At 45.7% G+C, this 62,500-nt stretch overlaps 1 protein-coding gene across 6 annotated transcripts; it reads left to right on the top strand.

The window, feature by feature from the left end:
• Window positions 1–8,667: 8,667 nt before the first annotated feature.
• Window positions 8,668–59,731, top strand: LOC141113187 (uncharacterized). 6 transcript variants are annotated; one of them, XM_073606128.1, is made up of 14 exons: window positions 8,668–9,103; window positions 27,115–27,380; window positions 27,528–27,714; window positions 28,248–28,444; window positions 35,280–35,458; window positions 35,589–35,918; window positions 36,624–37,255; window positions 40,342–40,407; window positions 42,608–42,698; window positions 48,164–48,288; window positions 48,386–48,454; window positions 48,892–48,948; window positions 49,073–49,156; window positions 58,679–59,731. In XM_073606128.1, exons 2-4 carry the CDS (start codon window positions 27,356–27,358, stop codon window positions 28,441–28,443), a joined length of 408 nt encoding a protein of 135 aa, XP_073462229.1. In that variant the 5' UTR covers window positions 8,668–9,103; window positions 27,115–27,355; the 3' UTR covers window position 28,444; window positions 35,280–35,458; window positions 35,589–35,918; window positions 36,624–37,255; window positions 40,342–40,407; window positions 42,608–42,698; window positions 48,164–48,288; window positions 48,386–48,454; window positions 48,892–48,948; window positions 49,073–49,156; window positions 58,679–59,731. The 6 variants fall into 6 exon arrangements, with proteins under 6 accessions (XP_073462229.1, XP_073462231.1, XP_073462230.1 ...); XM_073606125.1 differs by lacking the exon at window positions 8,668–9,103 and adding an exon at window positions 9,110–10,887; XM_073606130.1 differs by lacking the exon at window positions 35,280–35,458 and having other exon boundaries at window positions 35,648–35,918.
• The last annotated feature ends 2,769 nt before the right edge of the window (window positions 59,732–62,500 follow it).

Here is a 62,500-nt window from a genome sequence, read left to right as displayed (position 1 = left end):
AGAGTAACTGTACAGACCCAGTAACTCAGCACAGGATTGGTAGGAACCCCTCATAATGGACAGAGTGGGTGCACGCCCCAGGGACTCAGCACAGGGATTGTTGGAACCCCTCATAATGGGCCCAGCAGGTTTACAGACCCGGGATCTCCGCACAAGGTTGGTTGGAGCCTCTCATAATGGGATCAGTGGGTGTAGAGACCCGGGAGCACAGGGCTGGTGGGAACCCCTCATAATGTGCAGAGTGAGTGTACAGACCTGGGAACTCAGCACCTGGATTGGATTGTGGGAACCCCTCATAATGGGATTAGTGGGTGTATAGTCCTGGGAACTCAGCACAGGGACTGTTGGGACCCCTCATAATGTTTTCAGCAGGTGTACAGTCCCGTGAACTCAGTACAGGGTTGTGGGAACCCCTCATAATGGGCCCAGCAGGTGTACAGACCCGGGAACTCAGCACAAGGTTGGTTTGAGCCCCTCATAATGGGATCAGTGGGTGTAGAGACCCGGGAACTCAGCACAGGGATGGATCGACCCCCCTCATATTGGGCCCAGCAGGTGTAAAGATCTGGGAACCCCTCATAATGGGCAGAGTGAGTGTACAGACCCAGGAACTCAGCACAGGATTGGTGAGAACCCCTCACAATGGGCAGAGTGCGTGTACAGACCCAGGAACTCAGCACAGGATTGGTGAGAACCCCTCATAATGGGCAGAGTGCGTGTACAGACCCAGGAACTCAGCACAGGGATTGTTGGAACCCCTCATAATGGGCCCAGCAGGTGTACAGTCCCGTGAACTCAGTACAGGGTTGGTTGGAGCCCCTCATAATGGGATCAGTGGGTGTGGAGACCCGGGAACTCAGCACAGGGCTGGTGGGAACCCCTCATAATGTGCAGAATGAGTGTACAGACCTGGGAACTAAGCACATGGATTGTGGGAACCCTTCATAATGGGATGAGTGTGTGTTCAGACCTGGGAACTCAGCACAGGGATTGTTTTAACCCCTCATATTGGGCCCAACAGGTGTACAGAGCTGGGAACCCCTCATAATGGGCAGTGTGAGTGTACAGACCCGGGAACTCAGCACAGGGTTGGTGTGAAGCCCTTATATTGGGATGAGTGGGCGTATAGTCCTGGGAACTAAGCACATGGATTGTGGGAACCCCCTCATAATGGGATGAGGGGGTGTACAGGCCACTGAACTCAGCACAAGGTTGGCTGTAGCCCCTCATAATAGGATCAGTGGGTGTAGAGACCCGGGAACTCAGCACAGGGCTGGTGGAAACCCTTCATAATGGGCAGAGGGAGTGTACAGACCCAGGAACTCAGCATAGAGGTTGGTGGGAATCACTTATAATGGAATGAGATGGTCTATAGACCTGGGAACTCAGCACAAGGTTGGTTGGAACCCCTGATAATGGGATCAGTGGGTCTATAGACCTGGGAACTCAGCAGATGGATTGTGGGAACCCCCTCATAATGGGATGAGGGGGTGTACAGACCCGGGAACTCAGCACAGGGATTGTTAGAACCCCTCATAATGGGCCCAGCAGGTGTACAGACCTGGGAACTCCGCACAAAGTTGGTTGGAGCCCCTCATAATGGGATCAGTGGGTGTAGAGACCTGGAAACTCAGCACAGGGATTGTTGGGATCCCTCATATTGGGCCCAGCAGGTGTACAGACCTGGAAACCCCTCATAATGGGCAGAGTGAGTGTACAGACCCAGGAACTCAGCATAGGGATTGTTGGAACCCCTCATAATGGGATGAGTCTGTGTATAGTCCTGGGAACTCAGCACATGGATTGTGGGAACCCCCTCATAATGGGATGAGGGGGTGTGCAGACCCAGGAACTCAGCACAGGAACTTAGCTCTAATCAATGGGTTTCTATATTTTTGAAAATTACCTGTCAGGAAATCAAAAAATTGAAACCTACATCCTTTAACTGATAACCTTACTAGAAATGAAAAAGCTGCCCTTCACAATTTGCTTAATAATCATGAAATCACCATAAAGGCGTCGGACAAAGGGGGAACATAGTCCTAATGGATAATGACAAATACAGTCAAATGTGTATGAAAATTTTAAGCAACCAGGATTGGTATCGCCCGGTTGGCCCCGATGTCGTCAAGGCCTTTAATAATAAGTTTTATGCATTTGTGGATGAAGCTTTTCAGAATAAAACTATTTCTAAACAAACACTTGATTTCATTCGTACTCCTCACCCTAGGTTGCCAACCTTCTACTCTCTCCCCAAGATCCACAAACACACTAGTGACCCTCCAGGGAGACCATTTCGGGTACCGGCGCCATCACCAAAAACTTATCACGCCTTGTGGATGAGCACATCAGACCCTTTGTTCTCTCCATACAGGACACTATTCATCTATTACAAATTATTGAGGGTGTACAAATATCAGAAGGATGCATTTTGGCCAGTATCGATGTGGAAGTCCTTTACAGCGCCATACCCCACTCCAAGGGGCTTGCGTGCATGTATAAGGTTCTCTCACAATCCAGTCACCGTGAAAGTTCCTTCAATGACTTTATTCTGCTATCCCTAGACTTCATCTAGAAACACAATGGTTTTTCTTTTGACGATCGACTCTTCCTCCAGGTGCAGGGCATTGCCATGGGCACCTGTTGTGCCCCTGGCTACGCCAATCTATACCTGGGGGAGTGGGAGCGAACCATTTTTTGTGACGTGGATCTCTCTATGTACCTGTGCCACATTGTAATGTGGCACAGGTACATAGATGACATCTTCGTGGTCTGGGATGGACCACTGAAATTACTGGAGGATTGCCTGCTAGCTCTAAATCAAAATTAATTTATTCTCAAGTTCACCATGATTGCTGATCCTTCAAGGATCACGTTCTTGGATGTAGAAATATTCAAGATACTAACATGCTATCTTGTAAACTTTACAGAAAAACCACTGCAGGCAATACTATTCTTCATTCATCCAGTTTCCATCCCAGGCCTCTTATTCAATCCATTCCATATGGACAATATTTAAGGATCAAGCACAATTGTTCAAATTACTCAGATTTCAAACGGGAAGCCAATAATCTAAAAAGACGTCTTTTAGATAGAGGTTATAGTCATAAAAATCTTAAGAAAGCCTTTAAGCGGGCAGATAATAGCAACAGACATGAGCTTTTGAGTGCCAAAAATAAAACACCTGAAACGCATAGTCGCATTATCACGACTTACTCTAATGACCATGTACCTATCAGACAAATCTGTAGGAAAAATTGGCTTCTTTTCACTTCGGACCCCACTGTGGGACCATATGTACCCCCTGCCCCTAATCTAACATACAGACGTGCCACCTCTCTGGGGGACATGTTAGTCAAAAGTGAGTTTCAGAGTTCTGGGAGAGGAGACCCCTGTAAGACGCAGGGAACTTTTCCCTGTGGTTCATGTGCATATTGTAAATATATGAACTCCAGAAAGAATATTCATTTACCTAATGGAATGCGCTATATGCCCAGACATTTCTCCAACTGCCAAACAACCGTGGTTGTGTATCTTCTGATGTGCAGTTGCAATTGCTTTTATGTGGGTAATACCACACAGAAATTGTGGCAAAGATTATATCGTCACATCAGTGCCATGTAAACCTGCAACCCCCGATGTGCCCTTAGGTAGACATGTGTCACAGGTCCATAGTGGCATTTGCCCTACCATCCGAGTGTTGGTACTAGATAGGATACACCGGGTACCCGTGGAGGGGACCTTGATAAACTCCTCCAACGGGAGCTTAGATGGATATTCCATCTCAATGCCACCTTGCCCCCTGGTCTCATTGAGGCCTTTAGCTTCAGGTCTTTCCTACCAGGCTTCACCTCAGGCTCCTTTGATAAAGATATGTAATTTCATTATTCATCTGCTTTTTTCCTGTCTTCCTTTCCCTCTCCACTAGGGATGAGCCGAACACCCCCGGTTCGGTTCGCACCAGAACCTGCGAATGGACCGAAAATTTGCACGAATGTTAGAACCCCATTGACATCTATGGGACTCGAACGTTCAAAATCAAAAGTGCTCATTTTAAAGGCTAATTTGCATGGTATTGTCCTAAAAAGGGTTTGGGGACAAGGGTCCTGCCCCAGGGGACAATTTCCCTTCCTAGGGGTAGATTTCATCTCACTTCCTGTTGTCTCCTTCCGTTTGCAAGTAGGAGTCGTTTGTAAGTTGGATGTTTGAAAGTAGGGGCCTGCCTTATATACTCAGCAGAAATTTGGGCCTTAGGTGTTGTTGTGGCCACAACACTGTAAGCCCTCACAGGGCCCTGCTGTGAAATATTAGATCAAGAATTGTAATTACATGCCCCTGTTGAACAGTTGCAGAAAAATTGGGCCTTTGGTGGTGGTGGTGCTAGTGCCACAGCACTGTAAGTCCTCACTCGCTCTTGGTGGGCGCAGAAACGGGCCCTGCTGTGAAATATTAGATCAAGAATTGTAATTACATGCCCCTTTGAACAGGGGCTGAAAAATTGGGCCTTAGGCACTGGTGCCACAACACTGCAACCCCCTCACAGATACTCTACTTGGAACGCAGAAACGAGCCCTGCTGCAAAGTATTGCATCAAAAATTGTAATTACACGCTCCTGTTAAACAGGGGCTGAAAAATTGGGCCTTAGGCCCTGGTGGCGGCGCCCAGAACCAAAAATGTTCTTACAAGCTATCAGCGTGATCATTGAGGAGGAAGAGGATAATTACTCAGGATAGTCACTCAGCATCAGCATAGGCAGTCTTTGAAGGGATCTGAGATTTAAAAAAAAAAAAATATTCGGTTACATCAGCATCAGGTGCTTGGTAGCAGGTGGTGATCCAAGACTGATTCATTTTTATGAAGGTCAGTCGATCGACCGAGTCAGTGAACTGATGCACCCTGTGATCGGTTACAAAGCCTCCAGCAGTACTGAATGTGCGTCCCGAAAGAACGCTGGATGCAAGACAGGCCAGTAGCTCAATTGCATATTGTGCAAGCTCTGGCCAGTGATCCATCCTCAAGACCCAGTAACCCAGAGGATTTTCGGTGGGAAAAGGTGTCCAAGTCAGATCTTGCCCCTAGGTATTCCTGCACCATGTAAAACAGACGCTGGTGATGGTTGCTGGAACCGATCATACCTTGGGGCTGCGGACTAAAAAATTGTCTGAACGCATCGGTCAGACGGCCACCTTCTCCACCGCTCCTTCTTTGACCGACCGAAGCCTCAGCAACACGTTGTCCAGAAACAGGAGTTTGTAACCTCCCAGTCTCTGGGAACGCGTTGCACAGACCTTTCTGCAAGGCCTCCCGAAGATGTTTCATCCTCTGCTCCCTCTGCGATGGCAAGATAAGGTCCGCAACCTTACCCTTGTAACATGGATCAAGGAGGGTTGCCAGCCAGTATTGGTCCTTCTCCTTGATACCATGAATACGAGGATCCTTACGCAGGCTTTGCAGGATCAGGGAGGCCATGCAGCGTAGGTTTGCTGAGGCATTCGGTTTGGAGTCCTCTGGGTCACTAAGGACAACATGGTCCGCAACCACCTCCTCCCAGCCACGTACAAGTCCATGTGTTTCTTGGGACTGATCCCTTAAAGACTGCTGCTGATGCTGAGTGCCAGGCTCCACCTCCATACTGACACAATCCTCCTTCTCCTCCTCTTCCTGTGTGATCGGCGGCACAAAGGAACACTGTCTGGATAAAGGGGGCCTTGAGAGCTAAGGAAGTCCTCCTCTTCCTGCCTCTGTTCTGCCTCAAGTGCCCTGTTCATTATTCCACGCAGCGTGTGCTCCAACAGGTGGACAAGGGGGACAGTGTCACTGATGCATGCACTGTCACTGCTCACCATCCTCGTAGCCTCCTCAAATGGTGACAGGACAGTGCATGCATCCCTGATCATGGCCCACTGGCGTGGGGAAAAAACCAAGCTCCCCTGACCCTGTCATGGTGCCATAATCGCACAGGTACTCATTGATGGCCCTCTGCTGCGTGTGCAGCCGCTGCAGCATGGCCAACGTTGAGTTCCACCTGGTGGGCATGTCACAGATTAGGCGGTTCTTGGGCAGGTTAAACTCCTTTTGGAGGTCCGCCAGCCGAGCACTGGCATTATATGACCGGCGGAAATGCACACACACTTTCCTGGCCTGCCTCAGGACATCCTGTAAGCCCGGGTACCTGCCCAAGAACCACTGCACCACCAAGTTAAGGACGTGAGCCAAACAGGGCACATGGGTCATTTGTCCCTGTCGGAGGGCAGAGAGGAGGTTGGTGCCATTGTCGCAAACCACCATTGCAGCCTTAAGTTGGCGTGGCGTCAAACACCTCTGAACCTGCCCCTGCAGAGCTGACAGAACCTCTGCCCCAGTGTGGCTCCTGTCCCCCAAGCACACCAGCTCAAGCACCGCATGGCATCTTTTGGCCTGCGTACATGCGTAGCCCCTTGAACACCTACGGAGCACCGTTGGTTCCGAGGACAAAGCACAGGAAGAGGCCATGGAGGAAGAAGAGAAGGGGGTGGAGGAGAGAAGTGTGTCACAATCATTAGTAGTGGCATTTTGGAGGCGTGGTGGCGAAACAACCTCCAACACTACTGCACCTTGTCCTGCATCCTTCCCAGCTGCCAGCAGTCACCCAATGCGCCGTGAAACTTAGGTAACGTCCCTGTCCATGCCTGCTGGACCATGAGTCAGCGGTAATATGCACCTTACCACTGACCGCCCTGTCCAGCGAGGCATGGACATTTCCTTTCACATGCCGTTAGAGAGTCGCAATCGCCTTCCGTGAGAAAAAGTGGCATTTGGGTACCTGCCACTGACGAACCGCACATTCTACAAACTCACGGAAGGGGACAGAGTCTACCAACTGAAAAGGCAGCAGTTGAAGTGCTAGCAATTTTGCCAAGCTAGCATTCAACCGCTGGGCATGTGGATGGCTGGGAGCAAACTTCTTTTGGCGGTGCAGCAGCTGGGGCAGGGAAATTTGCCTGGTACAATCTGACATTGGTGTACCGAAAGCAGATTGCCCACAAGTACTTGGCTGTGACACACCTAATTCTACACCTTCATTCCTCTCAGTGCAGGTCTCAGGGAGGACTGAAGGTATAGTGGGGTTGGAGATCTCAGCTGATGAGGAGCAAGGAGAGGTCCTCTTTGTTCTTTGGTGTGGGTCTTTTAGATACGCTTGCCAATGAACTGCATGGCAGGTCAACATATGTCTGGTCAAGCATGTGGTGCCCAAGCGGGAGATATTTTGGCCACGCGAGATATGTTTGAGACATATGTTGCAAATAGCAGCGGTGCGATCTGATGCACTCGTCTCAAAAAAGGCCCACACCAAAGAACTTTTGGAATAATGCGCAGAGACTTGAGCACCCTGCACATGTGGAGCTTTGGGGTGTGATGCAGTCAGTGTGCTGCCCTTAGGCTGGCCCCAGGAGGGCATCCTGCCTCGTTGGTGATGTGCCACCTCCTCCTCCTCTTCCTCTCTCCTATCAGGCACCCACGTTGAGTTAGTGACCTCATCATCCCCTCCCTCTTCATCACTGGAGCAAACTTGGCAGTATGCTGCAGCAGGGCGAGCATGACTGCCAGATTGCTGTCCTTCTTGGGCACCCCCTCTGTCCGTGCTCACGTTACTGCCTTCATCTAGCTCAGTATCATCATCAGAGCCTTCCAAACGCTGGGCATCCTCCTGAAGCATTTACCCAACACTGTGGTCAAACAGTTCAAGAGACTCCTCAGGAGGACATGGTGGGGCTAGGGAAGGAGTCACTGATGACATTGAGCTGAGGGAAGAGGCCGCTGCTTTGCCAGACAAAGTACCCTGAGCATGGGTGAGAGAGGATGAGAAGGATGAGGACAGCTTGGTCATCCACTCGACCAAGTCTTCCGCATGTTGTGGCTCAACATGGCCAGCTGCCGAAAAAAAGGCCAAGCGTGTCCCACAGCCACGTGCTGATGAGGATGCACCATCTCCATGACCAGCACTAGACACAGAGCCTGCTTACCGTCTTTTATTGGCTTGTGACTGTCTGCCTCTCCTTGTTGGCCATTGGCCTTCCAGACATACTAATGGCCTGTAGCTGCACTAAGCTGGGATATATATACATATATACATATATATATATATATATATATATATATATATATATATATATATATATATGTTGATTTTTGCTAGCTGCAGTATCAGTACATATATATAGATAGAGATATAGATATCTATATATATCGATATCTATATATCTAGATCTCTATCTATCTATCTATATATATGTACTGATACTGCAGCTAGTAAAATCAACTGCCTGCCTGTAGTATGAGAAAACCACCAACCTTCTACAGGTAGCTTTAGCTGAACACTGTGCAGAGCTCGCAAAAAACTAACTTGTAACTTATTTAGCTGCCTGCGGTAGTGATAGGATCAGGAAAACACCACCAACCTTCTACAGGTAGCTTTAGCTGAACACTGTGCAGAACTCGCAAAAAAACACTGTGAGCACAACACACTACACTAACTTGTAGTTTTAGCTGAACACTGTGCAGAGGTCTCACTATACTAACTGTAAATAGTCTAGCTGCCTGACTGTGGTACTAATAGGATCAAAACAACACCACCGACACAGCTAATCTCCATGCTGCGGCTGATGGGTGTGTGCGAGTGTGAGTAAGTGAGTGCTCCTCCCCCCTCCGTGATCCCGGGCTAATGGACAATCATTCGGCAGACAGCTGAGATGCGGTGTATGTGAGAGAGGGCTCTACCGACTCGCCTGTCCTCAGCCGCCCCCATGCAGTAAGCAAAGACACGCCAGCATTCGAGAGGGAGAAGAGCGACTGCTATCATTGGCTACTTCCCCTCTGTCCCCTCATCTGTTTCCAGTATCCTGGTATAGTGAAGCAATCACACACTGGCGTTCCCTCGATAGCAGACGAGCAGCCAACACAGTGAATAAAGGCAAAGAAGGACAGAAAGCTGAAAGCTGAAAAGCCGTGTATGGGAGAGAGCCTGTTTGCCTGTCTTCAGCTTCTACGTGTAACAAGATACACACACACCGACGTTCTCCTGGATAACAGACGGGCAGCCAGCTGAGGTGGAGAGAGAAAGAGGTACGGCTATTTTCCCAGTACATCACACCACTCTACACAGGCAGACTCCACAGCGTGACAGGGTGATAGAAAGTGGAGAAATGGTGTGAGGGAGAGAGATCTATGGTAACCTGCTGGCTTGTCCACAGCCACTGCGTGTAACAAAGTAAACACAAGTAAATACAAAGCAAATACACACCGGCACTCCTTTGAAAACAGACGGGCGGCCAGCTGGAGTGGGAGAGTGTGAGAGGAAGAGAGAGGAGAGGCTGTACTCACAGGCTGCCCCCCTCCCCCCTATTCCTTTATTTGTTTATTTTTTTTCTTGTCTACACGGGCAGAGTGAGATAAAAGCCTGAGGATGACAACACGCAGACAAGTAGCCTTGCAACCAACAGCAGGGAGAGGCAGAAAGTCAACAGATGGCATTAAGGCGTACTTATCCCCCCTTGTACCTGAGCAAATAGGAAAACCGGATATAAAGAAGCGTAATATCACGGGCTGTGCAGAAATAGCAGAGCAGCAATCACGGACAAGGCAGGCGAGTACCCAGATGACAAGTGGCAGTGTCGTGGCGAATGATAAGAGATCCCCGACAGCAGGGAGAGGGAGGAAGACCCCAGAGCCTAGCCCCCCTGGAAGCGATGGGAGCCCCAAAGTAATGGGGGCTAAGAATAAGGGCCAACTCATCCCTGGTAAGGGAGATCTAACGATGGACATACAAAGCCCATTGGTAGAGAGCCGGGATACAATGAGGCAATGGGAGGACAGTAGGTGGCCATCAGAAGAGGCACAGTCTATTGACACAGAGACTATGATGGGAAGAGAAGGAGGGGACCCAATCCCTGATACGGATCAAAGTACTGTACAGGAGCATCCAGAAATAACAAGAGGGGATATGGGAGTAAGCGGGCTGCCACAAAGATACGAGGGTGATCAGGAGAGCACTCAGGACGGTGAGGGGAACCCGCAGGAGTGGGATGGACAAAAAGCAAACTCAGAAAGGAACATCTGGGAATTGTTGAAGGCCCTCCCCACCAAAAACGACATTCAGCAATTAATAAAAGCAGTCGAGCAATCCTGTATGCAAGCTGTGGCAAGTTTAAAAGAGGACATCAGGGACCTGGGACACAGAGTAGAAGTGGCAGAAAAAGAACAAGAGACTATCACACAGGAAGTGGTAGACGTCCAAGAGTCCATAAGAAAATATGAAGAGATATTAAATTCATACAGAGAACAGCTGGATGAGTACGAGAACAGGGATAGGCGACAAAATATACGCATAAAAGGATTAAAGGAGTCAATTACAGCAAAAGAATTGGCTCCAACAGCACAAAAAATTTTTGGACAGATATTGGGAGCTCAAGCCCCAAATGTTATTGAAATAGATCGGGTACATCGGGTCCCTCTTCAGAACACAAAAACTGACACACCTAGGGATGTAATCTGTAAAATACACAAATATACCGTGAAAGAAAATATAATGAAAACAGCACGTAATACACCCATAATCACATTTGAAGGCTCAAACATAGCACTGTATCCAGATATCTCAAAAAGAACACTTTTTAAGCGAGGGTCGGTTCGTCCACTGTTGGAAATCCTACGAAAGGCCGAGATTAAATACCGGTGGGGGTTCCCCTTTAGTCTAACAGCCTCTAGGGGTGGAAAAACTGCAACTTTGCGAACAAAGGACGACTTAAAATCATTTACAGAGAAATTAGACCTCCCGATGGTGGACTTTATGGATTGGAGAATAAATACTCTAGGCCCCCCCCCTGCAACGAGCAGATAAATGGCAAGAGGTACCGGCAAGGGCCAACAGGGGTAGAACCCAAAGAAGGACTTAAAGGACTCTTTTTGGGGTTTCCCCCCCCTTTTTTTTTTTTTTTTTTTTTTTTTTACCATCTGGAAGGGGGTTTATAGGGGGAAGTCCGGGAGGAGGGGGGGATAAATGGAGGGACATGAGGGAAAATGAGGACCTTATGTAGGTCAATAGGTCAGCCCCAATTAAAGGGGAGAGTAAACCTGCGGAAGGCAGGGAAGGGGGGTAGCCTGCGTGTGGGAGGTGCCTATACGCGCAGGCTCCCTACCCAATTTTTAGATATACCCCTAAAGAAAGGTTTTGTGTATGGGGGAAGTGTATGCAAGAGTTATGTCTTTAACATAAATGTGATATATTTTTTGCATTCTTGCTATGTTATGTGTAGGTATGTGTCCAATGGGGTCTTGAATGTTGGAAAGGGGGGGCAACAGGGGGGGTGGGAATGGCAGAGGGGAAGACAGAGAATATGGGCAAGGGAACAGGGGGCTCCTGGGATAAAAGAAAATGACAGCCATTCTGAAAATATTGTCATACAATGTGAGGGGTTTGAGCTCACCTAATAAGAGAGGGAGATTGTGGATGGAACTGCAACATTTGGGAGCTGATGTGGTTCTCTTACAAGAGACACACTTCGGGAGCAGCTCGATCCCAGGCCTACCCCAGAATATATTGAAGCAGTGGCATCATGCGGTATCCCCAGTAGCAAGGGCAAGAGGGGTTACAATCGCATTTAAGAAATCATGTCCCTGGACAATGGAGTCCGTACAAGGCGACCCAGAAGGTCGGTATTTGTTTGTAAAAGGCGTAATACAGGAGAGACGATATACCTTTGCTTCAATATATGCACCCAACGAAGGGACTGTTCATTTTCTGGTAAAAATGTTTAAAAAATTAGAAGAATTTAAGGAAGGATGTGTAGTGGTTGGAGGAGACTTCAATATGGTTCTAGATCCGAGTATAGATACATCCACGGGCAAAACCGGGTTATCTTTTAGAGCCATAAAGCAAATTAGACATACCTTAGGTTCACAACATCTTGTGGACAGCTGGCGAGCTCTACATCCAGGGACTAGAGACTTTAGTTATTACTCTAAAACACATGATATGTACTCACGGTTGGACCTTCTTTTGGTGGACCAATTCTACCTGGGGAGTGTCAACACAAGTACAATCGAACCAATAACTCTATCTGATCATGCCCCAATAATTCTGACCCTCCGACCAACACAAGTGGCGCATTCGGAACGAATATGGCGTCTGAATGAGTCGCTGTTGGACAAGGAGGACATAGTGGAGAAACTAAGTAATAAGATAAAGGAATATTTTGAAATAAATAAAACAGAAGAAATGTCAGATCAAGTGGTGTGGGAAGCCCATAAGGCAGTTGTAAGAGGGGAACTAATTGCCATTGGTGCGCATATGAAGAGGGAAGGCAAAAGAGAGGTAGACGAACTACTAGAGAAGATTAGGGTCCTAGAGAGAAAGCACAAGAAAAATCTTGACCAAATAGATGGTAGATGTCTGGAGAGCTTAAGAGCAGAGCTCTCACAATGCCTTGAATATAGAGCGAAGAACAAAATTAGGTTTTTTGCTAATAGAGCATATGAACAGGGAAATAAATGTGGAAGGCTACTGGCAAAACAACTCAAAAAACAACAGGACTCTAGGCACGTGCATAGCTTATTAGTGCAAGGCAAGAAAATAATGGATACAAAGGCCATAGCTAAAGAATTTGGTAAATTCTATGAGGCCCTATATAACATCGCTAAAATAGAACCATCTGAAGGAGGGGAAAGAGAGGGTCAAAGGAGGAATGAGATAGAAGAATATATGGAGAGCGCCGCCATGCCCATAATACCTAGAGAAATATCTGAAGATATGGAGCGTCCAATCACGGTCGAAGAGTTGAGCAGAGTGATAGCAACCCTGCCCCCTGGGAAAAGTCCAGGGCCAGATGGGCTGACAAACTCATATTATAAGAAATTTCTCCCAGTGTTGGTAAGACCACTTTGTAGATATTTCAACTCTATTAATGCTGCGAACCCACTCTCTCCAGAAGCATTACTGGCATATATAACGGTATTACCAAAAGAGGGAAAGGACCCCCAGGTATGTGCTAATTACAGGCCTATCTCTCTGCTGAACTCTGACACCAAATTATTGGCAAAAATCCTGGCCCTAAGACTTCGGGAACATGTAGGCGATTTGGTACACCCAGACCAGACAGGGTTTATAAAAGGACGGGAAGCGAGGGACAATACCATACGTGCCCTTCATGTATTGCAATGGATGCAACATGGCCCGGATAGAGCCCCAGGAATCACTCTGTCGATGGATGCCGAAAAGGCCTTCGACAGAGTGGACTGGGGCTTTATGAGAGAAGTACTGGGGAGGATAGGTCTGGGGGGAAAAATGCTAGGGTGGATTATGTCACTTTATGGGAAACCAAGAGGAAGAATAAAGGTCAACGGGACAGTATCCGAATGTTTTAACATACAAAATGGCACCAGGCAAGGGTGCCCGCTATCCCCTTTGATATTCGCAATAGTAATGGAACCACTCCTGCGCAGAATTAGAAAGAATGTGGAGATAGTAGGGACATACATAGGACATACGGAACATAAAGTAGCAGCGTATGCGGATGACCTGCTGTTTTTCCTCTCCGCTCCTCAGGCATCTACAGCTGCATTAATGGCTGAGGTACAGAGATTTGGAAGGCTGTCTGGTTTCAAGATCAACTTCGAGAAATCAGTCATCTTTCCTAGTAATATCCCAGCGGAGATGGAGAGGTCACTGAAGGAGATGTACCCATTTTTATGGAATAAGGAGTCGCTGACGTACCTGGGGGTGCAAATCAGTGCAGACTATGAACTATTGTATGAACGTAACTATGGCTCATTATTGAAAGAAATATCAGAAGATCTAAAGAAATGGAAGGGTAAATACCTGACCTGGTTTGGAAGAATCAGCGCCATAAAAATGAGTATACTGCCCAGAATAGCTTATGTGCTGCGCACAGTTCCAATCAGGTTGCCAGCGACTCTCTTTAGGCAAATACGTAGGTTGTTTGTGGCATTTGTGTGGAGTGACAAAAGGCCTAGACTGGCTTACGATATCTTAAAGAGAAGCAGAGCTGAGGGAGGCCTAGGATTCCCGGATATAACATCCTATTATAGGGCTATGACTCTAGTAAGAATAGTAGACTGGTGTCATGACCTAAAGAGAAAACCATGGGTACAGGCAGAAATGTCAATGGCGGGTAGAAACCTGGCAGGAGCACCATGGATCCAAGGGTCATTAAGAGGGTTGTCACAGTGGACATCACCAATGACCTTGAATTCATTGGAAGTATGGGACAGAATGAATAGTAAAGGTAAATATGCCCCCCAGACCTCCCCTCTGACACCTCTGGAGGGATTTCCTTGGTTCCCTCCGGGGGAGGAGATGGGAAGTCTGGGGGCATGGGGCCAGGATGGGAATACTAGATGTGGTAAGTTTGCCCCTAATGGAGCCTTAATATCACTGACAGAGATGGTCATGAGATTTGGTGAGACAAGAATGGCAGAATGGAAATACCACCAAATGAAGAGCTTTCTCAAGAAAATAAAATCATTGAGACCCATGAACTCACTTACGGCATTTGAGAGGCAGTGTGCACAGATATCAGAATCTGGGCATATGCTATCTCGAATGTACAGAATGATCCTAAAAGAACAAGAAAGGACACCCCCTTACTTTGTAAAAGAATGGGAGAGGGAGCTGGGCCAAGTCTGGACAGATAAACAAATAGAATGATATCGTTAACATTCACAACCTCCATAAGCGCAAAGGTGCAAGAAATGGCATATAAGTTCCTAGCGAGATGGTATAGGACACCAGTAAAATTAGCACAAATCTCCTCGGTATCTAGCGATAGGTGTTGGAGGGGCTGCGGACAGAGGGGAACCTTTCTTCATCTTTGGTGGACATGTCCAATAATCAAGCCATTTTGGGAATCAGTGGCTCCATGGATTAAGAAATTAACAGGGGACTCCCTGGAGTTTGGGCCTATACAATATCTGTTTCACGGAAATCCTGGATCCGTCAAAAAGTATAGGGAAAGCATAACTCAACACTTATTAAACGCAGCAAAAAAACTGATCCCAAGGTATTGAAGGCAGGATCAGAAACCGTCAGTCATGGAGTGGAGAAATGAGGTTAACATAATAAAGGAAGCGGAGAGGTGGGTGCATGTGGTTAAAAATCAAAAAAAGAAATTTGAAAATACATGGGCAAAATGGGAGCAGTGCTCCAGGGAGATAATGGAAGAGGGAAACATCAATGGGTAACGGAGGCAGAAATGGTGTAGTCATTAAGAATTAAGAAATAAGATGATGAGCCTAGAAAGAGAAATTAAATATTGATATGACTTCTCCAATGCCAATTAAGTAAAGGGGTGGGAGGTAAGATAATGTATGGTTACATGTCCTCACTCGCCTGGGTTTTTTTTTTTTTTGTGTTTTTTTGTTTTGTTTTCTCTCCATCCACCCGAATACATTAATAAACACTGAGTGGTGAGGGTGATGTGGGGAAGGGGTGTGTTGTTGGAGGGTTGTTTGTCTTTTTTTTTTTTTTTCACACAAATATAAATTATATAATCATGAATTATAGGGACTTGTGACACGAATTAAAAAAGGGGGGAAATCACCTTAAAAAGGAAGGGGGAAAAGGAAAAAAGGGGGAGGAAGAAGGGGGAAGGAAAGAAAAAAGGAAAGGAAAGGAATTTTTTTTTTTTTTTACCAGGTTGATACACTGGGGGGAAGAGTTGGGGTAAACACATTAAGGATGGGGGGGAGGGAAGAGGGCACAAATTATTAATTATGGATTAGTGATTATGACAGGAATTAAAAAAGGGCACTTTATAATTTTATCTAAGTACGCTTGGATATGGGGGGGGGGGGGAGAATCACAGAAAGGTGTTTTTTTTTTTTTTTTTTTTTGCTTTGCACAAATATAAATTACAGAATTATGAACTATAGGGATTTAAGATAAGAATTAGGAAAGGGGGAAATCACTTTACAATGTATTTAATATGTTTGCAAGATGGGGGGAAGGGAGAGAGTAAATAAATATTAATGAGAGTGGGTGGGGACATCACAGATAGTAAATACATTTTTTTTTTTTTTTTCTCTCTCTCTTTTTCTCTCACTAAATTGGATAAGCCACATTCTAATTATCGTTTAATTCACGTTTGTAGTCGGAGGAAGGAGTTGGAGCAATTAATAATGAGGATAGGGGTGGATGGAAGAACTATAGATTTTGATAATTTTTTTTTTTTTTTTTTTTTGTTTTGTGGTAATTTATAAACCTCGGTAAATGGGATATGTGGGGTAATGTGTAGTTTTGTTATTGGGTTGAATGTAGGGGTATAGTATGTTGTACAAATGATGTATTATATAAATGAATAAAATTTTGATTATTAAAAAAAAAAAACAACACCAGCAATTTTCTTCAAGTAGCTGTAAATACTGTAACAAGACAAGCCTGCCTGTCAGTAGGAAGATAACAGGAACGGATCTAGCTAAACTGAATACAGTGTGTGTGTATATATATATATATATATATATATATATATATATATATATATATATATATATATATATATATATATATATATATATATATATATATATCTCACCTGGGATGCATAATATATATACACATATACATATACATACACACACACACACAATACACTGTAAGTGCAGCTAACTCACTGACTGTCCTGCCTAATCTAGCTAACTCAAATGAAATGACACCGTCTCTCTCTCTCTATCTCTCAGAATGCCGGAACACACTACACAGGGCCGCCATGCAGGCGGCCTTATATAGTGTGGGGCGTGTTCTAAACCCCGAGCCATAATTGGCCAAAGCCACCATGGCTTTGGCCAATTACAGCTCTCTCTACTGACAGCGCTGTGATTGGCCAAGCATGCGGGTCATTTGGCGCGAACGGCCCATATCGTTCGCAATTCGGCGAACGGGCGAACAGACGATGTTCCAGTCGAACATATGTTCGACTCAAAACACGAAGCTCATCCCTACTCTCCACTGATCTTGCTGGCATATATTTGTTGATCAATTAGCACATGAACTTGTTTGTGGCCTTTAAAATATCATACTAATTAATCGTTTATTATTCTTGTCTGTTACAGATACTGTGGTAATAAATCTCGATGTACGGATGATAACCGATGACCTGGGTTAAAATTCGAGCTGTGCCCATACTTATGTTATTCTTTGGTTAGTTTAGCCAGGTGTTGCTGTCCCTGGTGGTCCACCAAGGCTCCCCGACATGTGGGGCCCCTCCAGTGGCGACTTCGGCCACTGTTGGGGCAGCTCCCCCTTTTTTTGGGTGGCATTGGCGGATACTCCAGTGCGGACAGTATCTTTCCACACATGCACACTGGGGACCTTCATCGCCTGGCTTATCCGCCCACCTCCGTGTGACACGGACGCTAGACGCGGTGACGCTGGATGCCGCATCGGTCGGGGATACCGTTAGGAGGTGGATGCATTTATTGGGACTACGTGACGGTTGTTTAGGGGAGCGGTCAGTTGACGCTCCACAGCACCTGTCTCCGCCCCTTCCTCTTTCTTCCCACATCGACCTTTGCATACTACTAACTACCATTATTGCATTCACCTATTCTCTGCATCATTTGCTGCACAGCCAGGAAATGCCAGAGAACCCTGTAAGCAAGTCTTGCTCACTGCATTCCAGGTAATACAAATATGGCATATTTGCCTTACTATTGATACGTCTTTTTTGCAATTCTTTGGTTTATCTATATACCACCATGTCTATTGTTCTGATATCTATATTCTATCATACTTTTAGATATCCATCTCCCCCCTTGTTTGTGGTATCCTCGTGAGCATTGTTGGATTGCTTCAGGACAAGCATTATACCTGCCCCTTCTTGAGCCTGGCTTTAATTTATCCAGACTCATATCCTACTTATGAGACTCACTTACTTCTCATGGGATCTTTTCATAGTCCATTAAAATCATACAAAACAAGTTTTGAGGCACAGCTGAGTGAAATAACTTTGGCCTGACGTTTCATCCATTGATGTGCATGTTTCTAAGTTCTGTAAACACATCTGTAAGTACAATTTGACATATTTTTTGTTTAACTCTTACATATGCTGCAATACTGCCATGCTTTAACCCATTGTCTGCAAACTACTCATCCACTATACTGATACAATACTCCCCTTCTTCCCCCCTTTTCTTGTTTGTGATAGAATATGGAATAGTCTGCTTTTCTATTTAACCTTGAAGAAGGACACACACATGCCAAAAAAATAATCCTCTTTGGCCTCCGAAACATGTCGGTGATTCTAGTCTAGTAGCTTGTTCTATCTCCTATTGAGATGTATTTTTTTTTTTATATTTGTACATTTTCATTGTAACAATTTTGTATTTTGTACCAATAAAGTGAATCTTTATATTTTTACATAACTTTGGTGTACCCTAGTTTGCACTCTTGCTGTGTCCGCAGTATCCTTGGGGCTTATCTGTATTTCTCCATTTATATTTTGGGATGTGACAGAGTGTAGGGTTCCCCCATTCCTGGTTGGTTTCCATTTTTTCCTCTCCTCTTTAGGAACTCAGCACAAGGTTGGTTGGAGCCCCTCATAATGGGATCAGTGGGTGTAGAGACCCGGGAACTCAGCACAGGGATGGTGGGAAACTGCCATTCCACTCCTTGACAACAAGGTGTGAGGTTGCTAGTTCCTTTGCTCCTGTGCTCTCAGAGACCAGGGACTAGAGTTGCTCCTCTGCCCCAGGAGTGATGCAGGATCCTGGGGTGGACCCTGGTGGAGGCCCCCTGGATAGGCCTCAGCCTGTGGATGACACTGGGCCTGGCCCAAGGAAAGATGAGTCCCTGTCTGCCTTTAGACGGAGGGTTATTGAAACGCTGAAGCGGATTAAGAAGGAAGAGGAGAAGCTGGTAGCTTTGAAAAATGAATTTAAAAAGAAAAAGCAGATTTTTGCCAAAGTGTTCAGCAAGAAAAGACCGGCTCTGAGGCCTGAGCTGAAAGACCTGGAACAAGCTCTGCGGAAGCAGAAAGAACTGGTGAGTTCTCTGAAGGAGAATAGTGGAGCATTTAAAGAAAAATATAAGAATGAAGAAAGATTCAGCCAAATGAGAAGAGGAGCCGCTTCCTGCATGGAGGGTGAGGAGACCAGTGAGGAGATGCAGGTACAGACAGCAGAGAGTGAGAAAGTGGGCCCGGAGGATGAGCCCAGCTCTTCATCACCTCAGACATCTGCTGAGCCCTCAATGGTGGAGGCCTCTGTCCCCTTCACTCCCCAGCAATGTGGAACATCTGAGCAGGAGGTTGAAGGTTCTGGCATGCTGGATTTCATCAATAAACTTGAATCCACTCCAGGTGCAGCTTTCCAGGATGGTGAGGAAAAGATGGACGCCGTTCCTAGCCCTGTGGAAGAAAGACCTGTGGAGAGACAAGGTGCAGGTACAGTGTGTGTGCAGGATGATGGTGTGAACTTTAATGACAATGTGCTTGCTGAGGGTTGTAGTGCTGCAGGCAGTCAGCCCAGACCCATAGACAATACACAGCATGCAATAACATCTGCTTACTGTCAGCTTCAGTCTGCAGAGAGGTCCATGGACAATACAGAGACTTTGCCTGGACCAGGCACAGCGGCTGTTCCTGTGAATGGTGGAGGAGATGCTGGGTGCAGTAGTGCTACAACTTTCCAGGAGTCTGCAGCAGCCATGACTGTGATTGATCCCAGAAAAGAAACTGCGTGTTCGGGGGAGGGTCCTGCCCCTGCTAATCAGAAGACTTTTGTTAAAAGCCAAAAAACTGCTATTTCCTGAAACCGGAAGTGGCCTCCTCAAAACCGGAAGTGGCCCTTAAACACCTTTATCCTTGACATTTTGGCCTTTAAATTCAATGTGCACAGTGCTGGATCTAGATAGGGCTCAGGTAATTTTAGGAGTGGCTGGGAGAGCTACACTCATGTTTTTTACTTCAATGCAGATAAAGCATTATGGTAAAAACAAAATTCAGCCTTTAGAACCACTTTAAGATGTTGATTTCTTCTCCTATTTCAGGTGAACTTTGTGACCCGGTACCTTTACTTCGTGGACAGCAAGGAGGTTTCATTGAAATGTATCGACCAGCCAGACAGGACCATCGAATTCTTCAAGCAACTGGAAGCATCCGGAGTCAGCCAATCCACTGTTATCAACTACCTGGACAGCATTCAGAAGTTTGCAAGGCACATCTCCTCGGAACCAAGATGTCTGGAAGATCCTCCTGCCAATCAAGCCGCCTCAAGATTTGTTGACCTTCTGAACGACATCCGTAAGAAGATCAACAAGAAAGCTGCCAAGGGCAGAAAGGAAATGGGGTGGGCAATATTGATGGCAATAAACATTGTATTGCCTTCAGACAATTTTTTTATGCATTTGATTTTGCTAAATATGCATGCAATCATTTTTTTTCTCTTCCCCCACAGACATTTGGCTCAGGATCCAGAGGTAAGCCAAGGATTCTCTCTCTTGCAAAACTTAATTTTCTTACCCTGATAGGTCGGGCATTTGAAGGACATGAGCTTGAAGACAGAGACCGGATGACCGTCCTTTACTACCTGGAAGCACTACTGATTAGGGATGAGCTTCGTGTTCGAGTTGAACATTGGCTGTTCGGTCGTTCGCCGAATTCCGAACTTTATGGGCCGTTCGCGCCAAATTCGTGTGGCGCGTCACGGCCCATAATTCAATGCGGCATCGCAGTGCATTGCTGGCTGATGATTGGCCAAGCATGCACTATGACCCGCATGCTTGGCCAATCACAGCGCCGCGTTAACAGAGAGCCGTAATTGGCCAAAGCCTCCTTGGCTCAGGGGATTTAGTACACGCCCCACACTATATAAGGCCGCCTGCACGGTGGCCCTGTGTAGTGTGTGTTCCGGCGTTCATTGAGAGAGAGAGAGACAGACAGTGACATTTGATTTGAGTTAGCTAGATTAGGCAGGACAGTCAGTCAGTTAGCTGCACTTAAAGTGTATTGTCTATATATATGCATCCCAGGTGTTGCATAAATATATATATATATATATATATATATATATATATATATATACATATATACACACACACACACACACACACACACACACACTGTATTCAGTTTAGCTAGATCCGTTCCTGTTATCTTCTAGACTATTTACATTTAGTGCAGTGCGTCCTGCTCACAGTGTTCAGCTAGATCCGTTCCTGTTATCTTCTTACTGACAGGCAGGCTTGTCTTGTTACAGTATTTTGAAGAAAATTACTGGTGTTCTTTTGATCCTATTAGTACCACAGTCAGGCAGCTAGACTATTTACATTTAGTGCAGTGCGTCCACCTCACAGTGTTCAGCTAAACCTACAAGCTAGTGGGGTGCGTCCTGCTCACAGTGTTCAGCTAGATCCGTTTCTGTTATCTTCTTACTGACAGGCAGGCTTGTCTTGTTACAGTAAATACAGCTACCTGAAGAAAATTGCTGGTGTTCTTTTGATCCTATTAGTACCACAGTCAGGCAGCTAGACTATTTACAGTTAGTGCAGTGCGTCCTGCTCACAGTGTTCTGCTAAACCTACAAGTTAGTGGGGTGCGTCCTGCTCACAGTGTTCAGCTAAACCTACAAGTTAGTGGGGTGCGTCCACCTCACAGTGTTCAGCTAAACCTACAAGCTAGTGGGGTGCGTCCTGCTCACAGTGTTCAGCTAGATCCGTTTCTGTTATCTTCTTACTGACAGGCAGGCTTGTCTTGTTACAGTAAATACAGCTACCTGAAGAAAATTGCTGGTGTTCTTTTGATCCTATTAGTACCACAGTCAGGCAGCTAGACTATTTACAGTTAGTGCAGTGCGTCCTGCTCACAGTGTTCTGCTAAATCTACAAGTTAGTGGGGTGCGTCCACCTCACAGTGTTCAGCTAAACCTACAAGCTAGTGGGGTGCGTCCTGCTCACAGTGTTCAGCTAGATCCGTTTCTGTTATCTTCTTACTGACAGGCAGGCTTGTCTTGTTACAGTAAATACAGCTACCTGAAGAAAATTGCTGGTGTTCTTTTGATCCTATTAGTACCACAGTCAGGCAGCTAGACTATTTACAGTTAGTGCAGTGCGTCCTGCTCACAGTGTTCAGCTAAAGCTACCTGTAGAAGGTTGGTGGTGTTCTCATACTACAGGCAGGCAGTTGATTTTGCTAGCTGCAGTATCAGTACGTACATATATATATATATATATATATATATATATATATATATATATATATATATATATATATATATATATATATATATATATATATATATATATATATATATATCCCAGCTTAGTGCAGCTACAGGCCATTAGTATGTCTGGAAGGCCAAGAAGGAGAGGTAGACAGTCACAAGCCAATAAGAGAGGGCAAGCAGGCTCTGTGTCTAGTGCTGGTCGTGGAGACGGTGCATCCTCATCAGCACGTGGCCATGGGACACGCTTGGCCTTTTTTTCGGCAGCTGGCCATGTTGAGCCGCAACATGCGGAAGACTTGGTCGAGTGGATGACCAAGCCGTCCTCATCCTCCTCATCCTCTCTCACCCATGCCCAGGGTACTTTGTCTGGCAAAGCAGCGGCCTCTTCCCTCGGCTCAATGTCATCAGTGACTCCTTCCCTAGCCCCACCATGTCCTCCTGAGGAGTCCCTCGAACTGTTTGACCACAGTGTTGGGTACATGCTCCAGGAGGATGCCCAGCGTTTGGAAGGCTCTGATGATGATACTGAGCTCGATGAAGGCAGTAACATGAGCACGGACAGAGGGGGTGCCCAAGAAGGACAGCAATCTGGCAGTCATGCTCCCCCTGCTGCAGCATACTGCCAGGTTTGCTCCAGTGATGAGGAGGGAGGTGATGATGAGGTCACTGACTCAACGTGGGTGCCTGATAGGAGAGAGGAGGAGGAGGCGGCACATCACCAACGAGGCAGGATGCCCTCCAAGGGCCAGCCTAAGGGCAGCACATTGACTGCATCACACCCCAAAGCTCCACTCGTGCAGGGCGCTGCAGTCTCTGCGCGTTATTCAAAAAGTTCTTTGGTGTGGGCCTTTTTTGAGACGATTGCATCAGATCGCACCGCTGCTATTTGCAACATATGTCTCAAGCGTATCTCGCGTGGCCAAAACATCTCCCGCTTGGGTACCACATGCTTGACCAGACATATGTTGACCTGCCATGCAGTTCGTTGGCAAGCGTATCTAAAAGACCCACACCAAAGAACAAAGAGGACCTCTCCTTGCTCCTCATCAGCTGAGATTTCCAACCCCACTAGACCTTCAGTCCTCTCTGAGACCTGCACTGAGAGGAATGAAGGTGTAGAATTAGGTGTGTCACAGCCAAGTACTTGTGGGCAATCTGATTTTGGTACACCGACATCAGATTGTACCAGGCAAATTTCCCTGCCCCAGCTGCTGCACCGCCGAAAGAAGTTTGCTCCCAGCCATCCACATGCCCAGCGGTTGAATGCTAGCTTGGCAAAATTGCTAGCACTTCAACTGCTGCCTTTTCAGTTGGTAGACTCTGCCCCCTTCCGTGAGTTTGTGGAATGTGCGGTTCCTCAGTGGCAGGTACCCAAACGCCACTTTTTCTCACGGAAGGCGATTCCGGCTCTCTACCAGCATGTGGAAGGCAATGTCCATGCCTCGCTGGACAGGGCGGTCAGCGGTAAGGTGCATATTACCGCTGACTCATGGTCCAGCAGGCATGGACAGGGACGTTACCTAAGTTTCACGGCGCATTGGGTGACTCTGCTGGCAGCTGGGAAGGATGCAGGACAAGGTGCAGTAGTGTTGGAGGTTGTTCCGCCACCATGCCTCCAAAATGCTAATGATTGTGACACACCTCTCTCCTCCACCCCCTCCATGGCCTCTTCCTGGGAACCAGCAGTGCTCCGTAGTCGTTCAAGGGGCTACGCAAGTACGCAGGCAAAAGATGCCATGCGGTGCTTGAGCTGGGGTGCTTGGGGGACAGGAGCCACACTGGGGCAGAGGTTCTGTCAGCTCTGCAGGGGCAGGTTCAGAGGTGGTTGATGCCACGCCAACTTAAGGCAGGAATGGTGGTTTGCGACAATGGCACCAACCTCCTCTCTGCCCTCCGACAGGGACAAATGACCCATGTGCCCTGTTTGGCTCACGTCCTTAACTTGGTGGTGCAGCGGTTCTTGGGCAGGTACCCGGGCTTACAGGATGTCCTGAGGCAGGCCAGGAAAGTCTGTGTGCATTTCCACCGGTCATATAATGCCAGTGCTCGGCTGACGGACCTCCAAAAAGGAGTTTAACCTGCCCAAGAACCGCCTAATCTGTGACATGCCCACCAGGTGGAACTCAATGTTGGCCATGCTGCAGCGGCTGCACATGCAGCAGAGGGCCATCAATGAGTACCTGTGCGACTATGGCACCAGGACAGGGTCAGGGGAGCTTGTTTTTTTCCCCCACGCCAGTGGGCCATGATCAGGGATGCATGCACTGTCCTGTCACCATTTGAGGAGGCCACGAGGATGGTGAGCAGTGACAGTGCATGCATCAGTGACACTGTCCCCCTTGTCCACCTGTTGGAGCACACGCTGCGTGGAATAATGGACAGGGCACTTGAGGCAGAACAGAGGCAGGAAGAGGAGGACTTCCTTAGCTCTCAAGGCCCCCTTTATCCAGACAGTGTTTCTGCATGCCCGCCAATCACACAGGAAGAGGAGGAGGAGGAGGAAGATTGTGTCAGTATGGAGGTGGAGCCTGGCACTCAGCATCAGCAGCAGTCTTTAAGGGATCAGTCCCAAGAAACACATGGACTTGTACGTGGCTGGGAGGAGGTGGCTGCGGACCATGTTGTCCTTAGTGACCCAGAGGACTCCGGACCGAATGCCTCAGCAAACCTACACTACATGGCCTCCCTGATCCTGCAAAGCCTGCGTAAGGATCCTCGTATTCGTGGTATCAAGGAGAAGGACCAATACTGGCTGGCAACCCTCCTTGATCCACGTTACAAGGGTAAGGTTGCGGACCTTATCTTGCCATCGCAAAGGGAGCAGAGGATGAAACATCTTCGGGAGGCCTTGCAGAAAGGTCTGTGCAACGCGTTTCCAGAGACTGGGAGGTTACAAACTCCTGTTTCTGGACAACGTGTTGCTGAGGCTTCGGTCAGTCAAAGAAGGAGCGGTGGAGAAGGTGGCCGTCTGACCGATGTGTTCAGACAATTTTTTGGTCCGCAGCCCCAAGGTATGATCGGTTCCAGCAACCATCGCGAGCGTCTGTTTTACATGGTGCAGGAATACCTAGGGGCAAGATCAGACTTGGACACCTTTCCCACCGAAAATCCTCTGGGTTACTGGGTCTTGAGGATGGATCACTGGCCAGAGCTTGCACAGTATGCAATTGAGCTACTGGCCTGTCCTGCATCCAGCGTTCTTTCGGAACGCACATTCAGTGCTGCTGGAGGCGTGGTAACCGATCACAGGGTGCGTCTGTCCACTGACTCGGTCGATCGACTGACCTTCATAAAAATGAATCAGTCTTGGATCACCACCAGCTACCAAGCACCTGATGCTGATGTAACCGAATAATTTTTTTTAAAATCTCAGATCCCTTCAAAGACTGCCTATGCTGATGCTGAGTGACTATCCCTGAGTAATTATCCTCTTCCTCAATCATCACGCTGATAGCTTGTAAGAACATTTTTGGTTCTGGGCGCCACCACCAGTGCCTAAGGCCCATTTTTTCTGCCCCTGTTTAACAGGGGCGTGTAATTACAATTTTTGATGCAATACTTTGCAGCAGGGCTCGTTCCTGCGTTCCAACTAGAGTGTCTGTGAGGGGTTGCAGTGTTGTGGCACCAGCACCAGTGCCTAAGGCCTAATTTTTCAGCTCCTGTTCAACAGGGGCATGTAATTACAATTCTTGATCTAATATTTCACAGCAGGGCCCTGTGAGGGCTTACAGTGTTGTGGCCACAGCAACACCTAAGGCTCAAATTTCTGCTGAGTATATAGGGCAGGACCCTACTTTCAAACAACTAACTTACAAACGACTCCTACTTGCAAACGGAAGGAGACAACAGGAAGTGAGATGAAATCTACCCCTAGGAAGGGAAATTCTCTCCTGTAAGAGTTAATATGGGAAAAACATTTCTCCTTTCCACTGATGCTTTCCAATCCATTGGGACAAAAAGTGAGGTGAAATCTTCTGAAGAGGAGGAAAGACAGCAAAACAAATGTCACAGGGGTGATAACCCTTCCCTATGTTTTCCAAAAAGCTTAAAAAAGATTTTTTTGGCTGGAGCTAAACACGTTAAAAATGTACCCGTTCAAAATTACAAAGAGATTCTACTTAACAACAAACCTACAGTCCCTGTCTTGTTTGCACCGCCTGTATACTGCTGTTCAGAGTATATAGGGCCTGGTGGCCCCACACCTTTCCTTATTTTAATTTGGGTGTGGGGTTCCCCTTAATATCCATACAAGACCCAAAGGGCCTGGTAATGGACTGGGGGGTACCCATGCCGTTTGTCTCACTGATTTTCATCCATATTGCCAGGACCCGACATTACATTAAACCCGCAAGCAGTTTTAAATGAGATTTTTTCCTTTAAAAATGACATTTGGTGCAGGGACTGTTCTAAACACGGGAAACACGCGTCACTTTACAGGCATACTATAGACACCCCTCAGGTACGATATTTAAAGGAATATTTCACTTTTTTTTTTTTTACTTTAAGCATCATTAAAATCACTGCTCCCGAAAAAACGGCCGTTTTTAAACGTTTTTTTGCATTGATACATGTCCCCTGGGGTAGGACCCGGGTCCCCAAACCCTTTTTAGGACAATACCATGCAAATTAGTTTTTAAAATGAGCACTTTTGATTTCGAACGTTCGAGTCCCATAGACGTCAATGGGGTTCTAACGTTCGTGCGAACTTTCGGTCCGTTCGCAGGTTCTGGTGCGAACCGAACCGGGGGGTGTTCGGCTCATCCCTACTACTGATGTTGCAGCATCTTCAGAGACCAGCTGTCATTCAAAACATGACCGTGAGTGCTTATATGAGTCAATAGTGTTTTACAACAAATGTTGTAACGAGTGTCACTTACAACATCTGTTTTGTTATCCTTCAACAGGTACATGAATGGCTGCTGAGGACCCACGAGACCATCCACGTCGACGCAGAGGCTGTGGATGCAACGATCATCAAGGTGGATGTCGGAAGCTCACTCGCAGATGGCTACGGTGGTCTTGGAAAAATCTGAGGAAGTATAGTTCACCACATATTTCTAAAAGATTCAACCTTTTTTTTAAAGACCTTCAACAAAGGGGACCACTTCTTTGTCACCAGCGAGGGAGGGAAACGCTTGATCTCTGATGACCTCACTCAATTCCACAAGAGGCAAGTAAAATATTAAATCTGTCATAGAGCTATGCCACTAATGTAACTCATCAGTGCTAATCAAAAACTTTTTTTTTCAGTTGTACAACCATACCAGACCACAAACTAACAAAAATCTCTCATCCTTTAAATTTAACCCTCCTGCAGTTACTTACCAGCAGGCAAGGAAGGCTTTCGAGCAGTGTGGTTTATCCCACTGTGATGACAAAGTGAAGGAGCTTATGGAGGAATATTTCGGCAGTTCGAAGGAAGGTGAAGATGTCGAGGGCAAGATTGTGAAGGGTGCTGTGATAGTGAAGAGGATTCAGAAAGACTGGATGCCTTCTACTTCAGGGTAGGTTGTATATTGCTGATCGGAATCTAGAAAGTCACCAAGTAAAAATATTGATCATGTTACTGTTGCCAACAAAAAATGTCTGTACAGAGTTTGGCTTTAACACTTGTATTAAAGCAGTTATCAAGCCTATACATGAGCACTCATTCAATCCAGCGCTGTGCACATCTACAGCTCTTCTCTCCCCTCACTCACTCTTTGCTCATAGGCTTTGCTGAGGCACCGGAAGCCATTGGCTCCCACTGCTGTTAATCAAATCCAGAGATGGAGTGGTGGGGCAGGGCAGAGTCCTGCTTTCTATAGATGGCAGTGCTCAGGTGCAAGCCTGCATAAGTGCCCCCATAGGAATCGACTTCCCATGTGGGCACTGGACAGATGAGGAGCCCAGAATGCCAATGGGGTACCCAAGAAAAGGGGGTTTGGTAAGGAAAGTGGGAACCATTTTTTTTTTGGTGTGTGTTTTATTTTTTATTTTTTTCCAATTTTACATTGGACAAGAAAGTTAATGGTTAAACACCCATTTTGATTTCTAGAGACCCGAGGACAAGACAGGAAGCAGTGCCAGTTGATGACAAGGGAGGTGGCCTTCAGAAGAGTCCAAGATGCGTTCCTGGTGGGAACCGATGCAAAATCACCAGGTTTGAAGAAATGCCACATCTTTACAATGGAACACGAGGCGTACTGCTAAAAGAGGTGGAGGCAACAGCAGTACGTGATGCACGTCAATGAGGTGAGTATTTTATATTTTCTTTCTCGGACATCACGGGACACAGAGCCACAGTAATAACTGATGGGTTATGTATGTACCACTAGGTATTGGACACTGGTCACACCCTAATCAGGAAGTTCAACCCCCTATATAATCCCTCCCCTTCCAGGGATACCTCAGTTTTTACGCCAGTGTCTTAGGTGTTGGACGTGCAAAGATGTCCTGTGCTGAAGCTCCAAAGGGAAGATCCTATATCCTATACTGGGGCAAGCCAGGCGAACCGGATCCATTCAAAGTGTCTTTTCATGGCCGAATTGGATGGTACCCGGGCCTCGTGTCCGAAGAAACGAGGTTTTACCTGTAACACTTCTCTTTTTAGAGAGCTGGACCCCGCAGATCAGAAAATGGCTTTAAACCTCCTAATTTCTGGCTGGGTGCTTTACAGGGCCAGAACTGCAGGATCCCCGTACTCGTAGGTAGCCCCAGTCTCCGACGGTTTTTACAAACAGAGCCCACCGTGAGAGGTGAAGATTGGGTCTGTGTATACAGAATCCTGCGGCTGGATAAGGTAAGAGGAGAATCCACAGAATTTTGAATTCTAGTGGGTTTTCTCCTTTAAGGTAAATGCATGCTATGCCTATTGTGACCACCAGGGGGCTGTCAACAGCACAAACCTCATGCTGATTCTGTCTCAGCATTCGCTGCACAGGCTCTTCCGCCGGCTCCAGGTAAGATGGATGGGGGGGGTTTTCTCATCTGGGATGTTCCCCCCAGGCTAGGGGCAGGCTTCAGATATGCTGTAAGGTGGTTTTAGACCGCACTGTCACCGCCGCTGCCAGCGATGCGATTGCAATGCAGGGCCCATCACTGCCAGCCTCCTCCTTCCTCCCCCAGCCTTCCTCCATGCTTGTCAGGAAGGGTCGGCTCGCGCGGGAAGCGCTCGTTTTTCAAAAACGGCGGGGCGTCAGCACAGCGTCAGCGTGCTCAGACGCCCACAGTGCCAGAAAGCATGGCTATTTAAAAGCACACTTTACAGGTGCTCTGAGCCTTGGAGGGACACAGAGCTGACAGTTGCATGCAAGGTGGGACACAGCCATTCTCCTAGGCTGCATTTACTAAGGGAACACCAGACTGGGCATTTGGTAGCAGGGCTTTGCCGGACTACATCGCTCAGCAGTTAGTGTTCATTTTTGGATACCTCACACCTTGTTGCTTTGCACTATGGGTAGAAGAGGTTCAAGTACCCCCAGAACCAGAGACACTAGGGGATCTCCTTCAGGTTCTGAGGACCCCGTCTGCTACATCCTCCCCTCCTGAGGGGCCAGGGAGAGCCGTCAGGGTCAGGGGCTACACCTGCTTCTGGCACTTCAGCCCCTGTATACATTACACAGGAGGTTTTTTCCTCAACCATTTCTGGGTTAGAGGAAAGATTAATGGCCGTGATTACATCTTCACTCAATGGAAGAAAACGTACTAGGCCTTCCTCTGTTTCCCAAGACCCTCAGGCAGAGGAACTCTGGGAGAAAGGAGACAAATCCCTTTCAGAGGATCGGGATGGGACGGATGATTCCTCTTCGGAGGAATCAGGTGGAGAGGGACCCTCTGCGACTTCCCAAGAGGAGAAAGTCTTAGTGCAGATCCTTACTGGATTGGTCCGCTCAACATTTAAGTTGCCCGTACCTGAGTGTGTTAAGGAACCTTCGTCTTCTTTGGGGGTCGCTGAAACCTTCTCAAACAGCACATGCTTTTCCTGTTCATAATTTACTTGAAAAGCTCCTTTATCTGGGATCACCCAGATAAGCGATTTCTTCCGCCGAAGAAGTTTTCAACACTTTATCCTATGGAAGAAAAATGTATTAAGATGTGGGGAATGCTGGCCATTGATGCGGCCATTTCCTCTATAAATAGTACTGACTTGTCCTGTAGACAACGCGCAGATGCTCAAGGATCCTGTGGATAAAAAAGATGGAATTCCTATTGAAGGATGTTTTTTCCTTAGCAGGATCAGTGGCCCAACCTGCAGTAGCAGCGATTGGAGTCTGTCAATACTTAAGAGACCCTGTTAAACAGGTCATCAAAGTATTACCTGAGCAGCAGGCCCAGGGGTTTGCTAACCTTCCTGCGGCCTTATGTTATGTTGTTGACGCCATCAGAGATTCTATCGTGCAAACCTCTCGTCTTTCACTTGGGTTGGTGCATATGCGTAGAATCTTATGGTTGAAAAATTGGTCAGCCGAAGCACCATGTAAGAAGCTCCTGGCTGGGTTTCCCTTTCATGGGGAAAGGTTGTTTGGAGAAGACTTGGATAACTATATCAAGAGAATCTCTTGTGGGAAAAGCACTCTCTTACCTGCTAAGAAGAGGAGTAAGCGTCCCACTTTTAAACGGACTCTTTCCCCAGCGCCAGGGGCATCAGCATCCAGGCAGTCACGATGGCCTCCTCCATCTGGGGCAAGAAACAAGAGTCAACCCCAGGGACAGAAAAAGTCCTGGGGGAAGAAGTCTTCTAGACAAGACACTAAGGCCTCTTCATGAAGGGGCGCCCCCGCTCGCTCGAGTGGGGGAACACTGCTGCAGTTCTCAAGGCTCTGGCAGGAGGACCTCCAGGACAAATGGGTAATCTCCACGGTAACCTTAGGGTACAGACTGGAGTTCCAAGAATTTCCCTCTCCTCGTTTCCTCAGATCAGGTGCTCCCAGAGGCCCAGAAAAGAAGCAGTCGCTCCTTCTAGCGATAGAGCGACTTTTGTCGCAAGAGTTCATTATGGTGGTTCTCACAAAGGATCAAAGATTGGGCTTCTATTCCAACCTTTTTATGGTCCATAAACCAAATGGGGATGTCAGACCCATTTTGGATTTAAGAGATCTGAATCGATTCCTAAGGATACAGTCCTTCCATTTGGAATCAATTCGGACAGTAGTCTTCACCCTGCAGGGAGGAGCTTTTTTGACATCAATGGACATCAGAGATGCATGCCTACCTGTGCCCATTTTTCCTGCTCAGCAGAAGTGTATGCAGGCAAAGATCACTGCTTTAAGGGAGCTGATTCTGACAGTCAGGACCAAGAAGGGTCCTTCTGTCCGCCTTTGTATGAGGCTGCTGGGGAAGATGGTGTCTTCATTCAAAGCAGTTCCCTATGCTCAGTTCCATTCAGGACTACTGCAACACAGTATTCTGTCGGCCTGGAACAAGAAGGTTCAGGCATTAGACTTTCCAATGTACCTGTCGCATGCGGTGAGTCAGAGCCTCAATTGGTGGCTCATACCCGAAAACCTGCAGAAAGGGAAATCCTTTCTACCGGTTGCCTGGGATCCTCTTGCAGGTGGGACGGATGTGTTGGTGATTCCGTGGCATCGGTTCTCACTGATTTATGCATTCCCTCCTATTATGCTACTGCCACGACTCCTTCGCAGGATCAGGCAGGAAAGGAAGTTGGTACTTCTGGTGGCCCCCGCTTGGCCCAGAAGGACTTGGTAGGCAGAAATAGCAAGGATGACGGTGGGTTCCCCATGGACCCTACCTGTACGCCCAGACCTGTTATCTCAAGGTCCAGTGTTCCATCCTGCCTTACAAACGCTAAAGAGTTGTGGGCTTTCAGGTCCTGTCATATCTACCTTGATCAATGCAAGGAAGCCAGCTTCCAGAATGATTTATCATAGAGTCTGGAAAGCTTATGTATCCTGGTGTGAATCCAGGGTTTGGCATCCCAGGAAATATGTCATAGGTAGAATTCTTGATTTTCTACAATTAGGATTAGAGATGAAGCTGGCCTTGAGTACCATCAAGGGCCAGGTCTCGGCCTTATCAGTATTGTTTCAACGGCCACTTACTTTGCATTCTTTGGTCCGAAACTTTATGCAGGGGGTGATGCGTCTTAATCCTCCGGTTAAGGCGCCCCCAAACCCCTGGGACTTGAACTTGGTTCTGTCGGTGTTACAGAAACAGCCTTTTGAACCAATACGTCAGATTCCTTTGGTCTTGCTGATGAGGAAACTAATTTTTCTGGTAGCCATCTCTTTTGCTAGAAGAGTATCAGAAATAGCAGCTCTTTCCTGTAAAGAGCCTTACTTGATTGTACACAAGGATAGAGTGGTACTGCGCCCTCATCCTAGTTTTTTACCGAAGGTGGTTTCAGATTTTCATCTAAACCAAGACATTGTTCTGCCTTCCTTTTTTCCAGATCCCTGTTCTTCGGAAGAAAGGTCACTACATTGTTTGGATGTAGTAAGAGCAGTCAAGACCTATCTGGAAGCAACTGTTCAGATTCACAAGACGGATGTCTTGTTCGTGCTGCCAGAGGGTCCCAATAGAGGACAGGCAGCGTCAAAAGCGACCATTTCTAAATGTATTCGACAATTGATTATTCAAGCTTACGGTTTGAAACGGAAGATTCCTCCGTTTCAGATCAAGGCACATTCCACAAGGGCTATTGGTGCTTCTTGGGTAGTGCATCACCAGGCCTCTATGGCTCAGATCTGCAAGGCCGCAACCTGGTCTTCAGTCCATACATTCACCAGATTCTATCAGGTGGATGTGAGAAGGCATGAGGATATCGCCTTTGGGCATAGTGTGCTGCAGACAGCGGTACAGGGTCCTCAGGTCTGATGGCACCCTACTTGGTTGTGATTCCCCCCCTCAGTTGGCATTGCTTTGGGACATCCCATCAGTTATTACTGTGGCTCTGTGTCCCGTGATGTCCGAGAAAGAAAATAGGATTTTTAATAACAGCTTACCTGTAAAATCCTTTTCTTTCGATGGACATCACGGGACACAGAGGTCCCGCCCCTCTTCTAATACACTTATGTTGCTTTGCTACAAAACTGAGGTATCCCTGGAAGGGGAGGGATTATATAGGGGGTTGAACTTCCTGATTAGGGTGTGGCCAGTGTCCAATACCTAGTGGTACCTAAAAAGAAAGAAAAAAAGAGCGCACCAGCCTAGTGCATTATCCTTGACAGATTTATTGATTAAAAACAAGATAAAATCTACTCACAAAGGTAGAAGAAAAAAATCGCATTAGTATATGGCACAGCGGCGATTAGTCCAATGGTAGCAGTTTTCCAGATCCCAGGAAGGAGGCGTACGGACTACTGCTGGCTAACGCGTTTCGAAGGTTGCCCTTCTTCATCAGAGCCTTAGTAGTGTTAGTCTCCTGCTGGTTTTTATACATGTGTCCATCCAAACAAGACTGGTCCGGTTGGTTCAAAAGGCTCCTCCCTTACTTGGTGGGCGGCTCTCTGAGAGGGGTGGGCCTAGGCTATGTAGTTATTATTAAAAGGCTATAATGAAAAAACTTTTTACGTTTACTGTGATTTTAGTCTGATTTAATCTTAATTGTAGTAGTTACTAGTTCTGGTATTTTAATTTTAATTTTAAATTTTGATTTATAATGTTTAGATCAGCGGCCATGCATATATTTGGGAGTGCAAACATCTACCAACAAATAGATTAAAATAGTCTAGAATAGTCCTGCCAATACTGTTACATACGTGAGCCAAAGCATAACAAATGCTCCTTGTAGCTCCTCTCCCCTCTTACCTATAGATTATACACATCAGGGGACACTGACCAGAGGTTAAAAATCAAAAATCAGAGATGGAGTAGCATACCTTATGGTGTGCATGTCTGATGACAGCTCTTTTACTCGGACAGAATATCTCTGTAGGGACCGTAGCTGTACCGGCTTCCATTGCTGGCCGGTGACACGTTCCTGTGTACAGTAGAGCCTGGTGGAACGCACGCCGCTCCTCCGCTTCCGGGTTGCGGTCCACCAAGCGGAAGTGCGGTCGTGACATCATATCCCGTGCGCCCTTCGGCGCACGAGATTGACTTGCTATAGTAAACAATAGTCTCCATTTTGTCGTAGGCAAGGATAGAGGCAAAAGTGAGACAGAACCATCTAGGCTATGGATTAGAGGGGGATAATAAATTGAAGTGGAGTTCCTGAAAGAAATAATAAATATATATATATATATATATATATATATATATATATATATATATATATATATATATATATATATATATATATATATATATATATATATATATATATATATGATACACTAAATCGGATGATGCCACTAGAAGGGAGAGGGGGGGAAAAAAACCAGGAGAGGAGATAAGCCCAATTATCAGATATTGGATACAATAGTTATCTAAATGTAAACTAGATGTAGACAGGGGCTATTAGAGAGATGATTCTAGAGCTGTAACCAAAGGTGACAGTATCCTGAACACATGTATTTAGAAAACCAGCAAGAGATGCACTGAAAAAAAGTGGTAATATAAAATATATAAAATATAATATAATATAATATATATATATACACACACACAAATGCACATACATCAACATAGGCATATATGTGCATAGAAATCAGATTAAAAGACAATATTAAAAATAATAAATCTGTATAGAAGTACACAGATATATGTGTACTTAGCCAATGTAATATAAAAAGGGTTTGTTATAACCACATATAAATAATACATAATGGTTTTTACATTATTCCTGGTATATCTAGGGGTTATTAAATAGACACCAGTGAAAGGAATAACAGAAACATTATATCAAATTGATTTGTAACATTATATTATATTAGTGGTACCTACATAACCCATCAGTTATTACTGTGGCTCTGTGTCCCGTGATGTCCATAGAAAGAAAAGGATTTTACAGGTAAGCTGTTATAAAAAATCCTATTTTCCCTAGCATCTGTGAATTAAAGCGGAGTTCCTCCCACTTTTGAGAGGTGGTCTTAAACTAAAGACCACCCATCGTTTTTGGAGATATATATATATATATAATTTTTTTTTGTACCTTTTTTGATGTACATGGTGTACTTTGTTCCAGCCGGGCTGTGGCGCAGGACGTCATGTCCATTGTGGGGAGCCCTCCTGCTGTCTTCTGGGACCTGCATGGCCTGCTAGTAGGAAACTGGCAGTGAAGCCGCAAGTTATAATGGTGACACCTGCACCCGATCCCATGGACTGATCAGCCTGGGGGTGCGACCTTGTGGGCTTCTTGGATAGGCAAGTGTCCTTATTGTGTTTGTAGCTGCTGACTTTAAAAAAAAAATTGTGGCTGGAACTCTGCTTTTAAGCATATTCTATTCTTGCATTATAATGTATTATATTGTAATACACAACCTTCTGCTTTCAGGACGTTTCAAGAGGAATCCCCCCATGGAAGAGCAGGTAAAAACTTTTTCTCAAACACAGGGATGGACGACGAACAAACCGAAGATGGAAGACATCCTGGAAAGCTGGAAACCCATGGACAGGGAGAAGGTTAAAGAAGAAGCAGACCTATAAAGTCACATCACCTTGCAAGACTGGAAGGGGCTTGCCATCATAGAAGATTGTGTTTGAAACACTGGAGAAATGGTCTTCACAACATTACCCTTCAAGAAAGGTGAGGTGGTCTGTGACTACCATGGACCAATCATTTCGCGTGGAAGAGGAGAGGAACTTATGAATGCCATGGCAGCAGGTAAGATGGTGAGGTTGGCAAAACATGACTATCAGGTGATCACACATGTCAATCTGATACCATCAATTCTGCACACTACACTTCTCCCCCTGCTGTCAATTGCAGCCAGTAATAATGGAGCAGGGGTTTGGAGGATGAGCCATGCACTGTGTGTCTGTAGGCAGGCATGCATGCGCACACACAAGGCTGTCTTGGGAGTGAGCATGCACAAGTGCCTCCAGAGCAAGCGGCCCCAAGAGAAGGAGGGAGGATCGGGATTGCACAGAGCAGTTTTTTTTTAGAAAAGTGCTCTTTTGCAATTACTTTGAGGGGGTCAAATAAACCCAGTCAGTGTACCACCTGAGGGGGTTCAAGTGGTAAATATGGCGCTGTAGTGAAGTTCAGTCTATTCAATTAAACCAGCACTTGCATAACAGTGGGGGTTTAAGAGTTGGTCATATAGACTATTCTATGGCACTGATTGATACAAGCTTTAACTTATTGGCAGAAAAATTGCATGTTTTTCTGCCAATAAGTTATTCAATTTAATTTATTCAACAGCATTTATATTTTTTATGTTTTATGGGTATAAGGATATTTTGATATACGTGTGTCCGTTTCTAGTTACGGATTTTTCTGATTGAGAGATACATTTATTTTTGTCCTATTTTATTGTCCTTTATTAATATAAGCAGCATGGCACTTATTATTGAATTTATTTGGCAGGTGAGATGGGCTACCTCTTCTTTTTTGAGGACAGGAAGAACCGTCAAAAGCTGTGCATTGATGCCAAGAACGTCTCGTGTCCCTGTCATCCCTACCAACAAATTTTGGGAGGAAGATCAACCACTCAAAAAAGCAACCAAACCAAAGCCTCGGCTGAGTTACCAGAGCGATGGCACCACTCCTGTTCTTCTGTTGGTGGCCAAAGAAGATCCTCCTGTTGGCACGGAGCTGAAGTATGACTACGGGATCACAAGAAGCTCCTTTGGGGGGGAAAGGGGCAGATGTAGACTGGTTTAAACCATAAGAACCCAGCTGACACCTGCCTCTATGCTACCGGTAGCAGGATGACCTCTAGTGTAAGTCATTTTTTCTCCTAAACTGACCTTCATCTATTCTCCAAACATTCAATTTTTTTCTCCTTCAAACTTGCTCATTCCTGCCTACTCATCATTTTGACTCTCTCTCTCTTTCAGTCTCCCTAATTTGTCTTTTTGCTTCTTGAATTGACATGCATTTATAAAAACCTTTGATTTTATTTCCCCCCTGCATCACTGGGAGCTGTGTATTGGTGTCACAAGAAAAGGAACCTTAACAAGTCTTTTGCTGGGTAACAGTTAACAGTGGATATCTACGTAAGTTCTATACAGCCATTGATGTGACTTGAGCTTACTGATCATCAGGCAAAGGTGCTGATTTTTTTTTATCAGGAGCCATGTTTTTCACAAGCAATAATATGACCCAGGCAACAGCCTGGATGAGACAGACTTGTGGGTTTGGTTAAGTGTTTAAAGCCTTGAGTCTCATTGTCCTTTAAAAAAAACTCAGGAGCAAAAGAAATGAGACACAACTAGAACTTACTCTCTTTTGCTGGGACTTAGGCCAGCCATACACCAAGTGAATTTATTTCCTGCAACCATGGGTTGCAGGTAGGGATGAGCTTCGAGTCTGGTCTGGTATGGATTTTAAGGGGAACCCCGCGCCAAAAAAAAAAAAAAAAAACGGCGTGGGGTCCCCCCAAAAATCCATACCAGACCCTTATCCGAGCACGCAACCTGGCAGGCCGCAGGAAAAGAGGGGGGGACGAGAGTGCGGCCCCCCCTCCCTCCTGAACCGTACCAGGCCACATGCCCTCAACATTGGGAGGGTGCTTTGGGGTAGCCCCCCAAAACACCTTGTCCCCATGTTGATGAGGACAAGGGCCTCATCCCCACAACCCTGGCCGGTGGTTGTGGGGGTCTGCGGGCGGGGGGCTTATCGGAATCTGGAAGCCCCCTTTAACAAGGGGACCCCCAGATCCCGGCCCCCCCCCCCTGTGTGAAATGGTAAGGGGGTACATAAGTACCCCTACCATTTCACGAAAAAAGTGTAAAAAATGTTAAAAATGACAAGAGACAGTTTTTGACAATTCCTTTATTTAAATGCTTCTTCTTTCTTCTATCTTCCTTCATCTTCTGGTTCTTCTGGTTCTTCTGGCTCTTCTGGTTCTTCCTCCGGCGTTCTCGTCCAGCATCTCCTCCGCGGCGTCTTCTATCTTCTTCTCCTCGGGCCGCTCCGCACCCATGGCATGGGGGGGAGGCTCCCGCTCTTCTCTTCTTCTTTTCTTCTCCGGGCTGCTCCGCAATCCATGCTGGCATGGAGGGAGGCTCCCGCTGTGTGACGGCGCTCCTCGTCTGACAGTTCTTAAATAACGGGGGGGCGGGGCCACCCGGTGACCCCGCCCCCCTCTGACGCACGGTGACTTGACGGGACTTCCCTGTGACGTCACGGGGAATGCCACAGGGAAGTCCCGTCAAGTCACTGTGCGTCAGAGGGGGGCGGGGTCACCGGGTGGCCCCCCCCCCCTTATTTAAGAACTGTCAGACGAGGAGCGCCGTCACACAGCGGGAGCCTCCCTCCATGCCAGCATGGATTGCGGAGCGGCCCGGAGAAGAAAATGAAGAAGAGAAGAAGAGAAGAAAAGAAGAAGAGAAGAGCGGGAGCCTCCCCCCCATGCCATGGGTGCGGAGCGGCCCGAGGAGAAGAAGACAGAAGACGCCGCGGAGGAGATGCTGGACGAGAACGCCGGAGGAAGAACCAGAAGAGCCAGAAGAACCAGAAGATGAAGGAAGATAGAAGAAAGAAGAAGCATTTAAATAAAGGAATTGTCAAAAACTGTCTCTTGTCATTTTTAACATTTTTGACACTTTCTTCGTGAAATGGTAGGGGTACTTATGTACCCCCTTACCATTTCACACAGGGGGGGGCCGGGATCTGGGGGTCACCTTGTTAAAGGGGGCTTCCAGATTCCGATAAGCCCCCCGCCCGCAGACCCCCACAACCACCGGCCAGGGTTGTGGGGATGAGGCCCTTGTCCTCATCAACATGGGGACAAGGTGTTTTGGGGGGCTACCCCAAAGCACCCTCCCAATGTTGAGGGCATGTGGCCTGGTACGGTTCAGGAGGGAGGGGGGGCCGCACTCTCGTCCCCCCCTCTTTTCCTGCGGCCTGCCAGGTTGTGTGCTCGGATAAGGGTCTGGTATGGATTTTTGGGGGGACCCCACGCCGTTTTTTTTTTTTTTTTGGCGCGGGGTTCCCCTTAAAATCCATACCAGACCTGAAGGGCCTGGTATGGAATTTAGGGGGACTCCCACGTCATTTTTTTTTTTTAATTTTGGTTCGGGGTTCCCCTTTGGGGAATTCCCATGCCGTTTTTATCAATGAACTTCTATGTGTATTGTCGGCAATGCAATAGCCGCGGGTAGTTTTAAATGAGTTTTTTCCTTCAAAATGTCATTTTGCTGTCAGACTGTTCTAAACACAGGAAACATGCGCCCCTTTACAGGCATACTATAGACACCCCCCAGGTACGAAATTTAAAGGGATATTACAGTTTTATTGTTTGACTTTAAGCATTATTAAAATCACTGCTCCTGAAAAAACGGCCGTTTTTAAAACTTTTTTTTGCATTGATCCATGTCCCCTGGGGCAGGACCCAGGTCCCCAAACACTTTTTATGACAATAACTTGCATATAAGCCTTTAAAATTAGCACTTTTGATTATTCATGTTCGTGTCCCATAGACTTTAACGGTGTTCGCATGTTCGAACGAACTTTTTTCCTGTTCGCATGTTCTGGTGCGAACCGAACAGGGGGGTGTTCGGCTCATCCCTAGTTGCAGGAAAGAAACTTGCTTGATTCTACCATCAGCACAGACAGTGTTGATTCAGGAATCCCTCCTGCCTGGCCATTGTCTTCTCCCAGCGTGGGAAGCTGTCCCGATGGGAGAAAACAGTGATTATTACTAGCGGCTACAGCAGATAATTGTAAAAGAATCTGGCATGCTGGTTGTACCCAAGTTGATTGATCGGTCAACTTGGTACATTCAGCCTGCCCATCAAACCCTATATGGCTGGCCTTAGCTTTGTTTAACATGTAGGATTGCCATCCTTCATTTGCTTCTGGTATACATGTTTCCGATAGAAAATGTAACTTTGACAAAGACAGAAGAGAATTCTACAGCAGTAAGCTGGAAACCTAACCATTTGAATAAGGAATACTACACCCACAGTGTACATGCTGCTAGAAAGATGTATTTTTTTTATGTGAGCCTTGTCATGTGGTTCAACATTCATTTGTTATATAAGAATCCTATTGACGATGTGCAAACAGTGTTCAAATACATGTGATCTTTATTTTTAAATTGTGTTTTTTACTTTTTTTATGCATCTGAAAACTATAGGCGGTTCCCCATGTGACTAGGATGACTCTCCACCCAGCACGCAGTGAATGAGGGCTCCCGGTTATGGTAAGTATTCTACATAAGCCTTGTTGAGTGGTTTAAACGTTGTTGAAAATGTTGTTATACAGGAGTTTCATCAAGAGCTGTTCACACCAGCCTTGTAAAAGCTGTAACCTGTGAGCGCATGCGCGGAATCTTCCAAGATGGCCACGTAAGGCGGGAGCTCTGCCCTGCCTCAGCCATCCAGCGATCCTAAAGCCAGATCAGAACCAGCTCGAGCCCCCCTAACGGCAGGACCCGATCGGGGAACCCCTTAGGAGCAATTTCATGCCGGGCAGCACAGCCAGAAGTTATCTAGGGCTGCAATTTACAGCCGAATACACACGGGCCAAATCCAAGATGGCGGCCGCTATTCAGTCACAGGAACAGCTCCAAGGAGGACAGCAAGAACACAGGCAAGTCCTGACCCCAGCTACACTCACCTACACCCCCTAGCCTCCACCAGCATCCTCCACATTGCACCCCCTCCCCGGCCTCCACAGAGTCGCTAATTGAGCGCTCACTGGACTCATACAGGCTCTCCCCATGGGAGAAACCCCTGACCGCATGGTGAATGTACTCACCCCAAGAGGCCCGGAGATGGACGCCCCCTTAATGTAGGAGACCTGTACCTTAAACTGTCTGAGCTGCTTGACAGAGGTCTCACTCATACTGCCTAACAAAATCACCAGTGACATACGTTCTGACTTCCAAAACCTGGGAGCCAGGATGGAGGCGATTGAGCACAAACTCGACATAACGGTGTCCAGGGCCAAACAGAACACTGACCACATACACATAATTCAAGAGCAATTAGACACTGCTCTGGCCAGGATCGACGATCTTGAAAATCGTTCACGGAGGGACAATTTCAGGATTAGGGGCTTACCAGAGTCCATCACGGACATCCCCAAGAGCTTATCAAAACCCTCATCCCATCCATAGCTCAGCACAAACTCGAGCTAGACAGAGCTCATAGATCTCTGGGTCCTCTTAGAAAGGATGGAACCCCCAGGGATGTTGTGGTTAAGCCTCACTATTATGGAGTGAAGGAAGACATAATGAAAGCCTCACGCAAGCAGACACACTTCTCCTTTCAGGGCAATGACATCCAGATTTTTGCGGACATCTCCCCCACGACCATCCAACGTCGCAGGACCCTCAAACTGTTATTATTGATTCTATCACAAAAGGAGATCAAATACTGGTGGGGTTTCCCCTTTGCCCTAAAATTTGCCTTTAAAGGCAAAACACATTCCTTCACCAATCTTCCGGAAGGTGAACAGGTACTCCTCCAATTGAATCTTATCTCCCAAGAACCCTCGATGGATACCTCAAATCTTCAATCAAGCTCTGCCAAATGCTCCACACCCACGAGCTCAATCTCCCCCTCTTGGAAAACAGTTAAAAACAGAAGAGTGAAGGAACCTTTACCTACTTGAAAAATTAAAATATGGGACATTCCTATTGCTCCTTCTTTGAGCTCGGCTTTGCCGAGCTACCTACACCAGAGTCCAACCAATCCGCGTTACAACCAGGACTCATCCTTGACCACCCAACCCAGTCCTTGTAACTTCCTCCTACGGCACAGAACAGTCAGCCTTTCACCCGCACCCCACCATGATCCCCTCTTTCTTCAAGGTAGCCTGAACAGGCTAGCAAACTCAAAGCGGAAAGACTTCCTCGAAGACCCACGCTAAGGTGTTAGCGCCGTTCACTCCCCAGAGGAGGGATGGGAAGACGTTAATCTTAACAATTTTTTCACGCACCAGTTGGGGGATCTCCCCTCTCGAGGGGCATTGACTTTTCCTCTTTTTTTTGCTCTGGAGGACTCGAGTCATCCCTAGCTCTACTGTTCTTTACACTACCCAATAAGACTTCCGGCCCAGTATTATGCCTATTAGCTATTAATCCAGTTATCGTTATAATTTTTTTTTATTACTCTTTCTAGTTGTGCATTTTCATGTGATAATGTACTTATTTCTTTTTCAGGGTTTCCTTGGCTGAGGCAGCTGTCGTGCGCCTTCTCCCATCGTCCTACTATGGATTTTCCATGCATGGAGGATGGGACACAGGCCCAATTTATGGGCTGTGATTGTTTACTAGGTGATAGGAGGGAGAGTCTTTTTACTCTCCCCTATCGCCTCCGGCCCTTTAAGGGCTATCTCTCTCCTTACCTCATTCTTCTCCCTGTCTCTCTCACATACCTCTTTTTCTATTTTGCCAGTGCTCATTTGTCTACATCAATGCCGGTTTCTCCAGGTTCCAAACTCCGAATTCACCATCACCCTGACCCTCCTGCATCTCACCAGATGACGGTAAGTGCTGCCTACATTAGCGTCCACCTTTGTTTCGGTTGCCATGTCTCTTAATGCCACAAATAACACTGCTCTTCAGGTAGTCTCTCACAATGTTCAAGGGCTAAACTCCGTAGTCAAGAGAAGGAAAGTACTCCAATCATACCACTCACAAAAAGTAGATTTAGTGATGCTACAGGAGACACATTTCCCTAGGCGGTACATCCCCTCATTCCTCCACGCTAAATTCCCGCAATTCTACCTAGCAAATGCAGAGGACAAATCCAAGGGGGTAGCTATCCTATTCGCATAAAAATGCAAATTCACGAAACAGCAGGAATACAGAGACCCGGAAGGCAGATTTATCCTCATTAAGGGTCTCATCGAGGGACAGCTCTATTCATTTGTCTCTTATTATGCCCCCAACAAAAGGCCAGGTTAAATTCTTCCTCTCAATGTTTCAGGAACTAGGGTCTAAGGTAGAGGGAACTCCAACACAGCCTTCGACCAATCAATGGACAAGTCAAAACCACCAGCCTCACAACTAACTCGCCCCACCAAGATTAGCTCAAACATTGCTAAACTTGTTTTTCAACAAGGCCTAGCAGACATATGGAGGGAACTTAATCTGACATTGCGGGACTATACACACTTCTCACATCCTCATCAGGTATATTCCAGGATAGATCATATTTTCATCTCCACAACACACATTCCCTATGTCAGTAAAGCCCACATCATGGACTCAGCCCTTTCAGACCACTCTATGGTTCTCATTACCCTTCTAAACCCTATCACTAGGCCGAACAGATCACACTGGACCCTCAACAAATCTCTACTGAACAACCCTATTAGGGTCATCGAAATTGATAAAGCTCTAAAAGAATATTTTCTAATTAATGACGTAGATGGCATCTCGGCCGAGACCTTATGGGCAGCTCATAAAGTTACGATCCGAGGTAAAATCATTCAAATTGCTACTCGACTCAAAAAAGAAAGATCCTCAGAAATTATTAAACTAGAACAGGAATTTGCAACCTTAAGCAAACGTCACAAACAAGACTCCTCCATGGTCTCCATAACGCAGCTTGACTCTGCCCACCTTTCTCTAAACTTAGCTCTCACGGTCGGGGCCGAGAAAGCCATCCGCTGGAACAATGTTAAATTCTACCAACACAAAGATAAAATGAGCACCATGCTAGCCACCAAACTAACCCCCAAAATCCGATCACACACCTCTCTGAAAATTAGACTAAAAGACGGCTCAACAACCCAAAATCCCCAGCATATTTTACAAACTTTTGAATCGTTCTACTCCAAACTATACCAGGGAGTGACCGATACTGACGGGTCCAAAATACAATCCTGAAAGACGATCATAGGGAAATCTTAGATGCCCCTATCTCAGCAGACGAGGTGCTAGAGGTAATCAAGAAGCTGAAAAGAGGTTCGGCCCCTGGCCCGGATGGCTTTTCTGTTCCCTACTATAAAGCTTTCGCAGTAACCCTGGCCCCTCGTCTAACCAAATTCTTCAACTCCAAAAGAAAAGGGGACCCGGTGGACCCCTACCTTAATGCAGTATTTATATTGGTTATCCCCGAACCCGATAGAGACTCAGAACTAGTGGAGAACTACAGGCCCATTTCATTGATCAACAATGACCTAAAAATATTGACCAAAGTTTTAGTGAATAGAATGGGATCTTTCATTAACTGCTATGTACACAAAGATCAAGTCGGCTTTATTCCAGGCTGACAAGGCCCAGACCAAGTGAGACGGGCGATAGACATAATCTCAGTCCTTCAATCCGGGTGGGACAGGAACCTCCCTCAGGAGGGGCTTTTGCTTTCGTTGGACCTACAAAAGGCCTTCGATTCAATCTCTTGGCCGTACTTGTTCACAGTACTCAAGCATTGGGGCTTCGGAGAAAGCTTTCTGATTACTCAGCCCCTTTCAAAATTTCTAGGGGCACCAGACAGGGGTGCCCTCTCTCACCCCTGATATTTGCATTGGCAATAGAGACTTTAGCAATAGCAGTCAGAACTAATCCGAATATCAGGGGTGTCCAATATGGCCAATCCTATCATAAATGTGCATTATTCGCAGATGATATCCTATTATTTATCACCTCATCAATTACCTCACTTCCTAACCTATGTAGTTTATTAGGCTCATTTGAAGCAGTCTCAGGTCTAAGGGTGAACCTAGCCAAATCCCAAGCTATGAATATCTCCTTACCCCAATCAGTTGTAGATAGTTTAAAACCCGCTTTCAAATTTAAATGGAGTGACTCCTCCAATCCGTTATCTAGGGATTAATCTTACCCCCAAAGATCCAACTACTATATCAGGCGAATTTCCCTCCTATGTTCCACAAACTTAAATCTGACCTCAAAATCTGGTCCTCACTTCAGTTATCATGGCTTGGCAAGATCAATTCCGTCAAGATGACCCTACTTCCCAGGCTCCTCTACCTCTTCAGATCACTTCCCATAGTGATTAAAAGAGACCAACTCAAAACATTCCAAAAGAAAATCATAAAATTCATATGGGGAAATAAGTGTAATAGGATTGCCCAACGAGTCCTTTTCAGCTCTAGAACACAGGGGGGCCTGGGACTCCCCAACCTCCTTTGGTATTGCAAGGCAGCTAGATTAGCACAGCTATCTGTGGTGTACTCTAAATACAAAAAAAACAGATTGGATACAAATGGAAAGACAAGCAGTTCCTGAGAATACCCTGGGACTTCCTCCTGTGGTGCCCCCAAAAAGCTAGACCTCCCATAATGTCCCCTACCCTCACTCACTAGCGTTGTGGGACAAACTACGTCAATTACCATCTCTAACCTCGAGTATGCAGCCCTTAGCGCATATATTACACAATCCAAACTTTCCCCCGGGCATGAATATCAAATCATTCCAATGGTGGCTGGATAAGGGGATGTACCGCATAGGACCCTACTTCGAGGACGGGCCCGCTGACCCCGAAACATTGCATAAATAAACTGGATCTACCAGAGTCAGAGAGATTTCGCTTTTCCCAAATCTCTCACTTTCTAAACTCCATCTGGAAGAACAAGTCCATACCCCTTGAATTCACAAACTATGAACAATGGTGTGGACAGGCAACGGAACAAGGGGGGGGGGGATCTCTATAATATATGCAGCACTCTCCAAATCCTCTTCCAGGTTTCCATATATAGATTAGACATGTGCACACTGAAATATTTTGTTTCGGAATTTCGTTTTCGTCCGAAATATAAATTTAGTTACTCCCGAAATTCGTTTTTCTTTATTTCGTTTTTCATTAAAAACTTGCATTCGTCCGAAAATCAAAATGAATTAAGGTCGAATCTGTCATTAAAGGCTTATGGTGTCTGTCGAATGTTCAAAGTAGATTCGACGGAGCAGCTAAACTGTACGTCGTCGCAATCGTACATTCCGGTCGAATTTTCTGGGATGCATTTGACCGGAAATGTTCGATAGCAGCATCGTACAGTTTGTTTTGCTGCTCTGTCGAATCTTCTAACTTTCGACAGACACCATAAGCCAGATTTACGTTTGCATGTTTTCATTTCTGTGTCGAATCTTCATCATTCATGCTCATTGCATTGGTCTACTCTGCCCCAGCAGTCAGCCAACCAAACTTTCACATTCGTTTCTCAATCAGAAGTGCGGCCGCAAAATCCGACGCTGTGTGGCTTAGAGATAATGGCAATGGCAGCACCAGCAGCAACCCATTCCAGCACTAGCAGCATGCAGGAGGCTGTTCCTGGGCCTTCTAAGGCAGCATCCAAAAATGGGCGCAGCAGGGGGACACAAGCTGCATCCAGCAGGAAGCGTAACCTAATGTGGACTCATATTGAGTCCCAGGTCCTGGTAAGGGAAATGCTTCCTTGCTGGATGCAGCTGTGTGGCCCCCGCTCCAGGGAAACCACTACGGAGTGGAAGCGGGAAAAGTGGGAGGAGATCTCCAGGAAGGTGGAGGAGACATATCGCCAAAAAATTCAGCGACATAAAACGGTAAGTAACGTGTTTGATTATTTATTTTTTTTACATTTTAACCACTTCAGCCCCGGAGGTATGACTGCCAAATGACCGTGCCACTTTGTGCGATTCAGCACTGCGACGCTTTAACTGACAATTGCGCGGTCGTGTGACGTTGCTCCCAAAACACAATTGATGTCCTTTTTTTCCCACAAATAGAGCTTTCTTTTGGTGGTATTTGATCACCTCTGCGGTTTTTATTTGCTTTTTGCTATATAAGTATCCCCAACAAATATATAAAAAACAAATTTTTTCCTCAGTTTAGGCCGATATGTATTCTTCTACATATTTTTGGTAACAAAAACTGCAATAGGCGTTTATTGATTGGTTTGTGCAAAAGTTATAGCTTCTACAAAATAGGGATAGTTTTATGGCATTTTTATTAACAATTTTTTTTACTAGTAATGGCGGCGATCCGCCGATTTTTATTGTGACTGCGACATTATGGCGGACACATCAGACACTTTTGATGCCATTTTGGGACCATTGTCATTTATACAATGATAAAAGCTCCAAAAATGCACTGATTTTACACACACACACATATAAACATATGTTATTGCTATCACAATTTGATGTCAGTAAAGTTAGGTGAATTTTTTTTTTAAAAAGGAATAAATAATTTTCAATTTATTCTCCCTCCTGTGAAAAACCAAAATTTGCGCATAGGTGTGCCTAGCCTACACATAGTTTGCAGTTGCACATGTTATATATTATCGCCATGATCATTTTAAGAGGAATATTTTCATGCCGTTATTTGTTCTTAGTTAGTTATCACTAAACTGAGCAGCAAGTGCTTTTAAGTTCCACTTGACCTGACCACCTGTAGGTTACGCCCCCTTTCTGACCAGGCCATATTTTGCTATTTAGCGCATTGCAGCTTTAAACTGCACGCTCCTGTGATGTATTACCCAAATGAAATTTATGCTCTTCTCCTGCCACATATAGAGCTTTTATTATTATATATATATATATATATATATATATATATATAAAAAAGTGTTACGGTGGCTGGACTTAACCAGCTTGCGGACCCGCCATATGTTTAGTTACTATGGGGGGTCCACATCCGCAAGTGGGTTAATGCTTTGCAAAAGAAACAAGGAAGGAAATTTTACACTATACACAGTTCACACAAGCGCGTAATAGAAAGGTGGACTGGAGTGGACACAATGGACATTTACTCGGCACAATCCCTATCCTGCCTTTTATTATTTATTGTGCACCAAAAAAGCATAGGTTTTTCTTACAATAAATTTGGTTAATAAATAAATGTGCAAACCTTGTGCTACATGAAAAAATGTGCCTAATCCAAAAATTCCATTTGCATTGTTTCATTCTACGGGTTCATTCTACATGTGTTTCATGTGTTGATGTCATTTTCAGATTACAATTGTAGTTTAATTGTGGAACCCGTTTCTCTTCTCTTTTTGTTTTGCAGTTCCATAGTGCGTAAGCGCAGGCAGTCGGGGCGCAGAGGAAAGCAGGTGCCTCTCCTCCCCCATGAGAAGGAGCTCTTAGCAGCTGTAGGGGAAGATGAGATAAGAAAACTGCTGGCTCATCAGGGTTGGTGTCAGCATTGCATTGTGTGCAGGAAATTTTTTTTGTCAACCATGCGACGCGACATAGTCATTTACCATGATGTGTTTGATTTTATTTAAAGATCGTCTCCAGGCCCAGCGCCGCCAAAGGCAGAGGGCAGAGGAGCAGTCCTCCACGTCATCATCATGCAGTAAGTACTGTAGTAGTGACACTAATACAGTGGTTCCTTTTCCATTTGTCCAGCCTTCCATTGTTGATTCCAGTGTCATTGTTTCTCGCTCATACAGTGACAGGTAGAGCCTCTGCGACGCTCTGTCAGGTAACGCAAGCGATTGTGTAACTTACGTAATCTGACAGAACGTCGCCACTCTGAACTGAGGTGCCTGATCAGTGGCAGTGCACCTAGCACTCGCCAGCGCCGCTGGAACCAGGACAGGTAAGTGCCTCGTATTTGTTTTTTTTTTTAAATGATTTTTTCTAAATGGTGAATGCATGTCCCTGCCTTGTAGATAAACGTTAGTGACCTGCCCTGTATTGCCATGCTAATGGATAATTAATTTTATCTATTTACACTACAGTATATTTATTTACATTTATTAACGTTCATCGTTTCTCCTTTATAAATAGGTGTCATCCAGTCAGAGGGGGAGACTGAGGAGGAGGCTGAGGCAGCAACGCCCACATGTAAGTTAGTATAATCTTGCTGGTATCTGCTGAGTGATCATACATGTTTCAATGTCCTTGTACTAATGTGTGAGATTGTTGTACACTGCAGTTTGTAATGTTCTTTTCTATCATTACTCAACAGCTGCTGAGCAGGAGGTGGAGGAGACCTGCCCTGTAGAGGCTGCTGGGGATGCGGAGGAACAGCCAGACGCGGCAGATCCAGGGAGTAAGCATAACTTTTTTTGTATTTTCCAGGCAAATATAGTATTTTAAATATGAAATGCTGATGGCATACCTTGTCTAGAATAGCTTGTGATTTATTCTGCAAGGCTTCGGTTTAGCTGGAATTATTAATTATATTAGTTCCCCTCTGCAGCTGATTCCAGTTTTCCTGTTAGCGTGACCTGTGCTTGTTAATATTTCCCCAATGTCCCTGATCACGCCACCTTCTTGCTGCAGTTCAGATTCCCAGTCTGAGCCAATCACTGTTAATCATTATGAATAACACAGCAGGCTGGGGGGGTGTGTCAGAAAAGAATCTCCAGCTATTGGCTGGCAGTCCCTGGACATGTTCAATCTCTGGCATGCCCCTAATGCATGCATTAACACTTTTCTCATGATGTTATACCTCCTAGCCTAGACCAGGAGTGAGTAACCTACCTAGCCTAGAACAGAAGTGGGGCTTAATTTATTCAACAATCAGTGGCCTTACAAAATTATCAACTTTAAAAAGTAGCCTGCTATATTTTATTAAACAACTTTTTATTAGGTCATCCCAAATGCAATGGCTTGAATGGCTTCTCTTTGGTGGGTGTAATGTTAAAAGCTGGTATAGCTGATATGTTTTTCTGCAAGTGCAACTGATCCTCCATATTTGCCAAAGTCAGTCAGTCTGGATGAGGTAGATTAGTTAGCAGTAGCACTTAGGCGTGCATTACACCTTAAGATTTTCTCCAGCCGCCCGTGCGACCAAGCGAATAAAATCTTTGGGAGATTCCCCTTTACACTGCTCGATTCCTGTCTGCTCGTGACCCTGACCTTTGGCGTGTCCCTGACCATCCCTGTTTGCCTGTGACCCTGACCTTTGGTGTGTCCCTGACCATCCCTGTTTGCCTGTGACCCTGACCATTGGCGTGTCCCTGACCATCCCTGTTTGCCTGTGACCCTGAACCTTGGCATGTACTCTGTTGTCCTTGTCTGCTTGTGGCCCCGACCTTGGCTTATCCCTTACTTGCTTGTTGTTCCAGCCTGCTGCCTCTTTCCTCTTCTCCTGTAGTCTATCGTGAGCATGAGATGTGAGACCCTGGGGGCCGCGACCTGGAGCCAGACTGCAGCGCAGTCCATCCTCACCACTAGAGGCTCTGGTGAACACCTACTGGCTCTTAGACTCCGTGCCCTGGGGAATCTATGCTCTAGCTCCCAGTGGGATCTGTGTTAGTGATCCAGTAGACCTGCTTCCTGAACCTCCCAGGTTTCAATCCACAGCAGTCAGTCCTAGGATCCACTACCTAGCGGTGCACTTCCGATTCCTACAGAGTGCATCTGTCACCTAGCCTCAAGGTGACCTGACAGGCAGTCATCATTTCCAGGGCTTGAGTAACATGGCAGCAGGGTAGATCACTCACTCACACTAGTGACTATGGACAATTGCAGATGGTCATGAAACAGGCGGAGGATCAGAGAGGGCCCTGGTGTCCCCAGGGTCAGAGATGGTAAATGGGAGGGGTCCTGGGCATCTGGATGCAGCTCAGCAGTGACCAACTAATATATCTTGCATAGAATCACGTTTCCAACTGTATGCTTCTTTGTGCTATGTTGTGTTGGTAGCATATTCTGATCCTTGAGTTGACAGTCTCTCCATAAAGAGGAACTGTCATGCTGTTGAGGTCATCTTTAATCATTGTCTCTTATTTCCAGACCACCAAACAAAAATGGTTAAATTAGCACATGTTGCTATTTGTATTTACAAAGACAGCAACACGTGAGCAGTAGCGCCACGTCAAGGCTTCAACCCTTGCTACTGTCCATTCACACAACATTCATTCATGCAATCACGCACACTCTAGTCACTCTACACAACATTCATTACAAAAAAGGGTGATGGAAGGAATAAAGGGAACAATTTGGATTGCTTAAAACAATATAATTCTATTTAAATCTTGGGGTCACACCAAAGTCAAGTAGACAACTGCTATTGTGTCAAGTGGTAAGAAAATAAAAAAAATGATTTTCCTCAACATTTGGATGGTTCCTCTGAGTCCCATCTATCTTCACTGTCCATTCACACAACATTCATTCATGCAATCACGCACACTCAAGTCACTCTTGTCCCATCCATCTTCACATGGTAACAATGATTCAGGTCTCACAAATTAAGGGTAGGGTAACCCAGCTTGGGGAGGTTAAATTTGAGGAAAGTTATTTATTTGTTCCATCAAATGGGGTGTTAGTTGTGAACGGTGTGGATTAAGGATTTTCCCAGTAATAGAGAAAACTCTCTCACTTTGCACAGTGGTTGGAGGACAGGATAGTAGTTGCTGGGCAACCAGGCAAAGACCAGGCCACAAACTTTTCTTACCATCCCAATAGGTCAAAAGGGTCCTCTGTAGGAAGCAAAGGTGCTTCATATAGGTAGGCCCTGACCATTTCAGAGGCACTGCTCTCCTCTCGATTACCTGCTGCTTGACCTGCATCCAGATTGTCAAGTGCCTCTACCCAACATGCACATGCTCCACTCTGTTGTTTTTGAGTGATGCTGCCAGGCCTTGGAATAGCAGACATGGCAGGTGAATCTTCCAAACCGGCCTCAACCGTCGTACATCTCTGTTGCTGCAAATTCCGGACCCTTTCAATCAATTTTTTTTTCTAGTAGGAGAGGCTGTTGTCTCTGAGTGCCAGTTTACCTTTGATCCTGGGATCACACAGGGAAGCCAGCATGGAGTTCAGGGCTTTTGCGGACACGGTCATTTAGCCATTTAGTCTTTTAAGTTAGCTTGTAGCTTTCTGATGAAAGACGCTACATCGGCATGAAGTGGGCTGCCACAAACAGGCTCACTGTTTTCTAGGTACAATCCCATCTTATCTATGAGATAGGTAAACAAGGGTATGACCTGTCCTAGGCTGGCATTGCTCTGACTCAAGTTTTCCGTCACATTCCGAAAGGATTTTAAGACATAAACGAGCTGCCCAATTATACACCAGTCATCACGTCCCAGTGTGGAATCAATCCCGATGCTATGGCGGGATGATAGATTGTGGATGGCTGTCTTTTGCTCCAAAATGCGTTCCAGCATTTCCAGGGTATAGTTCCACCGGGTGCTGACATCTTGTTTCAGGCGATGTATGGGGAGCCCTAATTGTTCTTGCTCCTCCCTCAACAGTTGACTAGCCCCTACACTGCGGTGGAAATGCCCTGCAATCTTTCTACAAAGGTCCAAGATTTGAGCAATCTTGTTGGTTTTCTCCACTGGGATTGCACCCTTGACCACTAAATGCAGTATGTGTGCAGAACAGCGCACACAGACAAAAGATCCATCTTTGAGAGCTTTAACCATGTTTGAACCTCCGTCTGTCACAATGAACCCAACAGAGACATTGGAGACTGCCTGCTCTCCAAACCAATTGGCCAACATTGATCAACATTGATCAACATTGATCTAAAGGTAGATTGCCCGCAATATGTTGGCAGAGCTGTGTTGGTCATCATGGACTTCTGTGTGGAGCAGGAAAGCTTGATAACCCTGCTGGTCTTGCGCTGCAGGCCTGCTTCCTGATGGAGTTTGAACTCTTACACCAGCGCCACCACCAACAGGCACAGTGGCCTGCCACCAGTGTGCAGTCAAAGACAGGAAAGCGTGTTGACCGCTGGGAGCTGTCCACAAATCAGTTGTCAAATGAATTGTCTGACCCTCGGCTTTGGCCATTTTTTCCTTCAATAATCCAACGCATGAGTGGTATAGTGCTGGAATAATCTTTCTACTGAAAGTTGTTCGTGCAGGAACAATGTATCGTGGAGCAAGGGCATGCATGAGCTGTTTAAACGGCTCCCCTTCAATCATGCGAAAAGAGGCTCCTCCAACAGCAATGAATTGGCCAATGAGGCGGGTGATCTTGTTGGCCTGCTGTTTTGACATGCCCTTGGAACTAAAGCCAACAAAACTATCGAGGGTAGGCTGATAATGTCCTTGGGAGGATGAGGAGCCTGATTGGGTCTGCAGTGGAACTACTGCACGTGGACGGGTTGTATTAATTGAACCCTCTCTATTGCCTCCTGTGCTCTGAGTAAGTGGTGTGCTTGAGGAGGTACCACCAGTACAGTCAGAGTCCGTTATGCTGCTTCCTGAGCTACCATCTTCTTTTTCTGCCTCTGCCCGCAGTAAAGTAGAGTGGTGGTAATTTTTAAAGGTGTAGGTTCATACCAGCATTGGTTAAATGACCTAACTTTTTACCCCTACTTGCTTCCCACACAATTTACACTTGGCAAAGAACCCGCCTTCCAATGTTTGAAAGTATTTCCAAACGTTGCTGAGGTGGGATGCAGCCCCTTGACCCTGTGGATATCTATTTAGGGCTGATATAGCTGCAGCAGGTAGCACACCAGTGGTGGAAGCTGTTGCCACTACAGTTACACTTGGTGAACTAGAACTAGTGCTGCTAATGGCAGGGGTGTTGGGGACTGGGAGGTCAGTGATATCATCATCACAGGATTCTTCCATAATAACAGAGAGAGAAGGGGAGTTAGCAGCAGATGAAAAAAGTGGACTGCTACCTGTCCTACTCCTCACAGAATATCCCTCTTGCACTTTCTCCAGGTCAAGCTGTAAGTCCTGTGGGCTAAGATTGTATAAAACATCCGCAGTGTTTGGGGAAAGAGGAGCATCACATTCTAAATCATCTTCTTGGGCCAATGAAGAAAAAGTCTCACACTCTGTCTCTGCTGCTGTCTCCCTCAATTGCTCCTTTGGGGAGCTGGGCAGTGGCACTGGTAGTGTGATTGGTGGTGGTGACTGTAAAGGCAACTCCACTTTACTAGGTTTCTTGCCTATTCCATAAAAATATGCAGCCATGACACCTGTAGAAGTGGAAGGAGGCGCTGCACTGGCAGGGGAAGTGGCAGCAGATGTTGGTGGTCTGGCAGGAAAAGTAATATTAGAAGAACTGGGGGTGGTGGAACTAGCTTTGCTGGTGGCACTGGCGGTGACACCCACTGCTGTGGACGGCATGTTGGTGGCGGCAGAAGTGTCAGAGGCACTAGTAGCAGAGACCTTGCCACTTTTTTTACCAAGGCGTCCACCGCGACCACAACCACTACCTCTACCAGCCTTCACTTTTACATTAGAACGGTACATTTCGGAACTTTACAGCAACTGCAAGTCAGAAAATGGACTGGAGTGGAGATATATAGAATCTCAATCTATAAATCACCCCCCACCACAACACGGGCAGCTTCTGAGGCTATCACAACACTAGCAGCAACACTAGTATCACTAGTCTATCTATCAAGTTCACAACACAGATGTAGCTTGCTTCACTACTGTTCTGCTGCTGTGCTTAGCTTATGCTCAAATGAAATAGTTCAGGTTCTCTGATAAAGTGACAATGAATTCAAACGGACCAGCTAAGATTGACTGTTCTGAAATGAATCAGCGTGTCTGTCTCTCTCTGCTAGCAAATCGTAAGTGAAACTAAGTTGGCTGTACATGCGGTTCTAGCTATTTTACTGCCCCTCCTCTTTGGTTACAATTGGCCAATAATAACCATCATCATCATTATTTTTATTTTACTTAATTTTTCTCTCTACGTCGAATCTTCTCTCTATGTCGAATCTTTTCGAATAATCTTGGACTACTATGGTGGATAGACTATAGAGTTAAGGTTAGGCACATTCGACCACAGGTTCGATAGACACAAATTGTTATTGATAGCGTCATGTCGAATCTCCTATCTATATCGAACTGTTGTCGCAACGAAAACGAAAATAAAGCATTTGTTTATGTCGGATCTTTCGTTTTTCGGAATCTGTGCTTTCGTTATCGTTTGTTAAAACGATAACGAAAATACCTGAAATTCGGACGAAAATGCATTCGGACGAAAACGAATGCACATGTCTATTATAGATGCATGGGAGGAGGAATTACAGGAGTCCTGGGACCTGGAGGAATGGAACCGAGCAATAGCGAGAGCTGCAAAAGGTATTATGAATGTCTCCCTTATGGAAGCAAACTTAAAAGTTATTACCAGATGGTACCTAGTCCCCACTAGATTGGCCACCATGTTTCCCTCTACCTCTCCACTTTGCTTCAGAGAATGTCACGCGATTGGTTCTATGACCCATATCTGGTGGGAATGCCCAAATATCAGAGGATTCTGGAACTGAATTTTCTACCTCATTAGGAAAGTCACGGGAAATCCTGTTCCAAAGTCAGCACAAGTGGCCCTCCTGAACTTCCCAGTTCCGGGAACCTCCAAACACTCTCAGAAATTAAATTCTCTTCATACTTTTGGGAGCGAAAATGACAATTGCAAAAGCATGGAAAAAACCCAGGGTCTCCTACCGAGCAGCAAAAAATAAAATATCTTGGATTATGACCCAAGAAAAAATGGTCAGCTCAATTTTAGACACTACCAAATCATTCCAAGCAACATGGGGACCCTGGGCCATATATGTCGGAATCACTCTCATCCCAGGCACCCAAGTTATGAGAAACAAGAGAAAGCACTGAAATTTGGCTCTCACCCCCCACTTACTCTCCCCTCTCTTTTCCTCTCTTCATCTTCCTTTTCCTCCTCTTTAATATGATCTATTTGGTGACATTCACTAAAGTATACATTTATTTGGTTCTTATATATCACTAGATCCTGAATTGACGAAGGCAAAAGAATACCATAAGTTGTACTTTTAGATTTACACTGTTGTTATGGTATTATGCCCCCTCTAGTTTTACCTCAAAATGTTTGTTTTTCTACATATCTAGCGTTTCTATTTCACGGCAAAATTGATCGGAAAGCTGTGACGCAGATAACCCCAATCCCTTATCTCTACGATAGCCACCTCATGCCACAGTTTGCTCCCATTCGGGGTGTCATGAGTGGCTATCCTCCACATTACCTTATTAGCTACAAGGTTATCTGGCTCTAACATTCCAGTATGTACATGTTCACGCTAATGTATCTTTTCTTTCCATTTGCTCTAAGTTAGACCCTTTATATAATTTGATAACCTACATTTTTTGAGGGACATTACTGTCATTTCAGCTGTATTGTTGATGTCATCTTTTGTTATGCATTTTATTTTAAATAAACTTTATTTAAACCTTAAAAAAAAAAAAAAAAAAAAAAAGCTGTAACCTGTGTAAACTGTGACAATGAGGTGGTGGTAATTTTAAAGAAGTCCAGCATGAGCTCATTCGGTGCACTTCTGTGACCGGATTTCAGCGGAGATCGGTCTGAAGTCCACTCGTCACTGCCATCAGTCGAGGCAGTGCGTCATCCTGACTTCCAAAGTCTGGATCTGTGAGCTGCCTTGACTGATGGCAGTCTCAGCAAGCCACAGAGATGACCGCTCTCAGCCCTTCCACAGCTCAGCACTCCAATGAGCGTGGAGGAGCAGAGAACAAATGCTGAATGACAGTGAGCAGCTCTCCTCTCAGATCTGTGAGAACTGAGCCATTGGCAATGTTTGGTGGCCCGGTTCTCAGTGCAGAGATGGCGAGGTACAGCGGCAGCATCGGTTTGATGCTGCATCCACCTAGGGAAGTATGAATCTAAGAAAAAAGAAAACATACTTCTCTTTTAATTACTGCAGTCTTAACTTTTATTAAATTGCAAACTTATTATACTTTCCTGCTCTGTGAGATGAAATTGCATAGAGTGGCCCTTATCCTCCTCTTTTGTCAGTGCCTCTGGCTGCTCCTTTTTTCTCTTCACACCCTTAACCACTTCAATACCAGGCACTTAGACACCTTCCCGCCCAGCCCAATTTTCACCTTTTAGCGCTGTTGCAATTTGAATGACAATTGCGCGGTCATGCTACACTGTACCCAAACAAATTTTTTATCATTTTGTTCCCACAAATAGAGCTTTCTTTTGGTGGTATTTGATCACCTCTGCGGTTTTTATTTTTTGCGCAACAAATAAAAAAAGACCGAAAATTTCGAAAAAAAACAAGTTTTTCTTTGTTTCTGTTAAATTTTTTTGTAAATAAGTATGCTTTCTCCTTCAATAATGGGCACTGATACGGCGGCACAGATGGGCACTGATGAGGTGGCACCAATGAGGTGGCACTGATGAGGTGGCACTAACGGGCACTGATGATGGGCACTGGTATGCAGCACTGATGGGCACTCATAGGTGGCACCGATGGGCACACATAGGCGGCACTGATGGGCACTCGTAGGTGGCATTGATTGGTATATATGGGTGGTACTGATGGGTACGTATGTGTGGCACTGATGTGTGGCACTGATAGGTGGCACTGATGGGCAATGACAGGTGGCACTGATGGGCAATGACAGGAGGCACTGATGGGCAATGACAGGAGGCACTGATGGGCAATGACAGGAGGCACTGATAGAGCATTGCTGGGCAGATCTGGGCATATCATGGACATAATAGTGCCAATCAGTGCCCATTTGTAGGCACTGATTGGCACAGATTGGGCACATGTGGATGGCCATGGGGTACATACCTGGCCATCCACATTGCCCCTTCCCTGGTGGTCCTAGTGGCATCCCTGGTAGTCCAGTGGGGTGATCTGAGGGGGGGCTGCGCTGATAAACAATCAGCGCAGACCCCCCCTGCCAGGAGAGCCGCCGATCGGCTCTCCTCTACTTGCGTCCGTCAGACGCGAGTGAGGAAGAGCCGATCAACGGCTCTTCCTATTGACAGCGTGATCAGCCGTGATTGGACACGGCTGATCACGTGGTAAAGAGCCTCCGCCGGAGGCTTTTTACCAAGATCAGTGTAGCGGTGTGTCAGACTGACACACCGCTCCACCGATCGCCGCGATGCGCGCCCCCGGGGGCGCGCTGCGGCATGTTATCCTGCTGGACGTCATATGACGTCCAGTCAGGATAACACAACCACTTCCCGGACGTCAATCCGCTATAGGGCGGGCGGGAAGTGGTTAATCACAAGCTGCTGCTGTGCTGCTTGCACCCACAGACACAGCGTGGCTTGGCCCTGCCTCATGCTCGCTCCACATAGGTTTAGACTGACAGCAGAAGCCTTTGGCTGCTGCTTTAGCAAATCCTGTGAGAGGGAGGGGGGAGAGCTGCTACCGACTGGCACAGAGCTGATCGAGTGGGGACTCAGGTAATTATAAAGTGAGGGGGCAACTGCTACCAAAAACATTTGTACCTTAGTGCAGGGAATGTATTAAGGTAAAACATTGTTAGGCTTTAGAACCAAAAATTGTTACAAGTATTAAAATTGCCCCTTCTCTAGGAAGAGGGGTTTTTCCATCCACACATGACCAAGATAGCTTCAGTCCTCCCTTTTACAGACATTGATTATAGATTTAAACTGACAGCTGTAAACACATCATGTCCATAGCTGCAAACTCAATCAGTTATTGATTGGAGAATTGCCTGTTATGTGCAGACTTTTTGCCCTGAGGTTAAGGGATACAGCCAACCCTGCTGTAGAAAAAAGGCCAAGTGTGTCCACCCCTGTATACTATGTAAATATAACATTCCAGAATGTAAATGTGATGGACAGGAGTCACAAAAATGTTTTCCACCCTCTACAGAAGAAGACACCGAAGGCACCAGAAGACACTACTTTGAATCTACAGAAGAGTCTGAATGAGATGCCTCTCATTTCAGCACAAGAAGATTACCACAATCTAAGAAGAAACACAACGGCTCTTTTCAGAGCTACCCAACACATCCAAAAAAAGCTGATACTTTTGTTCTCAATACACATACGCACACATATATGCATGTGATGAGTTAACCTGGCCACACAAGCCTCATATTTTGGCTGATTCAACAGGGACCAGCCACATTTTGATCCATGTAGGGGGCTGGCTGGTTGTACACAAGTTGATCTGTCAACTCACTTGTGTGAAACCAGCCTGTTTGGTTTTTCCCCAAATTAGTGCTGCCAGCTTTAGCCAGAAACACTAATCATTGTGTTCTGCCGACAGGGAAGTCTCCCCTGCCAGCAGAACACAATAGTGTAGCAAGATGGCTTCCCCAATCAACACTGTGTTATTGGATTCCCCCAATAGCAAGCCACTTGCTGTGGGGGCAATAAACAGGAGGGAGGCTCCAGGAGTGCCAATGAGAGGCCAAAGAAGTGGAGGATCTAGGCTGCTCTGTGCAAAACCACTACACAGAGCAGGTAAGTATGACATGTTTTTTTTGTTTTTTTCATCATTTAAAAAATAAAGACTTTAGTATCACTTTTTAATCCAAGTCAAACTAGCATGCCACCATATCCAACTGGCTTCATACTCACTGTGACTATACAACTAATTAAATTATGTTTAGTTCATAATCTGTCAAACTGCTTTTACTTTTAAATCAAAGTGTAAATATACAGGTCACATTTTACCCAGTAAAGCAACAGTTTTAAAACAACCACATTCTTTGTCAAGCTGACATTCAGCATGTCAAACATTGTCATTTGAAACTGTTTCAAATATTCAAATCCCATTTTTAAGAACAATTTAGTCATATACTGTATAATACTTGCTGTCATTTGTGTTTTATGCTATGCCATTTTTACCATCTTGTGTATTAAGCATTCTACCTGTTCTTGTATCTTGTCAAATAAAAATGTAATTTGTTTACAAAAAGATTGGTACAATTCATTCAACAGATTGAAATGTTCTTAGGACCAACCTTTGTTTTACATACAGGCTACAGCAGGGCTGGGACAAGGGGAGGTAGAGATGTGGGGGGGGGGGCACTGCAAGCATGTCAGTGGCCCCATTCACCCACTAGAATGATGATGTCTTCACTTCTGTCATTCATAAAAAAGCACACTGCAGAGGCTGCGATTAGCTGCTGGAGGGAGTAAGCAGGGCGTACATGGTGGAAATACAGCGATCTTCTCACCATGGGTGCTTGCAGGAGAGTAAAGACTGGCTGTCTTCCATCTCCTTGTCATGTAACATATCACATGACTGGAGTGGTGAAGAAGAGCCAGCTGCCACACTGAGACCAAGTTGTAAGTGCACAGAGGATTAATGGAGCATGTTAGTCCCAGAGCTCCCCTCTCCCTCCCATAACTGTAGTGATATAATATATTGTGGTAGTCACAGTAGTATCGTGGGTATGATAATTAATTAGTAAGTACTCTTCCGCAGCAACCCAATTCTTCCAGAGAGATGCACTTTATTGACTTCCAACACAGAACAAAGTCCAAAGTCCACAGATGACAAAAAATCCGACAGAGTATATAATTCAGAGTCCCATTTTCTCTAGATTTGCGCCTTCATAGCCATACACAGACAAGACTATATTGACTAAATGCCAGCTTGAATGTCCTCTCTGAAATACTAGTCCACTAGAAGGGAGTTTCTGCTAGGTCAACCCAAAATACTCTTTGATCTTATTGTTACCCCCTCAAGTCTAATTACCATCAATAAATACTTCTTCTATGGTCCTTTAAACAATGTACCCTTTGAAATGTTCAATTAGGTTTACAGACATTACCTCACACACCTAGGTAGACTTGCATAAGATTAACACATCAAAGGGTCTTCAGCTGTCCCCTTGCTATGTTAAAATTCAGTTGACTTGGACAATTCAACTGAATTTCTGGTCAACATGGCACTCCAATACAACATTGTACATAAATCGGCCAACATATTACAACAATAACCACATTTGTTTCCCTCAAGTGTGGTTTATACTTGCAATTGGGGGCAGTAGAAAAATGCTAATTTTGAGCTGGGTTTTTAAAACCCCCAACTGCTTCACCATAGAGCCATTTCACACTGCTGCGCTGTGGTTTGGCTGCAACACTACATAACCAATTTTTGAATGCGGGTTACCCACACTTTCCCATAGTTCTCAGAAAACACATTTTTTGGTGTGTTTTCTGAGAGCGTACTGAAAAAACGTAATCTAAAAGAAATCTATGGGAAAGTGCAGATAACAAACATTAAAGACCATTGGTGCACTGCTCTGCATAAAATGCAGCATGGCAAAGCTCTTTAGCTGCAAAAGCATCAGACACATGCTATAGAAATAATAAATTACCTTGTGTTTGGGCAGTAGCACCCACCAAATGCAACCCATTCAACTGAAGTGGGCTGCACTGCAACCACCCTACAAGTAGTACTTACATTCCAACAGCTACAAGCTAAATACAATATTGTTTCAAAAGACTTCTTCAAATACCACAGACTCTGCTCAGACTCTCCCGGATACGATGGTCAAACGACCCCTGGAGCTCGGTGGGTGAGTCATGATGTCAGTAGATTCCCTGCCCACCTTTACACTCCCCTTGTCAATATGCATTTTCTCTGTGTATTTCTAACACTGAACTTCTGCTATGATCTCTAACATCCAGTGAAAAGACAGGAAAGTAACCACATGACTTCAGCATGCCAAATCATGTTGAGGTGTGGAACAGCCAATCCTTGCAGAGCTGCTGTAGAAAGAAAGGAGTGAGGGAGGGAATTTAAAAATACTGCATGTCTCTTAGGCTAATGCACGAGATGTAAATCACCTGTCACTCACAGCAAGGGGGAGTATTTGACAAAGTTTTTCTCTGTTTGTCAAGAATTGTCTCACTGAACAATAAAAGGGGATTGCTCAGAGATGGATTAACTCTGTGTGGCAAGACTGGGCTCAAATGATAGGAAATCTTTTACTCTACAGTATGATATAAAAAAAAATTTTCGGGTTTACATCCACTTTAACGTACATATATTGTTTTGTTTGCCTATGAACAATAAGTGATTTGCAGCTGTATTGAAAAATTTAATAAAGCTTCAATTTAAAAAAGAATAAATAAAAATTTACAGTGAGTAGGTAACATAATACCTGCTCACTGTCTGTCAAACATACCCTGAAAAGCAACCCACCACAGATTGTGTGACTGAGGGCTAATTTACATTAGCATTATCTATCCGAAGAACTATGTCAGAAGAACACAATATTACAATTAAATTAAATACACTCCAGAGTAAGCAGGTCCATCTTCTAAATGGGTCAAACTTTACTGTTAACAAGTGCTTATAACTTGAAGTAGTCCTGTTTTCAGATCAATTCAGCTCACTATTTTTGGTAAGTGTTGTATCACTATCATTTTTAATTTTCTACTGATGATTACTTGGCAATGATTGTAGGTAAGCTAGTTGCACGGGTATGGAACACATCAATTTTTGTTTTTTCAACTGAAATGTATTTGTCTGTCACACAGTTGAAAGACTGTACAATATGGCCACCAGAGTTATACATCTGTGAAGGAGGAATGGGCAAAGGGGTTAAGGCCACCATGATGCCATTTATGGTACAAAGTGTGTAGGCCAACTTATGGCCTGCCATGACACTGCCACATGGAACGGGTCACAGCAGGGGTCCGGTGCATCCCTGTTCACTATTTCAGGTGC

The sequence above is a fragment of the Aquarana catesbeiana genome, linkage group LG12 (genome assembly GCF_042186555.1).
Source record: "Aquarana catesbeiana isolate 2022-GZ linkage group LG12, ASM4218655v1, whole genome shotgun sequence".
NCBI lineage: Eukaryota > Metazoa > Chordata > Amphibia > Anura > Ranidae > Aquarana > Aquarana catesbeiana.
The sequence above is the reverse complement of the archived record's forward strand: the minus strand, read 5'-3'. Positions and strand labels throughout refer to the sequence as shown.

Bases quoted from the DNA above. Each gene is read 5' to 3' on its own strand.
- LOC141113187 (XM_073606127.1), top strand. From the start codon at position 9,444: ATGACAACACGCAGACAAGTAGCCTTGCAACCAACAGCAGGGAGAGGC.